Genomic DNA, 72,089 nt, shown 5'->3' with positions numbered 1-72,089 from the left:
TTACAACGAACACACTGCTGAAGTTTCATCAAGATCAGTTAATGTATGCAGAAGTTATAACACACTTCCTGTTTCCATTATTCGCCATAAATTCGTTTCCTCGCCACGGCCAAACCGTTCGAGATATCAAAAATCCGTTCGCAATTTAGCATCCTCAATGTCTTGACTTCATGCTGACCGAGTTTGGAGGCGAATGGATGAATTTCCTAGAAGGAGTACATCAAAATCCACAGCATGCGTTTCCAAACAACCCATAATAGCCGACTTCCTGTTGGGCTGGCGTAAAAAGTAAAAGTACGAAAGTTGTTCCGCCCGATGAGATCTATATGTGTACTGAGTTTCATATTATTACATGCAAGCGTGTCTGATTCATGGACCAAGTTTTCGGACTTCGTTCAAGGGGGCGCTGTTGAGCCCCCCTGCCACGCCCGGGTACCAGCTTCAGCCCGGCCCTGATGGCCGCGGGTTCTGACCCGTGTGCAAAGTTTCAAGAGTTTTCGAGCATGTAAAGGGCCCCAAAAGTGCCCGAAAGGTTGACAAAAAAATAATAATAATAAATAATCCTACCGAAAACAATAGGGCCTTCGCCCTTTCAGGGCTTGGGCCCTAATAATCCTAACGAAAACAATAGGGCCTTCGCCCTTTCAGGGCTTGGGCCCTAAAAAGAAAAAGAAAAATAATCCTACCGGAAACAATAGGGCCTTCGCCCTTTCAGGGCTTGGGCCCTAATAATAATAATAATAAATATAGCTGCGAGCAGCGATTACGGGCCCAAGCCGGTGGCACCGCAACCCCGATGCCTTTAGTTACCTAAAGGCACCGGGGTGGCGGTGCCGCCGGCTTGGGCCCTCCATCGCTGCTCGCAGCTATATTTATATATATATATATATATATATATATATATATATATATATATATATATACAGTATATATATAACAAAAGATATATACATTATATATATATCAGACAAGTAATATTCTCTGTCTTGTCACTTCACAAAAAAATGGTACAAATTGTACTACTGACTATTTAAACAAAGCAGTGTAATTTTGATAAGTTAGGTTGACTATTTTATAATTATATTTTATTAGGGCTATAATGAACAGGCTGCGATGTCAAGATTGCAATGCTGGTGTGTGTGTGTGTGTGTGTGTGTGTCGTGGGCGTGATTGAACAGTGGAGACATAAAAATATACTTTATGGTGCTAACTTTAAAATTGAAATAAAATGCTCACGGCTGCACGGGAATTCATTCCTACTTCCATAGGAATTCATTGAAAAAGCTCGCTCTGCTCCCAACCATAATCAATGTCAGTGCGGACGAACATATTTTACTTTCGTTTTTAAGTTAGCGATTCAAAAGCCCCCAGCAGTGTCACACGTCGATTAACCGGTGGGAAATTTTTTATCACAGTCACATCCCTAATATATTTATATATAAATACAATAGGCCTACCTGAAAGAGAATTTTACTTGCCCGACCAGAGTATATCCTGATTAGAACGTCAATAACAAAAAAATAACTTGGGAATCACTAAAACGAGAGATTATTCTAATTTCATTGCATTCATTTTAAGTTGCAATCAGCAGTTAATAATAAATGTATTACTGATCAATGGTAACAAGGTTGCACTGCTGAGGCTCATGCAGCTTCTCCAGGAGAATTGTAAACAAATGAGCGCAGCACACAAAAAAGCAACCCAGTTAACAACATACTGACTATAAAAATTACAAATATGGAGTTTTTATATATTTTATAACATATGATAGAGTTAAGCAACCTCACTTGACGAGTAGGCAACTATTTCCTGAATACAATCACGATTGAAACTGTGACATTGATTTCATACAACAGGTTAATAAACAGTTACAATTAAGTCACTTACACTTTAGATGCAATATTGACTGTTTTTGTTCTGTTTCAGCAGCAAAAATAGTTAAAGATCACAGCAGAACCATCGCGCATCTCACAGCAACTTGTTTTCTCATTACTGAATGATTCAGCATTTTGAACGAATCGGTTGACTCAAAGATTCAATGACCAATCCATAAACATCTGTCTCAATCATGAATGACTCAGTCATTCGAACGAATCGTTTGAACGAATTAATTAATGACTCGCTCATTAAGACGATCGCCTGGCGACACCTAATGGCGGTTTAGTGTTATGTTTAAAAGTATCATTCTTTCCAACGTGTGTGCACCATTATCAATGTCTGTGCGGACGTCTTTACTTTCACTTTTATATTAGCGATTTAAAAGCACCCGCTCGTGTCACACATCGATTAACCAATGGGAAAATATCCTCACAGTCATATACCTAATAAATTTATATTTAAATACAATAGGCCTACCTAGTAAAACGTTTTATATACTATTTTGATATCCTTTTGGACACAAGAGGGCAGTATAGCCCTATGTTTGCTTTTTTTGTTGAACCAAATAGCACTAAATAGCCTGTTCATAACTTTTTCATACTTCTTGAATTGCAAAAACAGAATAAAATGGGTTTGGTTCTAATATTTGTATAATTTTATATAAAAATAAATGGTGCATAATTACATTTTTAGAAGTTATGAGATGTTTCCTGCTTCCTTTTTGACATTAATTTAATCCCTCGCCATAGCAAAACCGTTTGAGATATTCAATATCCGTTCACAATTTAGCATCTTTAATGTATTTTCATCATGTTGAAAAAGTTTGGTAGGAATAAAATAAATATTTTAAGAGGAGTGGCTAAAAATTCAGAGGCTGATTTTGCAAAAAAATCCACATTCAGACCAAAATATCTGACTTCCTCATGGCCGGAGCTAATGAATGTAAATTAGAAAGTTGTCCGGCTTGATGAGAACAATATACAAACTTTTTTTTTTTTTTACTGTAGTTAAAACTAACCCCCCCACTTTTGTCAAAAGCATGTTGAAAGTGACACACTTCCTGCTGCCAGTTGGTGGCGCTATAACTTTGACTCACAATAGTTACATCCATCTGATCGGCCTCTTACCACGAACACACTGGTGAAGTTTCATCAAGATCAGTTAATGTATGCAGAAGTTATACCACTTCGTGTTTCTCTTTTCTCGCCATAAATTCGTTTCCTCGCCACGGCCAAACCGTTCGAGATATCAAAAATCCGTCCGCAATTTAGCATCCTCAATGTCTTGACTTCATGCACACCGAGTTTGGTGGGGATTGGATGAATTCTCTAGGAGGAGTACTTCGCATTCCACAGCGAGCGTTTTCCAAACAACCCATAATAGCCGACTTCCTGTTGGGCTGGCGTAAAACTTGACCTGGGGAAAGTTGTTCGGCACGATGAGATCTATATGTGTACCGAGTTTCATATTAATTCATGCAAGCGTGTTTGATATATGGACCAAGTTTTAGAACCCTGTTCAAGGGGGCGCTGTTGAGCCCCCCAGCCACGCCCGGGTACCAGCTTCTGCCCGTCCCTGATGGCAGGGGGTTCTGACTTGTGTGCAAAGTTTCAAGAGTTTTTGAGCACGTTAAGGACCCCAAAAGCCCCTGAAACCTTGATTAACAATATAAAAGCAATAGTCAAATCCCCCCTCCCCTCACACACACAGAGACACAGAGAGAGGGAGAGAAAATTCTTTAGAAAATCCACATTCAAACCAAAATATCTCTCTTCCTGTTGGTCGGAGATAGTTAATGTCAATTAGAAAGTTGTCCGTCTTGATGAGAACAATACACATACCAAGTTTTGTTGCTGTTGATAAAACTAACCCCCCCACTTATGACTAAAGGTGGCGCTACTGAGCCCCTCACCACGCCCGTTTCTGAAACTTTGCACATGTCTACGGGCTAATAAATGTGATGTGTCTGTCGAGTTTCATCCAATTTCAAGTATGTTAAGAGTCTCAAAAGCATCAAAAAAGAATATTAAAGTTTGATGCGTTGCCACGGCAACAGTATCTAAGATATCTATAATCCTTTCACAGGTCTACATCTGCCGTGTGTTTACATTATACACATAAAGTTTGAAGCAAATCGGGTAAAAATAAGAGGGTGATTTCAAAGCATTTTGAAAGTGACACACTTCCTGCTGCCAGTTGGTGGCGCTATAATTTTGACTCACAATAGTCACATCCATGTGATCGGCCTTTTACCACGAACACACTGCTGAAGTTTCATCAAGATCAGTTAATGTATGCAGGAGTTATAACACACTTCCTGTTTTCATTATTCGCCATAAATTCGTTTCCTCGCCACGGCCAAACCGTTCGAGATATCAAAAATCCGTCCGCAATTTAGCATCCTCAATGTCTTGACTTCATGCTGACCGAGTTTGCAGGCGATTGGATCAATTCCCTAGGAGGAGTACATTAAATTCCACAGCATGCGTTTCCAAACAACCCATAATAGCCGACTTCCTGTTGGGCTGGCGTAAAACTTAGAGCACGAAAGTTGTTCGGCCCGATGAGATCTATATGTGTTCTGAGTTTCATATTATTACATGCAAGTGTGTTTGATTTATGGACAAGTGTTCGGATCCCGTTCCAGGGGGCGCTGTCGAGCCCCCCTGCCACGCCCGGGTACCAGCTTCAGCCCGGCCCTGATGGCCGCGGGTTCTGACCCGTGTGCAAAGTTTCAAGAGTTTTCGAGCATGTTAAGGGCCCCAAAAGTGCCCGGAACCTTGACAAAATAATAATAATAATAATAATAATAATAATAATAATAATAATCCTACCGAAAACAATAGGGCCTTCGCCCTTTCAGGGCTTGGGCCCTAATAAACAGAGCAATTCCAAGAGGGTCCTCACACCATCGGTGCTCGGGCCCTAATAATAAACGGAGCAAAAACAATAGGGTCCTCTCACCATCGGTGCTCGGGCCCTAATAAACAGAGCAATTCCAAGAGGGTCCTCACACCATCGGTGCTCGGGCCCTAATAAATAATCCTACCGAAAACAATAGGGCCTTCGCCCTTTCAGGGCTTGGGCCCTAATAATCCTACCGGAAACAATAGGGCCTTCGCCCTTTCAGGGCTTGGGCCCTAATAAAAATAATCCTAACGAAAACAATAGGGCCTTCACCCTTTCAGGGCTTGGGCCCTAATAACCTATAGCAGCCTATAAATCTTTCAAACAGATCACTTCAGTAACAACTACTAGAAAAAATAATAATGTTGATTGTCATATGTTACTTCAAATGTTTCCATTCGTTACGATGATATAATATGAAAAATTCAAATGCACAGCGCGCTCCAAAATAGGTTACATTCAAACGCAGAGCGCGCTCCAAAATATGATACATTCAATTGCAGATTGCGCTCCAAAATAAGTTACGTTCAAACCCAGAGCGCGCTCCAAAATATGAAACATTCAAATGCTGAGCACGCTCCAAAATCCAAGATAAGATACATTCAAACGCTGAATGTATCATATTTTGGAGCGCGCTCTGCGTTTGAATGTTTCATATTTTGGAGCACGCTCCAAAATATGTTGCATTCAATTGCAGATTGCGCTCCAAAATAAGTTACTTTCAAACCCAGAGCGCGCTCCAAAATATGAAACATTCAAATGCTGAGCACGCTCCAAAATCCAAAATAAGATACATTCAAACGCTGAGCCAAAATATGATACATTCAAACGCTGAGCCAAAATATGATACATTCAAACGCTGAGCGCGCTCCAAAATATGAAACATTCAAACGCAGAGCGCGCTCCAAAATATGATACATTCAAACGCACAGCGCGCTCCAAAATATGAAACATTATGGTTACTATATTATACATATCTACGTTTGAGCAGATATCCACAAACAGTAAACACGGCTCTAAATATTATAATATTCACCATATATCTAGCAACAGTTCAACTGCAATGTGAAGTTTATGCAACAATAATATTCAACTAATATAATTAAGAATTTATTACCTTACATCTTTCTTGTCTTCAAATCGCATTCTTCTTCTTCTGAGGTAAATCCAGTGTAAGCTCACGGTGTGTCAAACTCGACGAAAAGCAGAGACTTGTGAAGTTTTTTGGTGCTTTGTTTTTGAGGTAACGAGCGCGTTCGCGTTCCATGTGGAGATTTGCATGTGAATCTCTTTTGCGCGCGTGGGCGTGGTCGAATTAAAAATAATGAGCAAGCGTTTGAGAAGCTGGACATCTTGTTGGTTTTATACAAATTACTTAAACAGAGAATATTTGTTTTCAGTTTGAATCCGATGATTTAAAAGTACACACTTAAATGTTTATAAAGATATATGGCTCATAAATGTGTGACAAGTATTCGCTGAGTTTTGTTTCAGTTTATAGACGTGCTCAAGAAAAAAAAGTTAACCGCGACGGAGAGGCAGAAAGCACACCCTGTTTATTTTCTTTATTTTACAAAAGCACAATGTTTTGATTTGATTGTAAGTGGACACATATATAAAAGTAGACATCTCACAGATTCCTTTTTCATATTTCTTTTTTTTTTGTATAACCATAAATGACTGAGTAATTTAAGTTTATTGTGCTACAATGTGAAGAAAATCCAGCAAAACGCGCCCGCGCGTTTGCCGACCTCAGAGGGTTAATCGAGTAACTCGATTAATCGTTTCAGCCATAATTCCTTTTATCTCTAATGAAAATAATGTCAAAGTCAGTTAGAATAATCAAATGTAACAATTTATTGTCAGGTAAATGTATCATGCCAATTTCGTAATCAATTCAAAGATAATCGATACAAAACATCAAATGCTCTGGAATAAAGAGAAGAGATGCAAACCCAACATTAAGATACATGATGCTATGAGTTCACTCTTAGCATCATGGGTCAACTTGAGTTACAAAAAGGCCCAGAGCCCTTTGCTGCATTCCATTATATAGACAGAACCTCTTTCACATGGAAACATGTGTCAACAATGGAAATTTGCATTCAGAGGTTACACCTTTTGGGCGTATGAGACCATTTGCCAGGAGACCACCTTCCTTTGTGTGTCAGCTATCTCTAAACTCCTAAAAACCTTATTACTTTTTGTTTTACCTATTTGGAAATGAGACCTTTGTACCAGTCGCACTGATACATTTCAAATGATACCAAACATTTATAAAACAGGATGATATTTGTTAACATTTAAACCATGTATTTTCTTGGGTGAATTCAGGTGATCTGAGTATGAGAGAGAGAGGGGGTGAGGGATGAGGGAATGAAATGTAGATTAGGATGACTCGGAGGTGAGACTTTTGTCTCAAATGGTGAGTTCAAATGGTAATTTCCAGCAAGATCCTGTCTTCTCAGGGTCTGGTCGCTCCTTAACCAGACTGTCCGGCATTTTCTAATTTCTCAAGTCTTACACTCCGGAGCGACTTATAGTCCGGAAAATACGGTAACTCCGATTGTATTCGTCTGAAAGAAGAATGTCATATACACAGAGGATGACTTGAGGGTGTGAAAATCATGGGCTAATTTTATTATTGCTTTATTTATTTAGAAACAGAAGTATTTAAAAATGAGTTGTTTTTTTGTTTTTTACAGCAAAGCATAACGCTCCCAAGATGCTGTAACGGAGCTGCCAACATTGTAAACTCCTAACGCGTGCATGAAATATTCAAAGCACCGCAATTTCTACATCCGTTTGCAGTATAACTAAATTGTATTTATAAAATCATTTTAATTACATTGGTAATAATGTTTGTGATTTTTGATTAGGCCTATTTAAATTAATATTCAGAAACAGGTGCAGTTACTTAAACCATTTTTTTCTGATTAACTTTTAGACTGCAGACCAAAATAAAATAGGCCTACTTGATAATATTATTTTTAAAATGGGAGATATCTCTGCTATTCCAAATTAATAAGGTACAGTTTAATTGTTTTTATCTGCAGAACAAAGAAATCCAGAAAAAATAGGCTATACTTTTTCTTTTTACAAAAGTAGAGATAAATGATGTTTGACAGGGAACGCATCTCAAAGTCGGATACACAGACACATGTTGCCATTAGAGTAGGGATGGGACGGTATGAAAATTTCATATCACGATAATAGTGACCAAAATTATTGTGATTATCAATATAATCACGGTTTTGTTAAAACGAGATGAAAATGTTCAAAAATAACGATGCTCACACTGAAAACATTTCAACAAGTTTTATATTTGAAAATCAACAAAACATGCAGCTCTATGCACTTTTTTAAGCAAGATTCTATTCTGTGGCATTTCCTTCCTTATAATGACGGTCGTCAATAGCAACGCACTATAACGGCGCACATCCATGTGTGACAACGGACGCGCTCTCTCGTTTCATTAAATACAACTTGCCGTCTTGCGTCTCCGTTTTTGATTGTATTGAAAATGAAATAAGAGTTGATTTATTATTTACAGAGTTTGATAATATTGTTGTGATCATCTTGTCTGGACTATTGTTTTGTACGCTGTAATTTATGTAAAGTTTATGTAATTATAAACGGGTAAGATTTAAAACATTAATCTCAATTTTAAAAAAAATCGTTGTAATAAGTGTACAATGAATATCACAATGAATGTTCGAATGTTCGTTCGTCTTTGGCTCAAAGCCACTTGCTGCAAACCTTTCTTCGCGGAAGCTTCACGTTTATTTCAAGTGAGTAAGATAAAATATTTTAACTCAAAACAACATTTTGTGCCCAATTACTTCCCAGACGTAGTTTTGTTATTGAGGTCAAAGTTAACTTGCCTTGCATTCGCTATACAACATTGGGTGATGGTCACACAAGACTCGGCAGATCTGAAGTGTTTCTATTGCAGCGACTTTTTTGTGCATGTTCTGCTGACAGGGTGACCATCCTTGATTAAGTTTCCCTCAGGACTTTTGTAAAAGCTAAAATATGACCACACCTCAGATTTGGTCCTCTTAAAAGGCTGCAAAATATCCCGAGCACGGTCACTACCTTCCTTCCGCCATTCCTTCTCGAATAAAAAAAAAAACATTGCGCGATGCGCCTGCGTCAGAGCTGTTGCTGGCTGGACAGGATTTACAGTGAGTTATTAAAATCGCGATAATCAAACACGGTTTTAATGATAATTAAATTTTAAACGATAATACTAACCGTCGGTACATTTTATCGTGGTTTATAGTGAAACTGGTTATCGTCCCATCCCTATGTTAGTGTAGTCAGCACCAAACAATAGGCAAATAAAATTAGCCTAGGCCTTAAAATTACAAAAGTTCAGTGAGTGATTTTCTTTTTCTTTTGTTCTTTGTTCAACATTAATGGTGGCAGCAAGTATAGGCTGTCAATGCACGGATTCAATAGGCTTACTGTTTTTCTTTTTCAACCGTTTAAGACAAAACCGGCTGTATACGGGGATATTTTGACACAATTTTGCATGTATTTGTCCGTGCACCATATAAGAGGCGTCTTGCGCTTAAGGAATGCTATCAAGAAGAATCGATTTTCTATTTCTAACCCTACTAACTACTAGACTATAGAAAATATTTCATTCATGCTATTGCATGTGAATAAAATACAATGTGTATGGTAACTATGGGGCTATGTAAAATATATTTGTCATTTTTTCCCAATATTGACGATTATTGTCTGGAAACTGACTGTTACAGTATAATCAACATTACGATACTTGCGAGACATCGTCGATATATATGATTATACGCTTGGTCATACTTTAAGATGGGATTTGTTGGCGAAATTAAAGTGACGAGGACATCAATGAATATTCTGGTGTTTCAATTTATTTTGTAGAATTGTTTAAAGTTATCTGGATAACCGCCAGGTAGGGATGTCACGGTAGGGGTGGGCGATATGACCTAAAATTAATATCACGGTATTTTTCATCTTTTGAACGGTGACGGTATAATATCACGGTATAACTTTTTTTTTTCACCAATAAAGAAATTTTCATTGATTTACTCCTTGATATTTATTCCTTTATAAGCAGTTATATATTACTGTATTCTAAATATAATTAGCCTATGTTTTATCCACAACTTTAAATGCTTTAATTTAGGCTATTTTGTAACAGCGCCACAGTTTAGCGCACCACGTAGAACACTCGGGAACCGCACCTGTGGCTGGCTGCACTGCTGCTTCGTGCTCAGTAAGGAATATAGGTAGTAATCTCTATGTGTCTGTCTGTCCGTTTGCATTTTGATTATTTCGAGAACCGTTCATCCAATCGACTTCACAAGGGAGTGCAGTGTCGCATTTGGTGCAATATAGACAGACACGCGAGACGCGACACGTTCAGAATTAATAGTAAACTACAGAACAGCGCGAGCGGGAAGCGGCGCACCTCACGCGAGCAGGGCGGCTATATTCTCCGAGAACGGACACTGCACTAGTGATATAAAACGCACACAGTCTGTTAATTAAGCAATACTTTTAAGGTAGTCTAATATTTTTCTGACTAACAAATTACTGACACAGTAAAGGGTAGATTTAAATAAAGAAAAACGAAATTTAAATAAAGAAAAACGAAATTTAAATAAAGAAAAAAACGAAATTTAAATACAGAAAAAATTAAATTTAAATAAAGAAAAACGAAATTTAAATAAAGAAAAACGAAATTTAAATAGGCCTAAAGAAAAACTAAATTTAAATAAAGAAAAAACGAAATTTAAATAAAGAAAAACGAAATTTAAATAAAGAAAAAAACGAAATTTAAATACAGAAAAAATGAAATTTAAATAAAGAAAAACGGAATTTAAATAAAGAAAAACGAAATTTAAATAAAGAAAAAACAAAATTTAAATAAAGAAAAACGAAATTTAAATAAAGAAAAAACGAAATTAAGTTTGCCTAAATTAAAAACGAGATTAATTTAGATTGATAATAACGGGTAAAAAGTCTAATACATTTTGTTTATTCTATTTTCCACAATGTCAAAGCAACAGCAGCAATACAAGCTCAGGCATGCACTTCGGTTCATACAAACTCCGCTGTTCTGCGCTCTAGCCAGAGAACACTCTTGTTGCAGGAACACTCAGGCGTCGGTTCTATTTCTAGCATGCACGCGTTTTCCGCGTGGCTCGAGCCGCGCCTGAGACGCGCGTCTCACGCAGGCAGTGTGCAAACTCCAACCTTTTAACATGGGAGCCGAAATAAAAACAGACACCCAACGCAGCTGAGACTCTCACGCCAGCAGCCAGTGTGTCGCCGGCCTTATTCAAGCGCGAATGAGAACCGTTTCGCGGGGGATCCCAGGTGTCAATAAAACAAAAACAAAAACGTTTTTTTCGTTGTTGTTTTATAAATGCTCTGACAATTGTTTAATAAATGTTCAATCAAAATGCAAAACATCGCGTCTTTTTTTTATTTTTATTTTTTATTTTTATTTTTTTTAGTCGACTAATCGTTGTGCAGGACAGGACTTTGGTCGACTAAGCATTTCTTTGGTTGACTACAGCCCTAATGTAAATGCAGCCGTTCAAGGAACATAATTGATTTATTACGGTATTGACGGTATTAGAAAATCCATGTCGTGGCGCAATGTCACACCGGTGATGACTATGACACCGGTGTACCGCCCACCCCTATGTCACGGTGAGGATATTTTTACACTAGTAAAAATAAACCGGTATTACTGATAACACATATGTGTATAGGGAGCAGTGGTACTGACCGCACATTTTACTAGATAAGATATTTGTCAATGGCTGCATTTACACTTGGTCGCAATTAACATGCAACCTGTATCTGGATGTTGTCCACATTCACATTGAAAAGACAAGTGACTTCTGATCGGGATGTTATCCGATCAGCGTGTCCAGGTTCGGAGGTAGTCGAGGACGAATTGGATCTCAGTGTAACGTAAACGCAATCTAGCCATCGTGTCTGCATTCACAGGTGGACGTCACACAAAACCCCACCCACTGTCAGTATTCCCCTTCCTCTCTCCGGAACTGAGAGCTGTGTGGTTTTGCGATACAGTCGAGTGTGAAGTACATCGCAAATATACTGAAATGTTTGCCTTCGCACCCGAAAGTTGCAGAACCGTTCATTTTCTGTAAAGAACGCACATTTTTCCCACCACAGCTGGCAACGTTCTCGGACCCATACGTTTCTCTGTACCATTACCGTTTCCTTAGCCTGACTTCGTCATACTCGTATTCTAGGCAGAATGTGAGTCTGATACTGCTCCATAGGGCCTTGATTATGAGGCGTGTCTTAACCGAACCAGGAAAAAAAAAAAAACTCTGACAACTTAGTTGTCAACAGAGCTCAACTGCACGCATGCTGGAAGAAGTAGTAAAGTAATGAGTGTAAACGATCTTTGCCGTTGTTGTAAAAAGAATTTAAGAACTTACAAGCACGAATAGCATTTTCGAGAGAAATACAAAAGGTGTATGTATATACGAACAAGTTCTCCGCTTAGGATTAGATCTCGACAATAAAGCAAATTGTCCAAAGTAACCACAGTGATTTCCACCTGCTGTGATGTCATGTGCATACTAGTATTGTCAAAAATATAGATGTTTTTGATATGTATCAATACTGAAATATCTGAAACGGTTCCAATACTGCTTTTCTTAACCCTCTGGAGTCTGGGGTGTTTTTGGGGTCCTTGAGATGTTCTGACATGCCCTGACATTTGTGCTTTTTTCAGTTGCTTATAAACATATCAATGGCAAAAAAAATTACACTCTATTTAGCACAAACAGGACTACCATAATATGTGAGCCACATGTATGTACATGTTTTCATTTTTGAGAGAATAATGTTTATGCATGGTTATTGAAAAAACTAAAAATGAAAGTTTCTGAAATAAGGCCACAAAACACATACTAAATATGTGTCAATAAGACTTTTGACTAATGGATGTCCTCGCCTAGAGTTTTTTCTTCAAAATGATGTGAAAATCATCCAGCCTAATCATTCACATAAAACGATACATTGATTTAAGTTTTGCGAAACACTTTTAGTTTGGAAAGCCAATATGCGGATGGGGCGTAAACGATCATGCATATTCAGTAGTTCACACCTGATTAGACAATGCCCCTGCATACTTAATGAGCCATTCATTCAGGTGTGTCACCTATAGCTAACTTAAATATACAAGCTTCATAAAAATGATCATTCTAGAAGAAAATTTCAGATGGCATTTAGAGGCTTTTGCATCTGAACTCTTCATATATATATATATATATATATATACACACACACACACATATATATATATATATATATATATATACACTACCAAATTGGTTCACAGTTGGAGGCAGCGCAATTTTTTTTTTTTTTCACAAATTGTGCTTGCAAATTGTATAATATCCAAGGTAAACATGTCTAGTAATTGTGCAGTTAATTCTCATACTGTATTTTCAGTTTTGGAATATTTATCCTCTCCCCAAATTTGTCACTAATAAAACACAATACAAATTATTTAAAGAAAAAAATTATATTTACTTGTTTACATCTACCTTATAAATATATATTTTTTATTAAAAAGGTTACAATTACAACAATTCAAGTGTAATCTTTCTTTTTAAAAACTAAAGTATACAAAACGTATTATTTGATGACTTTATTTTTGATAATTTTTGATATTTTTCCTCATCTCAGTATAGCAATAGAGTTTGCTAAAAGCTGTTCATTCAATACAGCAGTATTTGAAAATCGATAATATTTTGTAAAATTACATTTATATTTGCATTTATGTCAAAACCTAGACACTTTATTTCAACATATTTCAGTAGATTTTACTCATCTCAGTATAGCAATACAGTTTGCTAAAACATCATCATTCATTCACACACGCGATTTAAATTTAAACTCTTTTTGTGAGCTGTGGTAAACAGCGCGCATCTCTGCCGTTCATTCATTCATAAACCCGATTCACGTGAGAAGGAAAAAAACTTACTACACCATTACTCAGCTCGCTCCTCGATATACCCGCACTTCTGAGGGACATTTTCCATTATTATTATTCCTCACAGCGCTGTGAGACGGTGTAAACAAGTAGGCTACAATGATCTGATTCAACTTGTTTTCTCGAGCTGATATGAGGGCGTTCACAGTTTGCATGGATTGCCTCAGCCATTTGCGTTTGAATAGCGCGCGCTCTCCGAGGGCGGAGTCACATTACAAGTAATTAGATGAGATGAGAACGACTGACATCTCGCTCTTTTCTTACAGATTACATGAACTGAGAATATTTGTTTTTTATATAAATTACTTCATTTACAAGAAGAGAATTCAAGCTTCATGCCTGTGTGTCTGTATGCCTGTTTGACTGAGTATTCGCTGAGTTACAGTTCATTTTCGGACGCGTTTCAGAATGGACTACACGGACAGAGAGAAGGCAGAACTCGCTTCGTGTTTATTTTTCTTTATTTGGCAAAAAGCACAACACTTTGTTTTTATTGTGAGTATACACAAAAATAATACACATTTAACAGAATCGATTGATGTATGAAACTCCTATGGAAAATCAAAGTCAACAGAGTATTTATGAGTTTCTTTTACACTGATAAAAAAAAAGCGTGCTGGTATCGCCGGCGATACCGTCGACCTCAGGGGGTTAAATACAAGAGACCAGTTGCACATTCTCACGCTCTCTTCTGTCCGACGGCGAATTGTCACATACCTGCCTCCTGTCACTCACTTGTCTCATTTGCTCCAGTTGAATAGTGCTTGTATTGCGCACAATTTTACTCATTCCCGCAGGTTTCGTGCTAACACCAAATGCGCGTGGACCACTGTTCTATATAAGGTTCCATAATCTCATAAAGCTGCCTCAAACAGATTGTGAGTACCAAATTGACTTCTTTTTCGTGGCTTATTGTGCTTAAATGGTCAAATATATATAAAAAAAAATTCTAAATGCCTGTCTTGACAAGTATTCCGGTAAATGCAGTCAGTTTTAGAAAGTAAATAGTAAAGAGAAAACGCACGTTGTGTATTAATATATTGGATCCGTGCATAATCTCTTAAAGTGACAACAGCCTAATAAACCTGCTGCTGCCTGTCACGTTAATCAAAGAAGACCAATATGTATCAATATATATACTTGAAGAAACCGAAGTATCTAAACCAATATATAGTTGAGGAAACCAATATATACAAACTACGGGTGTCGCAATACACCGGTGTTGACGATAATCGTGATATTCAAAGCATGAAATATCGACATCGTGTTAATGTAGAGTGTGACAATATACCGGTATTGGCGATAACCACAATGTTTAAAATGAATAGGACTCTTATGATAACATGACACGTAAATACTCCAGTGCCAGTACCTGGTTGACCTCTCAGGTGGCTGTATTGCACTTGCGGACACCTATCAAATAAGAAGACGACGCAGCGCTCGCCCGCGCAGCTAGAGTGAAACACTCTGTCCACACCTGAAAAAAGTAAGCTCGCCAGTATGGAGTTCTTCGGCTTCAAAGAAAACAGCAACTTAAAGGGGGTCGCACACCGGACGAGAAGCGCAGCACCACGTCTTTAAAATTCAAACACATTATTCTCTGAGTGTACACACAATGACGGTGCCATTCGGCGTCTGTCCGCGGCGCCCAGCAACGGCTCAGGACCTTGTTCAAAATCCTGCTGCGACACAGAGCGCCATTTACATAGTTTTACATTATATTTGTCTCAAATCATCGTAAATGACTTCACCCTGTGCTGCAATATACATTTAATTTTACATTCATTTACAGAAATCAGCTGCTCGAATGAAAATTGCTGATGTTATCGGATTTTCAGGTGATATTCTCAATTCATTCAGTTAACGGATTCTCTGAGGTAAAGTGTTCAGATCACAGACTCAGTAACTATTGTATTTAATTGTACAGTATAATCATAACATAGTACAGACATTAACTTAATTTCATAATGTCCTTAAACATAAGAATATTGCTGGCTATAAACTGAGAAAGTGCGCGTCCGGTGTGCGATACCTCGAGTTGTCCTACACGCGACGCAACGCTGTAGAATATGTAGCCATCAACCTTTTTACCCATCTCCGTGTCCATCACCATGCGGATTACGCCATTTTACAGAGAGTAAATTGCTATTATTTTTCTAGTCCTGGAATGAGAAACGTGACATTAACTTGTTAACAGGGGGTTTCTGTGTTCATATATTTAATAAAGGGTGATTATTAAGAACCCCGTTTTATTTACTCATCTTATTTTTGTATTTGCACTTGATTTTTTTTATTCAAATCTGCTATCTGCATGACTTTTCAGTTCTTCAGGAAACCTTCAGACAGTGTTTCGCTTCAGTTTGAAACCAGATAAACTTCACATGCTTGTCTTCCTTCACAAATTTGCCATAGATTATGCAAGAAGTAAAAATGCATGTGCCTTGCGTTTATCAGTATCCTAATTTTTGTTGAGTAAAAAAGAAAAACTATATAGACAAAGTAAAAATGAATTTGACTGATAACTACCCCCCCCCCCCCCATAGATTCTATAGATATTGCGATATATCGATATTGTGAATTCTTTTGGCCACAATAACCGTGGTGTGAAAAATCTAACATCGTGACAGCCCTAATACAAACCAATGTATAACTGTAGAAACCAATATATACTTGAGCCAACCAGTGTATCTAAACCAATATAAAGTTGAACAAGCCAAGGTATACCTGAGCCAACCAATGTATCTAACCAAAATATACTTGAAGAACACAATATATATAAAAAACAATGTATAACTGAAGAAACCAATATATACTTGAGGAAACCGGTGTATCTAAACCAATATATAGATTGTATAGTCTATTGTGTCATAGACTACAGGGTAGGGTGGCCCTTAAGTGTATGATTTGTTTTTTCTTTTTTTTTTCTTTTTTCTGCAGCCTGCCCCGCCAGAGTTGTTCCATTTATGCTAAAAACACCCCAGAAAAAAAATGGGGCAAAATATTAATATTTAGGGGTAGCTCAAGCACATCAAAGTTTTCTGTTTTTGTAGGCAATTCTACAAGTCAGCAAAATTCTTCATTCTAAAACGTTTAGCATTGAGCATTGTATTCAATACTATACACAGTTTGCAGAATGCATCAAATCACGTAGCCTATTACTTGATCACAGTTCAGTGTGAGTACAATATTAATTATTTAACTAAATATATCTTACACAACATACATTTGACTATTGTAAGATAACTGATGATACGCATCTTTTCACAGTTTGCACAGTTCAAAGTCAGTAGTTCAGAGTTTCTTAACACCAAGCATTTCTGTGAAAGTGTTCCGTTGAGTCTTTGTTTGGCGATTCTTGTTCTTTTTCAACCCCTTCCAGTCACAAAATAATTGCTAGAGTTTTTTAATGGAGTCCTGTCGATGCTTGACCGGAATTCTTGCCCGGAACCAAAATTCTTCCACTCTCTGTATGGTATTGTTTGCTGCTGCTCGAATATTCTCTTTCAGAACATTGTGACGATGTAAAAAATGGCTGAGAACGATGGTTCCTGTGGGTAGCTTAGTCCCTTCAATTCCTTCCACATGGCTAATAAGATAATCTTGCGAGCGCGTAGCAACTGTCCCTCCCGTCGCCATTGGGCTCTGCTGCTTGCGAAGTGCTGAAGTGCAGACGACCGCAAATCACAGCCAGTAATGACAAATACTTGAAATAAGTCACAAAAGTGGCAAAATAACACAATTTATGCTTCTGCAAGAAATGCATAAAATATCTTTTGTGCAAAATGGGTGTAAATTCAGAATTGCCATTAAATAAGCAAGTATGTAATTTAAATAGTTGAGATAAAATTAGGCAAGTGGTAATTATCACAAATTGAGCATAACTGATTATACAAAGCTTCAACGTCATCGAGCCACCTCTAAATATTGTTCAAATGAGCTCATATTTTGCCTGAATTATTTTTTCATGTATTGGAACAACTTGAGGGGGTCAGACAATTATAAATCAAAACTTGAAAAATAAGGGCCACCTTACTACAGGGTCTGTAGTAAATTTAACAATTATTTATTAAACACTAAATATTCAATTTAAATAACAATTTATAATTTATAAATAACCAGCCTTTCAAAATAAGTTGCAATGTGCAATTTTAACAAACTATTTAAAAATATTTGTGCTAAAAAGTGCAAAACAACATCATAACTGAAACAACAACAACTGAATTTTAACCCAAATGCCAGATGAACGTTTTTTTTCTTTTTCCCCGGATAAATAATGTTGTAGAATGATGACATTCAACCACCAGATGCCGCTGTTCGGACGCATCACACGATTCGGAGGCTTATCACATATTTAAAGATTGAAAGTAGAGCTTAGATCGGGCCCAAAAAATCAAGCCCTACCCTACCTGAGCCCGTGCACGTTGTGTCCGAGCCCGGCCTGGCCCGACACATTAACTAATTATGAGCCTGAGCCAGATTTAAACTCAACCATTTTTTAATACGTGGGCCGTTATAACCAGGGGCGGCACCATATAATTTTTTTAACGCAGGTGCTGAGGGGGTGCTAGATATATTATATATAAATACTGTTAATAAATGAGCAAACATAGGCCACTTAATATTTTATATTCAATTATTTAATATAATATTATAATCACAATTAAAGTATTAATTTTATTAAATTGAACAAGCACAACATTCAGCATTCAATCAAATATTCTTAAAGATTTATTAGGCTACTAATAATAATGTTATTTCAACATAATATCTCGTTATTTCGTAATATGTACATATGTGTGCGTGCAACAAGCAAGATGTGCATTTGTAAATCAGGTGACAGGCGTGCATTGATTTTTATTAATAAACAGTGTCGGCTGCAACTGCAAAGATGAAGTTGACAATCGCCATCTCCGTAGTGAATGCGCAGAGAGACATGCACATCATGGATTACATAATCAGAGAGTTGTCTATTTCTTTTCGTTTTGAATTGTTTAGTTTAACCCCCTGAGGTCGGCTATCGCGCCGGCGCGATAGGCTCGTTTTTTTTCCTTATCAGTGCAAAAAAAAAAAAAAATTGTTTTTTTATCTTATATGCTTGTGTTATACATCAATCGATCCTGTTAAGTGTGTATTATTTTTGTGTATACTCACAATAAAAACAAAGTGTTGTGCTTTTCGCCAAATAAATAAAAATAAACATGATGCGAGTTCTGCCTCCTCTCTGTCAGTGAAGTCCATTCTGAAACGCGTCCGAAAATGAACCATAACTCAGCGAATACTCAGTCAAACAGGCATACAGACACACAGGCATGAAGCTTGAATTCTCTTCTTTTAAATGAAGTATTTTTTATAAAAAACAAATATTCTCTGTTTATGTAATCTTTATGAAAAGAGCGAGATGTCAGTCGTTCTCATCTCAGCTAATTATTTTTAATGTGACCCCGCCCACGGAGAGCGCGCGCTATTCAAACGCAAATGACTGATGCGATTCGTGCAAACTGTGAAACCCCATATCAGCTCGAGAAAACACATCAAGTTTATTCAGATCATTGTACTTGTTTACACCGTCTCGCAGCGCTGTGAGGAATAATAATAATAATGGAAAATGTACCTCAGAAGTGCTGGTATTTCGAGGAGCAACGGATGGAATACTGTAGTAAGTTTTTTTCATTCTCAAGTGAATCGCGTTTCTGTGTGTGAATGAATGAACGGCAGAGATGCGCTGTTTACCACAGCTCGCAAAAAGACAGTTTAAATTTGAATCGCGTTTCTGTGTGTGAATGAATGAACGGCAGAGATGCGCGCTGTTTACCACAGCTCGCAAAAAGACTGTTTAAATTTGAATCGCGTTTCTGTGTGTGAATGAATGATCTGCTTTTAGCAAACTGTATTGCTATACTGAGATGAGTAAAAATCGACTGAAATATGTTGACGTATTAAACTGCAAATTAACATTTATATTCCTTATAATAAAAACGAAAGACAACATTTTGTTGACTAGTTTTGGATAGATTACACATTTTTACTGTAAAATATCTGCCACCTCAAATAAGCTTTTGTTTGCCAATTTTTGCTAATATGTTAAATATAGTATGTTTTGTCAATGTAGGCTATGTTCAAAGTAATGAATCCTTAACTTTGAAATATGTATGATAAAATGTATACTTTAGTTTTTACAAAGAAAGATTACACTTGAATTGTTGTTGTAATTGTAACCTTTTTAATAAAAATATATATATTTACAAGGTAGATGTAAACAATTTTTAAAAGGTAAATATAAGCCTTTTCTTTAAATAATTTTTATTGTGTTTTATTATTGACAAATTTGGGGAGAGGATACATATTCCAAAACTGAAAATACAGTATGAGAATTAACTGCACAATTACTAGACATGTTTTCCTTGGATATTATACAATTTGCAAGCACAATTTGTGAAAAAAATTTAAAAATAATTGAGATGCTTCCAACTGTGAACGCATTCTTGCATTCTTTCTTGTGGCTATAGGTGACACACCTGAATGAATGGCTCATTAAGTATGTGGGCCCCATTGTCTCCTGAGGTGTGAACCACTAAATATGCATGATGGTGTTCGATCGTTGACGCCCTTTGCGCATATTGCTTTTCCAAACAAAAAGTGTTTTACAAGATTTAAATCAATGTATTGTTTTATGTGAATGATTAGGCAGGATGATTTTCACATCATTTTGAAGAAAAAACTCTAGGCAACCACATCCATTAGTCAAAAGTCTCATTGACACATATTTAGTATGTGTTTTGTGGCCTTATTTCAGAAACTTTAGTTTTTAGTTTTTTCAATAACCATGCATAACCATTATTCTCTCAAAAATACAAACATGTACATGCACGTTGCTCACATATTATGGTAGCCTTGTTTGTGTTAAATAGAGTGTAATTACACCTTTGCCATTAATATGTTTATAAGCAACTGAAAAAAGCACAAATGTCAGGGCATGTCAGAACATCTCAAGGACCCCAAAAATCCCTTAGACCCCAGAGGGTTAAGGCGAGACACGACAGGCAAAAACATTGTTCTTTTTTTACTGGTCAATTTTGAGATTTTTGGATATTTATCTTCAATAACATGTCTTCTTTCAGACTGTGGTGAAAAAAAGTCCGAAATACACATTTAGGTCTTTATTTTACAACACTTTGTCTGTTTGCGTGTGTAGATTTTGCGTAAATTCAACAAAAGTTGTCGTTGTAAATCATCCCGCCGATCCCGATCTCTGTCTTCTTCCTGTCATCACAGGCACCGCTGGAAAGCTCTCTCTTCACTGTACAATCCAAATATGGTAATTTCCATTTTATCAGCAACCAATCGCGAAAGTAAAAGGGCTGAATGCACAATCTCATTGGCTGATGATAAATCTTTAAAGCCCGTTTTCTCAAAATGACCTTTCTCTCATACTCCAAGTCCGAAATCTCCACTTCAGTAGCACCTATATACACCAAACTTTCCAGTCTTGTACCTAGTTATATTATGAAGACATTTACAGAGGGATTTGTAAATATATTATTCCTAGCCTGATTTATATAACATTTTATTCCAAAAAACATGGCGAAAATAATTTTTTTAAGGCTATTGACAGTATATTCTGATTTACAGGATAACAAAAGTAGATATCCATAAATCCCTCTGTAATTTTTTCCCCATCTAATATGTGAACACAATGAAAAAATAATTTTTAATCTGGCTTTATCCAATACTCAGACTTTCAAATTAGTGCATATTTAATTAGATATTGCCTAATTTGCATATTTAAACATAAAATTACAGAAAACTTGTAATACATTTTTTTCTCATCTTAATGTAGGTAATCAACTGGGAAAGTTTCATGGTGATATCTGCTAGTTACAAATTTTACCCTATTCACCTGTAGTGTCTCGCCTTAAAGACATTTCAAGCTTTCTTTAGATATATTTCTTATGTCTGAGGCATACACTGAGTTTCGGTTAATTTATGATGAGTTGCGCTCTAGTGCACGTGCAATGCAAGTGACCGCGGCGCGCCGGCGCCTCCATGATTATATTGTCTGCTATATTTGCAATTATACAGGCAATTCGTTGATGAAAAATTGATTAAAATTAAGATACAATTTATACAAAACGAAATTCACTTTAAAGAAAGGCTTTCTACAAAACAAAACTTAATGAAGTGGTCAAAATCATGTCTGACAGTGGCCATGTCTCTCGATATATTGCGCATCCTATCTTACTCATGCTGTTCACTTTTCATATTCAACTAGGGATGCACCGATCCGATACTCAGTATCGGTATTGGCTCCGATACTGCCATTTTTGGCGGATCGGGTATCGGTCAGACAAGGCCGATCCAAATCTGATATTGTGCGTAGGCTATATACTATTCAGTGTTATTGTTAAGCCCCACAAAAGACACACAAACATTATAAAGCACCATAAGTTTTCGTGCACAATATTATAAGTGTTCTGAAGCCATTATATAGTATAATGTGAGATATAAATTAATATTTAAGTCGTTAAATTCAAGATCACGTAAACGTTTCCCTCAGCTGCGGCTGTCAATCATTCTCCATTCAGCACTCAAACAGCGCGTCGCGTTCGGTTACGACAGTTAACACGATGAAACTCTCTCCAAGATGATTCAATGTTAGCCTACTATTATAATACTTGATCTGTAGATAAATCTATGGTTTCGCATAAAACAACTTTATCTTGCTGGACTTTATTGCTGTACCTTAATCATGTTACTTTCTAAGGGTGTCTGTTAGATCACAACACTGGAGTAAAGTCAGGTACTATTTGTTCTTCATGCGCACAGTAACTGAAATTTAAAACTGTTAAAAGAAAATGCTGAATAGACTATTGCATAGATAGATACTGTATAATACACTACGCATCAATATGTATTTTCTTTGTGCTTTAAACTTTTCAATGCGGACTCGACGCGCTGCGCGCTGTGACTCGTGTTGCTTCAAGCGCATCATTCTGCGCTCGGGATGCGCATAAGCGCTGTGTGCCGCACTGTATTGGAGCCTTTCATATCATAATACAGTGACGCAATGAAACATTATCAATAGCCGTTCTTGTTCTGTCCTATCTATTATGTTGCTACCTCATTAAATAGCTGTGCTATACATTTAAAAAATGTCTCAATTTTATTGTAGGCTATAAAATAATTTATATTTTTGATTTTTGTTGTTGTTTTTCATGAATGTATGTTATAACAATACAAAGAGCAATGTTTAAAGTTTTACCAGATTTAGTGTTACACTTATTGTCTCTAATTTGTTCCCCACTAAACATTTTTTTTCACAAAATGTTCAAATTTTATACAATTATTGTGCACTCGTGATTTTTCTAGACTAAATTTTACTGCTGAATTATCCACTAATCTAGTTTATAATAGCATTTATGTCAGATTATGATCATATATTTTTTGTTGTTGTTTTTCTTTTTTTCAGTTCTTATTATCAGTTCAACACAGAGTTATAGAAATTCTACTTGATTAAAAAAAAACTGCGCTGGTATCGGTACGGATCGGTATCGGCCGATACTCAGAATTTTTGGTATCGGATCGGTTCTGAAAAAATGGTATCGTTGCATCCCTATATTCAACATAGATGGAAAAAAAATAACATTATAATATTTTAACAAATATGAAACTAAATGAGCTTATTTAATGGCTACAACACATATAGTAGGCCTACAGACTCTCTATTTGTACAAATTGCTGCACCTTTATTTACTTCTGAATTTTGCACACATAAGTTGAAAGGCATTTGTTTGTGCATAGTAAAACATAGTAAAACATATCTGCAACATTTATCAAGTTCACGGATAATTGTGCGTGCATTTATTAATTATTATCTTAATGAATAATGCAACAAGGACGAAGCATGTAAACTGCGTTGTTTGTTTATTCAGAATGGAATGGATCGCAAATGGATCCGAATGAAGAAACGTAAAAAAAAAAAACGTGAACAATGATGAACACAGAAAATGAACAAGAATGACCTTTGGATGGCCTAGGAGGAGTAGGCCTAGGCTACTACTCTAATGTAATTCAACAAGGTTTTAGAATGTATAACATTTTTTAAACAAAATAAATATTTTTAAAGCCTACTATCCCGGGCCCGGTGTGATGGGTGCGAGCGGAGGAGACGCTGCGCATGACACGTGACGTGTTGAATTTTGTAACACAAGTGCTTGATCAAGGGCCCGGCCCCGGGCTCGGGCTCAGGCAGAGAATCTAAGCTCTAATTGAAAGGGAGAAAACAGGACAGAGTAACACGGCGGATATCACTCGTATACATTTTTTTGATGATGTAGTTAAGGCGGCAGGCGTGTGTTGCTTAGGCGGCCGCCTTAGTTCCAAAGTGCTGCGGGAAACCTAGTGAAGCACCATATACAGGCATTTCCCTAAACCGCCACTGCTAATTATTATTTTATTTCAGTTAGTTTTTCAGCAACTGTTGTTAGTTTCGTTTTGTTTAGTTTTAGTTTTTCATTTATTATAAATTTATAATTTTATTTCAGTTTACGAAAATGTTTTTTGACCAGTAGTTTTAGTCTTAGTTTCAGTTTTCGTTTATGAAAATAACCTTGCTGCTAACTGGTTAACTCACATTATTACTGTCTTACTAAAATTCTTCTGCTAATCAGTTTGTGGGCCACTATTACCTTAAACTGTGTCTATTAATGCAGATTGTCTGTTGTTCTCACTACTTTGAGGAAAGATTACGTATGGAGCAAGATCTGTTTTACCAACATTTGTTACATCAGTCATTCTAGAGCTAGAGCTCGGCTAATGTTGCATACATGCACTGTTATTGATACAGTTTCCACGTGTTCACCGCAATATATTAGAAAAATACTCTGTAAATAAATTTATAAGTAAAATAATCGGTGTGTTGATGGACATGCACTTGTTAATGCTGATGGTGAGGAATTACAGTTGCAACATCTCATAATGTACCTCAAACCGAGTAGTGTATCACGAAGAAACGTCCTGCTAGAGTCGTCCTTGCGATGGAGGTTCGGGTTCAATAACTAGTTCTTCCAATGTTTCATCATTGGACTTGCGCTCGGATTGATATGGTAAAATCAATGTTATTGTTCATTACTGTGTTTAGTTTACGGTGTAGGAAGCCTCAGGACCTGACATTGATATGGCAATGGGCATTTTTGTTTTCGACGCGCGCGCTGTACACGTTAAACCAATCACAACAGACTGAGCTGTCTGGCCAACCAGAGAAGAGTAGCTTGCGGAAAGGAGGATTTAGAGAGTTTGAGAATTATTTAAAATGTGGTGATGTGCAAATGTATATTATGAGGAAATTAAACAGTTTTTTGACCTTTGATGCATGTAAACCTGTTGTAGGAGACTCCAAAACAACATTAGGAAACTTTAAAATAGCATAATAGGGGCACTTTAAACCCACCTGAAAAACTTAAATCTGTTTATTTCATTGGTCTCTTTATTCTATTTTATTTATTTGTGCTGTCATTTGCAATTTTATTATTTGTTCTTATTTTATTACTGACTGTTTACTTGTCTTTTTTTTGTAAATGTACTTCAAATAAAGCCTTCCTGGGCCGTGTAAAAGCTACAACAAAATTAGCCAAATTATCAAAAAAAATGAGATAACAAATTATCTGCATGGCTTTATATATGGCAGTTTTCCCTGTGGTATCAAAAATCTATATTTTTCAAGGTATTGTATCGAAGTTGGAGATTCCAGTATTGTGACAACACTAGTGCATGCCCTCTGTACTTCTCCTCTTTTTTTTGGGTGAATTATACTGTCAAACAGATAAATAATCCTTGGTTGACTAAATGGCTTTTCTGTCTGTCTTTTCTATGTGAAGTGGAAGTGTTTATGGGATATTACAATAAATGCTCTCCCAGCGGGAGTTTCAACCAGGAGACAGTCAATTCTCTGCTCTCGTCTCTCCTCAATAAGTGTTTGCTCAGAGAATTTGAGGCAGTCATTAACTTGCTTCTCGCACACAAGAGGCTGGTGAGTTAGGTTCCTTGTGGTCTTGTGTTCTTTTGTGGAATAAGATTTTATGTGTGTACAGATGGTACTCAACCAGAATATGTTTTTTGCCACTGTGGGTACACTGAAGAATGGATTCAAACAGAACAGTATATGTCAAAATTGTTCGATTTGTGGTTTTTCATGGGCTGTGTTTTAAAATACAGCAGGCTACTAAAAACCAAATTTCTTTAAAAAAAAATTATGAATATGTTAGTCTGTTCTCCTTGCAGTAAAAAAAAAAAAAAAAAAAAAAACTACGCAACTCATCAACTACAGAAAATGTGAATTATAGGCTAGGCTTTGTCAATGTTGTGACCACATTATTATTTAATATTTGTCACAAATAAAAAATAAATGCCGAATGTACATTTTGTTAATTAGAAACACTTTCCTGTGTTTTATTCATTATGTCATTTTAATGTGTTTATTTTTCATTCTTTAATTATTAAATATTCCTTAATTATTTTATTCTTGAAATTAAATAAAATAATTGAAATTTCAAAATTAGGGCTGGGTATTGTTTACAGGATACCTAGTTTAATGTGAGTTAATTCCATTTTTCCCATTTAAATTTTTCTGGATTCTGTTTTTTTTTCTTCTTTTTTTCTGGATGGTTAAATTACATTTCATTATTCAAAAACGATGTATAATTAATTAAAATCATGAAATGTGTTCAATTTTACAGCAATTTATTAACAGTTTAAAAAAAATTAGATTCATAATGTGTTTTTTTTTCTTCTTCAAATTCCATTTTATTTTTACCCAGTTCTGTGCTTTTGTTTTATTTGGTCTATATTCCAGTTTAATGGTTTAATCAAAAACCTATCTAATTTATTGAATTAATAAAAAACAACTTCATTTTAAATAAAAATTAATTTGTATACAAGAATGTTTATTTTATTTTTTTAAAGCTATGGCTTTGAAAGCGTGCAGTGATGCCTGAATTAGAGGTCGACCGATTCATCGGTTTTGCCGATATAGCTGTACCGATAGTTGATTGGTGGAAATATCGGTTATCAACAAAAAATCCATACCGATAGTTTTTCCGGGTTGCGTCCTTGCATAGTCATTACATAGTACGAGAGCGCAGAGAAGTAGAGGTGTAAAGTTCAGGATCAGAAAGTAAAAGTCCTCCTCAGTATTTTGTTCCAATCACCTGGATTTGCTAATTAGCACTGTTTTTCAGCCAGGAGGTAGAACTAATTAGTGAAATCAGCTAGCTGAGTTTATGGGTGGCAGGATATGGCAGGACTTTTACTTTCTGACCCCTGGACTTTACACCTCTGCTGAGAAGGGACTGCTGTCATTATACAGAGCAAGAGCGGCCTCTAGAGGCGAATTAAAAACTTGGGATGCGCCGATTGGATACTTAGTATCGGTATTGGCTCCGATACTGCCATTCTTTACCGGATTGGGTATCGGTCAGACGAGGCCGTTCAAAATCCGATATCGTGCGTATACTATTCTGTGTTATTATTAAGCCCCACAAATAGGCACAAACACATTATAAAGCACCATAAAGTTTTTGTGCACTATATTATAAGTGTTCTAAAGCCATTCTATAGTATAATATGAGATAGAAATTAATATTTAAGTCATTAAATTCAAGATCACGTAAACTCTTCCCTCAGCTCAACTGCGGCTGTCAGTCATTCTCCATTCAGCATTCAAACAGTGCGTCATCTCTCCAAGATGATTCAATGTTACTATTATTATACTTGATCTGTAGATAAAGGTCTATGGTTTCGCATAAAATGACTTTATCTTGCTGGACTTTATTGCTGTACCTTAATCACTTTCTACCGGGTGTCACAGCACAGGAGTAGAGAGCAATATAATTGTTCTTCATGTGCACAGTAACTGAAATTTAAAACTGATAAAAGAAAAGACTCCATAAATTATTGCATAGATAGATACTGTATAATACACTACGCATCAATATGTCTTTCCTTTGTGCTTTGATCTTTTCAATGCGGACTCGAAGAGCTGCGCGCTGTGACTTGTTTCAAGCGCATCATTCTGCGCACGGGATGTGCATAAGCGCTGTGTGCCGCACTGTATTGGAGTCTTTCATATCATAATACTTTTGCGCAATGAAAGATTATTAATAGCCTTTATTGTTTTGTCCTATATCTATCATATGTTGCTGCCTCATTAAACAGCTCTGCTATACATTTAAAAATGTCTATTTATCAAATAATTGATCTTTTTGACTTTTTTTATCTTGTTTTTTATGAATGTATTTTACAACAATACAAAGAGCAATGTGTAACGTTTTAACAGATTTAGTGCTACACTTATTGTCACTTATTTGGTCCCCACTAAATGTTTTTTTCACTAAATGTTCAGATTTTATACAACTATTATGCACTCGTGATTTTTCTAGACTAAATTTTACTGCTGAATTATCCACTAATTTAGCTTATAATAGCATTTTTGTCATAGATTATGATCATATATTTTTTTGATTTGTTGTTTTTCTTTATAATGAAGTTGTCTGTATTAAGTAGATTGTGTTTAACACACAAAAGAGTGATTATCAGTTCAACACACAGAGTTATAGAAATTCTACTTGATTAAAAAAAAAAACTGCGCTGGCATCGGATCGGTCAATACTCAGAATTTTTAGTATCGGATTGGTTCTGAAAAAAGAGAAGAAAGTTGGTAAATGTCAGTTCAATTTTAAGTTCATTCTTTATGTGCGTAGGGGTGTGCGATTATGTATTGTACTGTATTGATGATATTGTAACCGTTGTTTTAACTATGTACGAGGCACTGCGAGCTGACATCACGTCACTCTTGCTTTCACTGTTTGATGTGTGCAGTTATAGAGCTGGTAAGTCCCGCCCCTTCCGCTAACCCCACTGGACCTCTAGGTTGAAAAATCGTCAATGCAAGTGAATGTGAGAAAATAATTATTTTCTGGTCCCGTTTGAATTTTGCCATGAATGTGAGCATATGTTGTCTGTGAATTTTTAATATAATTTTTCGTGTGAAGAATGCTACAATTTAGCGGGTAGAAGTTTGATACGGTTAGACTTTGTGTGAGAGCACTTTGTGGACTACAACTCTTTGCTGCTTTCGACGTGTTTCAGACGGGAATCTGAAGAAAGAACAGCCCATTTGGTTTGAATGGTGACATTTGGGTACAAAACACACAGGCATCTCGATCTGTCTCCATAGATTATCGCAGCATTAGCACCGTGATTTGACAAGTGGAGGGAAAATGTGTTATGGGGTGACGTCACATAGGCGACATGTAGTCTAGGGCTGTCACTTTACGTTCGAAAATCGATTGCACAGTCGATCGGACCAACCAACGCAAGTTTCGAAAATGAAAATAGGGAATCGATTTTAACGGTCTTTTCTCGGAGCGCGTCCAGCTCGTCACGATACGCCCGCAGCGAACGTCACGATACGCCCGCAGCTCTGACAAACACGCATAACAGCAAATTATACTTCTGCATAATGTGTCTCTTTTTACAACAAAACTGTGAATTCTGCCGGTATGCAGACAGTCTCATGCATTCAGATACAGATTCGGGCTACAGTCTACAATCGCCTATGTAGGCGAAATTTGTTTGACATTTCTAATCGTAAACACAGCTATGTTGAAGCCTGCAGTAATGTTTTTCATTGATGTTATGGCAGTCAACTCTGCTTATTGTTTTTCGAGAATGTTGCACTCCTGTTTGTCATTGTGCATGAAACTTCACGCCAATAAATCATCAGGAATATTGCTGACTTGTGCGCGTCTCAAGCGCCCTCTTAACGTTCGTCCTAATGCCTGTTAGTTGTCCGTGGATTTGCCCATATTTGGCGTTTAAAATGGAAACGTCTTTAGACATGGAAAATCGATTTTACAATCGATTCAATGAACACTTGTGTCTCAAAAATCGAACAGGATTTTTTCACAAAAGTGACAGCCCTAATGTAGTCTTTCTCGTTATGTCTTTTCCACAACTGCTAGCCAAAGAATCATACAATATACTGTCAAACTCGTAACATCAAAAATTATATAAAAAATTCACAGACAACATATGTTCACATTCATGGCAAAATTCAAACGGGACCAGAAAATAATCATTTTCTCACATTCACTTGCATTGACGATTTTTCAACCTAGAGGTCCACTTGGGGTTTTACGGATGGGCGGGACTTACCAGCTCTATAGGTTAAATTAACAATAAGTTAACATTGTGGGCCCTATTTTAACGATCTGAAACGCAAGTATCAAGCGCAAAACGCAAGTAACTTTGTGGGCGGGTCTTGGGCGCTGTTGCTATTATACCGGCGGGATAAATTACTCTTGCGCCCGACGCAAATCTAAAATGGGTTGGTCTGAAGTAGCTTCATTATTCATAGGTGTGGTTTGGGCGTAACGTGAAATAAACCAATCAGAGCGTCATCTCACATTCCCTTTAAGAGCAGGCGTGCTTGTTCTATAGCAGATTCCTATTATAACGGCGGATTTGCCAGGCGCGCACCGGCAGCAGTTCACAGCCGTTGAGAACGACGTTCTCGTCAGGGACGTTGGGGATGGAGAAACACAACCAAATTAACTTCGGTTAAACAGGCGTATGATAATTTGGGTAAATGTGTAAGCTAGATGTATGCTTTTATAATCTATCTATCTATCTATCTATCTATCTATCTATCTATCATAATAATGTATGATTTGCAAAAATGATAACTGCTGCGTCTGTGTGTAGATGAGCACACGCTACATTGATTATGGCCCTTAAAATAGCATATGAATAACATGCGCAACGCGCCACTGACTTTAAACTGTTTTTTTTTCGGCCAGTGGCGGAATTGTTTTCTAAACCTGCAAAATAGCATGAGGGAACGTTTGCGCCGGAACACGCCTCCTCTTTGCGCTGAACCGCCCCGGGGAGCGCAAGTGTATTTCTTAGTTAACCAACGTGCGTCTGTGGAGGGAAAAGTCCGCTTTGCGCGGGTGCAAAATAGGAATGATACATGCGTCGGTGTACAAAGTCAATTGCGCTGGGTGCAAGATAGGGCCCTGTCAGTTACTTTTTAGACTCAATATTGTCAGGGTCCCCGCGGATCCTTAAAAATTCTTAAAAGGTCTTAAATTAGATTTTTTTAATTTAAGGCCATAAAATGTCTTATTTTTACTTATGAAAGGTCTTAAATTTTAGATGACACTTTGACTTAGACTTATCTAAATGCTTTCGAAATTAAAACTATCTAATTAGCGTAGGCCTACGTATAATTTTTTTAATTCTATCTTGGTGGATTTGCTTGTTCACATGACAATTCGCGTCACTTACGGCAGTATATTAGCCTACGTCTGTCTCCTGCACGCGAGAGGAGAGAAGAAAACGAGTAAATGTCAGATCAGTTGTAAGTTCATTCTTTATGTGCTTAGGAGTGTGCGATATTGTCTATGAACTATGATGATATTGTAATCATTGTTTTAACTATGTACAAGGCACTGCGAGTGCGAGCTGACATCGCGTTTCTCTCATGCTTGCTTTCACTGCGTGATGTGTCAGTGCAGTTATAGATGTCCCCAAATGAGTTTTTGTCTTATATTTATATCATATTATGTTGTTATATTAGAATATCACATGAGCAAGAGTGCCGTTTTCCTTTGCACAATTGCAAATGTGCTATTTATTTTATACAACAGTTAAATTAACAATAAAGTTAACATTGTGAGTTACTTTTTGGACACAATATTGTCAATTTTCACTTTATATCGCAGACGAGAATTTCATAATGAAGCCGTGGTCCAACAGACAGCGATGATTTGATTTTTTTTTTTTTTACTGAAATCCGCGTTTTGAAAGAATCATTTTAACGATTCAATCAACAATCACTTGTTTTTCTGAATGAATCAGCCGTTTGAACAAATCGGATGAATAAATGACTCCAACAACTCGCTTATTCTTGCCGCCACCTACTGGTGGTTTTAGTTTCATATTTAAAGTATCCTTTAATTAAAACGTTAAAATTTATAAATCATTTCATATTTAAATATTGAATAGCTTTATTTATGCAATTGTAAATGAAGTGTAAATATAGTAGGCGAATGCCAGTTTTGATGCTGCTTCTGTGTCACCTCTGCACTGCAAGGATGGATTTTAATTTAAAGGGATAGTTCACTTTGAAATAAAATTTTGGTATGTTTTAGCTTACCTCAAGGGCATCCAAGATGTAGGTGTCTTTTTTTCCGCAGTAGTTTCAATTTTGATATTTTTAGGTCAAACCGTTCTTGTCTGTCAGTCATTGAATGCAGGTCTGTGGTCACCACCTCAAAGAGCAAGCACAGAGTCCAAATTAAAACAATTCCCCATCGTCCAAATTAAACAATTCCCCATCGTAAGTACACATTGATGGCCTAAGACACGAAACGAGCGGTTTGTGTGAGAAAACGAACAGTATTTATATCGTTGTTACCTCTTGAACACAGCCGCGTCCAAATGATCTGAGGGCGTGGGCGGGTATAGATATATACACTAGATGTCGCCTTGGCTACTGCAGTTCATTGGAACGAAACCGTAGTCTACAATTCTCAGTCTTGACTGTCTCAGTTGGACTCGGTCTTGACTTGGACTCGAACCTCTTTGGACTTGACTTGGACTCGACTTGGACTCAAACCTCAAACCTCATGTAAACAGGAGTGAAGAGCTTTGCTCGTGCTATGTAAACTCTTACTGCAATTAAGTCCTTACTCTGATTATTGGAAATAATTGCATCTTGGGTGCACTTCCTTCGTTAATAATTTGTTACACAGAACTTTATTATTTTAAATATTAATCAAAAATGATTCACACCTTCACAAAATCCAAACATTTCAGTGTAAAAGTAAAAAAATGACATAACATTATTTATAGTAAGTTTATTTGATTCACAGCTTATTTAGAGTTTTGACCTCGACAACCCAACTGCATTTACCGCAAACAGTCTAAACTAAAATATTGTTTTGGTAATTGTTCTACACATTGTCATATAGATAACCTAAAAATACAGTAGTATATTAAGGTTATTAAGGTTTATCTTGCTAACCACTCTTACTAAAAAAATGGGGTAAGCACACTTACATTCTCATTTTAAGTGTTAAATGTGGTTTGATTTGTTTACATTAGTTAATGTATTAGGCTAACTAACATGAACCACGAGCAATACATTTGTTACTGTATTTATTAATCTTTGTTAATCTTAGTTGAACAGCTGTATTTTTATTATGTTACGTCACACAATGCATTAGGCTAACTAATGTTAATAAATACAACTTTTGATTTAAATAATGTAGGCTACTAGTAAATGGTGAAATTAACATTAATAAAGATTATGCTGTAGAAGTGCAGTTTATTAATAGTTAATGTTAACTGATCTGGTTAACTAGAGTTTAATAAATGGAACCTTATTGTAAAGTGTTACCGATTTGTTATACACCGATTCAGTGTTGGACAGATCAGTTGTTTTAACCATTCATTAAATGGAATCGGTTCAAAGGAGTCATTAGTTCGCAAATCGGACGTGTCATTAGCGGACTTGTACGCGTTGTGTGATTATCCCGGCAGTTAGGACATCGCACAAGATTAGTCAACACAGAAAACATTTCATCATTGGATAGGTTTTGTTTTGTTTATTGAAAGTGTTTTTTATGTCAGCTGAATGGGCGGAACGCTTTTCAGAGAAGATAAGGCAACGTAAAAAAGGTTGTTTTTTTTGTTTTGTTTTTTTTTAAGCATAATTCACACCCAGCGGTAATTCAGGAAAAAAATATCCAAATGTTCCACGTGAAACTTCGGTCTTCCGATCTTTTACCATCGTGTCAATTCTCAATTGATTTTGATTAATATGCGCGAGAGAGCAAGACAGTTTGAAGATGCGCGCGCGACCGGGCCTCTCTGTTTGCTCGTTCTTTCAGTAATATGCGCCCTATCGCAATCGCAGCAGTCATCTACATCACTCACCTATCAAATAAGCTAAAAAAATAGCTTATGAGAGAGACGCGTGAGTGACAGAGACGGAGGGAGAGCAGGGAAAGGAAATGCAGCTGAATGAATACACTGCGTATTTTAAATAGCGTAAAAGCGTAAAAAAAGCGTTTTTTTTTTACAACGAAACGCAATATCTGACGGCCGGTGGTGATTCTGTGGCGCACCGCCACGAATTAGTCTATGTGTGGGAAACACTGTGGTGGCAACCCTATTCTATTCATATTTATTTTCATATTTAGATTTTTATTTGTCAACAATAATTTTCACAAGTGTTTAAAGTACAATATTTTCATTATCGCCATGATTGACATGCCCTGCCCCCGTACAAGCCCCGCCCTGAGTACTCGAGTACTTGTTCTTTGAGATCTATCAGTACTCGAAATAAAATATTTACAAAAATGCCCCACCCTAGATAGCACAGAGCGGATCATCGAGTCGGAGCAGACCACAAAACATATCGGATCCATTTGAATTCCACACAGAATGTTGTACTTTAAAGCAATATGGAGTAGGAATGTGCCAGACTAGTTGACTAAACGGTACATCTGCTACATTTGGACGTTTAAGTTGCGTTTGTCTATATATGGGCAGCAGTTGGTTATGAACCACCTGCTGTTTACTTTTGTTTTATTTTAAAACTTTCGTTTACCATTCATCGGTTCCCCCTTCTTCCCTGCGCCTTGAACTTTGATACATTTATATTTAAAAGCATTTTAAGTAGCACATTAAAATAAAACGCTTGGAAAAATAATACCTGTAGAGGTAGGGCCTAATCTTTTCATTTTACCTCAAGATGTGTTTTCTTCTTGTCAGTCACAGAGTGCACAGAAATGACTGCTCAAAAGACAAACAAGGTGCAGGAATATTTTGAAATAAAATGGAAACGTTTTTTTCCACTAGAGCCATGTATAACCATATTCAGGACATGCACGTAGGTGTGATAGTCAAAGCAAGCAAACGCCCATCGCATATTCACTTCAACTTCAGAATTGGAATCAGAATGATTTTTTCGGCAAGTGTGCGGCGTTTATCGGAATTTATTATGGGATTTGACTGTTTGATTAATAGATTAAGTGCTCAAATGGATCATATATATACACAAGTCTTTAGAGGGTTTCTTACTTTTAGACTAGTCGGTTACAAAACTTCTGCTTAAATGACTGTCAAATTAGTCCATGCCCACATCCCTAATATGGAGGGGATTAGGAGGAGAAACGGTTAGACAGACTCGGCAATAGAAACTTATGGAAGAGATGACACCGACGGTGCCATGCATCAACATAAATTAGACATTTTTCAAACTTGCACATCCTCAGCAGTAGGGCTGGGACAATACATTGATGCATCACGATTCTCCAATGATTCATGGATTGATTCTTAGATTTTCTGTATGCATCGTGATTCTCTCTCCAATCGATTCAGAGCTTAATTGTTACCTGCAGATGGTGCTCTAGGCTAGTTTTTAACTGCACACTTAAATGCTCACGTGCGCTTTGTGAAAAGCGCTTGATCATTTGGTTGAGTGCGAGTCCACGTAAGTGGTTAAATGTACTTGGACCTCAGAATGCTTTTATGATGCGAAATTTATGTAAACACAGCCCACTGTGAACGCCCTTGTAATTCGCTTCAACCTTTTCGAATTTTATGAATGATTATTTCATAGAAGGTTCAAATGTTGTGTGTAAGGAAATGGAAGCAAGCAGATTACGGTTGTTTCTAAAGCACGCAGAGCCATCTGCTGTTAAAAACTAAGCTCAAAATCGATTGAAGAGAAAATCTTGATGCATACTGAAAATTGATCTAGAATCATTGGAGAATCGCAATGCATCGATTTATTGTACCAGCCCTACTCAGCATGATTATTCACTGGTTTGCTTAAGTAACAGTTTCTTATTTAATTCAGAAGGGAAATCTATCTGTCAAATGTGGCTTTGCCGAGCTTGTACGGATCTGGCTGTGCTGCGATATAAATTAAACACTATTTGCTAATTGATGTAAAATGAGGGATACTGAATCTTATTCTTGCGATAGTTTTACATTTGTATTGCCTAAGAAATTGCTGTGTTGTACTGTAAAAAGTAAGCACACTTCATGCACTGCCGTCACTGTAATATTTCACTGTAAAAGTAGTCATACAGCTGGAACATTAAGCATATATATAAATTATTAGTCGAGATTAAATATTATGTCATATTATTATTATTATTATTATTATTATTATTATTATTGTTGTTGTTATTGCCAGTAATTTATTTGATTACTTTATCTTAATTTACAAGTAAAATGTCACAATTCCAGCCTTACTGAGCAATGTTGCAAACAGTCCTTTTGCGGCACTGGGTTGTATTTAACGCTGTGGCCTTGTTGCGGTGTTAATAGGCATTCTGGTTGACTACTTACTGTCTATATAATGCATAAATATATACTTTGTTTTTCTTATGTCTTATATATTTTCTTGTGTCAGCCTCCTCCTGAGATTATGTTGGCTGTTTTTAAACTTGTGAGGGAAAGAGGTCTGATCAACACTGTCCCTGAGCTCATTCTCCTCACCTCAAAGGTAATGCTCACTTTTTAAGCATTAGATCAGGGGTGCCCAATCCTGTTCCTGGAGATCTACCTACCCGCAGAGTTCAGATCCAAACCTGAACTGTCTGTAATTATCAAGTGCTCCTGATGATCTGCAGCAAGGTAGATCTGCAAGAACAGGTTTGGGCATCCTTGCATTAGATCATTATATAATATAATGGAGATAAGTGATAGTGTGTGTGCGCTCTGCAATTACAATTTCAGATTAGCCATAATGCCACATTTAATATGTGTTTATGTATTTAGATTGTTGAGGCAGGTTGTGTATTCAGTGTGGATCAGTGTGAGGTCATGCAGAGTCATCTCCAAATGATGCTGGTTCCTAGACAGCAGATGGACATTTTCCTTGCTGTTAAATGCAGGTATGCTCCCTCCCACAGCAGAACAGTTAATAGTTTTATCATGTTACATTACCGAAAAACCATCACATGATGTCACACACACACTGTTTTTGTTTGTAGAGCTCTGGCGACTAACCCTCACACATCTGAGCTGTCGGATCTGGCCCAGGCTGTTGTTAGAGTTGAAGTAAGATCATTACCTCATTTCCATAGTACTTATTTACACTTTTATATTTGCTCTCTCTTGTTTGTTTCTCTTTGGTTTTTTCCCCATTCTTATTTATTTATGATGCCATGTCTTTTACATTATCACTTATTTGTGGAGAGGTTTTACGTGTGTGTGTGTGTGTGTGTGTGTGTGTGTGTGTGTGTGTGTGTGTGCGTGTGTGTGTGTGCGTGTCTCTTCAGATGCTGAAGCATCAGGATGACTGGGCTGGATTGGCACTAGTATTCTGTGGTGTTTGTGTGGGTTCACACAGTCCCCCAGAACTTCTCAGGTTCTGCTGCTGCGTTACCATGGCGCTGCTGAAAGAGCCCAAAGACAAACTCGCCCTACCATATGAGCTGTTTGCTGAATCAGGTACACACTTACTTGATGTCATTGATTTAAAAAATTCAGTTTTGTTAAGTAATTCATACGTACATTACCATTTAAAAGTAAGGGTTTGGTAAGATTGTTTAAATCTTTATGAAAGAAGTCTTATATGCTCATTAAGGCTTTATTTAATTGGTCAACAGTAAAACCAGTAATATTATTACATTTTAAAATAACTTTTTTTATGTATATATATATATTTAAAATGTAATTTATTCCTGTGATGGCAAAGCTGAACTTTCAGCAGTCTTTACTCCAATATTCATTGATCCTCACATGATCCTTTAGAAATCATTTTAATATACTGATTTGCTCATTATCTTAATCTTATATCTATTTCTTATTATTAATGTTGAAAATAGTTTCGCTGCTTAATACTTTTGTGGAAACCGTGATCCACTTTGTTTCTAAATAAATAAAAAAAATGAAGTACAGCAATTATTTAAAAGTCAACGGGCACCATTTATGACCTTTTGCAGGTTCATAACTGTGTTAATTAGGTCTGCTAGAATATGTTTACATCATTTAATATATATATATATATATATATATATATATATATATATATATATATATATATATATATATATATATATACATACATACATACATACATACATACATACACACACACACACACACACACACACACACACACACACACACACACACACACACACACATATATATACATATATATACATATATATATAAAATAATCATTTTCATATATTGTTCATTGTTGCAGCACCTGCTTTCATCCTCTGTCTGAACTAGGGCTGTCGCTAACGATTATTTTAGTAATCGGTCGATTATGTTGATGATAAATCGAGTAATTGGATAATTTTTTTAAAACAGACCTAAGTGAACAATAGCCTTTGACTTAAAATGCATATATTATAACACTGAGTCAATAATAATTGGTTCAAATAAAATATCAAAAGCAAGTAATCATATGATTGTATTGAACAACACTGTTAAAATACATGTAATATACATAATGGACATGATCAACTTGTACATTATTATGTATTAAACAAATGCCTGCAGAGGGCACCAAAAAAAGAAAAACAAAAATTTAAGATTAAGTGAACATTTTAATTAAATGTTGTTTGGCCAATATTAACCCTCTGGGGTCTGAGGTGTTTTCTGGGCCCTGGAGGTGTTCTGACATGCGCTGACATTTGTTCTTATTTCTGTTATTTGTGACATTTTCATGGCTAAAATCTGATTACATTGTATTTAGCACAAACTCTGCTACAATAAAATATCAGCAGCATGTATGTAAAAGTTTGTAGTTTTGAGATAATGACATTTATGCGTGGTTTGTGAAAAAAACAAAAACAATTGTCACTGAAATAAGGCCATGAAACCCATACTGATTATTTCTTCACACTACTTTTGCAAATTGTATCACATAGCCTAGAATATTTGCTTCAAAACTATGTGAAAATCATCCTGACAACTCATTCAGATAAAACAATGTATCGATTTTAAATTTGTAAGACATGTTTTGTGTAAGAAAGCTTTATGTGAGGAGGGGTGAACACATCATTAATATTGATGGCTTTAACACCTGAGAAAGACAAAGACCCTCCCATAATGGCCTTATTAGGTGCTATCAGGCCCTATCATTCTGAGCAACCTTGCACAAAGAATGAGGAGATTTAAAAAAGAGTGGCTTTTTGATTGTTTGGATTTATTTACAACACAACATAATCCAAAGAGAGACAACAAATGACAAAAAAGCACATTATTTAACAAACTGATCTAAAGACAGAGACTTTAATAGTCACACACCTTTGTGCCATTTCTGAAACGTACATACCTCATTTCCAAGGTGTTTGATTTTTCACTTTACCATGTTCATGTACAGAGACTCATGTGAATGTTGAAGTCAGCAGGACTCATCAGTGGCATCTGTATGATAATATTCAGCATATATCTAGCAACAGTTCAACTGCAATGTGAAGTTTATGCAACAATAACATTTCTTACTTACATCTTTCTTGTCTTCAAATCGCATTCTTCTTCTGAGGTAAATCCAATGTAAGCTGACTAAGCTCACAGCGTGTCTTCCAAACTCGATGAAAAGCAGAGACTGATGAAGTTTGGTGCTTTGTTTTTGAGGTAATGAGCGCGTTCGCGTTCCTTAACCCTCTGGGGTCTGAGCTGTTTTCTGAGCCCTGGAGGTGTTCTGACATGCTCTGACATTTGTGCTTATTTCTGTTACTTGTGACATTTTCATGGCTAAAGTCTGATTACACTGTATTCAGCACAAACTCTGCTACAATATGTCAGCATCATATATGTAAAAGTTTGTAGTTTTGAAATGATGACATTTATGCGTGGTTTGTGAAAACACAAAAAAATTCTCACTGAAATAAGGTCATAAAACCCATATTGATTATTTCTTCACAAGACTTTTGAAAATTGTATGACGTAGCCTAGAATATTTGCTCCAAAACTATGTGAAAATCATCCTGACTGCTCAATCAGATAAGACAATATATTGATTTAAAATTTGCAAGACATGTTTTGTGTGAGAAAGCTTTATGCGAAGAGGCGTGAACATCATGAATATTTAATTTCTTTCACACCTGAGAAAGACAAAGACCCTCCCTAATGGCCCTATCATGAGCTATCAGGCCCTATCATTCTGAGCAACCTTGCACAAAGAATGAGGAGATTTAAAAAATAATGGCTTTTTGATTGTTTGGATTTATTTACAACACAACATAATCCAAATATACACAACAAATGACAAAAAAGCACATTATTTAACACACTGAACTAAAGACAGAGACTTAACCAGTCATACACCTTTGTGCCATTCCTGAAACATAGTACATACCTTTCATTTCCAAGGTGTTTGATTTTTCACTTTACCATGTTCATGTACAGAGACTCATGTGAATGTTGAAGTCAGCAGGACTCCTCAGTGGAGCATCTGATCCCTGAAAAAAAAACAAAAAAACCGCTGTGAACATACTGATATCAAGAGAAACTAGGGCTGCACGATTTGGGGAATACATTTTAGATTTTTCAGGTTAAAATTGCTTTTTAAAATGTACAGAACACACACACACACACACACACACACACACACACATATATATATATATATTAAAAAAATGAACACCAGGTTTGTTGTGCCTTGTAGGCATAAGCTATATACTGTGCTGCATAAAATAATAATAACAATAGCCTATAAATCGTTAAAAAGGAACACTTCAACACTTCACTGCACTAGAGAAACATATATTGATAATCATATGTTTCTTCAATTTCATTTCATAATGTCATAACGAAAATAAACATTTGGAGTAAAAAAAAATGATGCCGATTGTTTGGCGCATTTTGCTTTCCAAACGCGTGCAGATAACATTTACTGACGCGATCAAGCCGCTCAAAACTATTAAACTAATTATTGTTATACATCTGTGTTTCAGCAGATATCCATAAACACAGTATTTAACAGTAAACGCGGTTCTAAACATTATAATATTCACCATAGTATACACTCATACTAGCCTACTTTTATCATGCTGTGTTTTATTATAGAATATAAAAACAACTCGATGAAAAGCAGAGGAGTAAGTTACCGAAGTCTCTAATGCTTTGTTTTGAGGTGACGAGGGCATTTACAGGTCTGCATTTCTCCGCGTGGATCATTTGCATGTCAATCGCTCGTGCGTGCGTGGGTGTGGTCACATTAGAGTTAATGAGGAAGCGTTTGAGAAACTGTACATGCCGCTGCTTTCATACAGATTACTTAAACAGAGAATGTTTGTTTTTTATATAATTTACATACTTTAAAAATAGAGACTCCAAGCGTTGTATAGACATGCGTTTCAAGTCTGTGTGACAAACATTCGCTGAGTTACAGGTCATTTTCTGTCGCGTTTCAGAATGAGTTTCACATTGAGAGAGACGGCAGAACGCGCATCATGTTTATTTTCTTTATTTTACGAAAAACACAACATTTTGTTTTTATTATGAGTGTACACAAATAAAAGAAGACATTTAAGCGTTTTGATTGATGTATAAAACTTACATGTAAAATCAAAATCAACAGACTATTTAGAGTCTTTTTTGTACTGATAAGAAAAAAAGTGAGCTGGTATCGCCAGCGATACCGCCGACACCAGGGGGTTAACGTGGAGATTTGCATGTCAATCTCTTTTGCGAGCGTGGGTGTGGTCACATTAAAACTAATGAGCAAGGGTTTGAGAAACTGGACATCTTGTTGGTTTTATACAAATTACTTAAACAGAGAATATTTGTTTTCATTTTGAATCCGATCATTTAAAAGTACACACTTAATTGTTTATAAAGATATATGGCTCATAAATGTGTGACAAGTATTCGCTGAGTTTTGTTTCAGTTTATAGACGTGCTCAAGAAAAAAAAAGTTCACCAAGAGGTAGAAAGCACACCGTTTATTATGACCGTAGCTAGCGAAAGCGGTCATATAGGGATTGTCAATTTTTTTTTTTTTTTTTTTTTGTCATCTACTGAATTTTTCGTCAACGATACCAGGGACACCGAAACACCGGGGAACATGAAATTTGGTGGGCATGTAGCCCCACTAGACTTTTACGGAAAAATTTCGTTTGGTCCCCAGGGGCCACTCCCCCCCCCCCCGCGCTGGGCCCCCCCAAACCCAAAAAATGCAGTTTTTCCTAAATAACTACCTGAACCGTGGCACCGAGGATGAAGACATTTTTATGGTATGTTGGTCTTAAGGGCCCACATCAACCTAGCCCATAATCGATTGTCAAAGTTTTTTTTTTTTTTTTTTTTTGGAATTTTTTCGTCAACGATACCAGGGACACCGAAACACCGGGGAACATGAAATTTGGTGGGCATGTAGCCCCACTAGACTTTTACGGAAAAATTTCGTTTGGTCCCCGGGTGCCACTCCCCCCCCGCGCTGGGCCCCCCCAAACCCAAAAAATGCATTTTTTCCTAAATAACTACCTGAACCGTGGCACCGAGGATGAAGACATTTTTATGGTATGTTGCTCTAAAGGGCCCACATCAACCTAGCCCATAATCACTCATTTGTGATTTGCGCCCCTCCCATAAAAAATGAAAATGCAATATTATTCTGCTTTAATCGCCCCTATCTTCAGTTGAGATGTTCAGAACTGCACCATATTTCATGTGTATGATTAACTTGACATCCTCTGGGGGTATGCTAAGTTTCGTAGAATTTCATCCATGGGGGGGTATAAAATAAATTCATTTATGTGCACATTTAGTGACTGTACACTCATCGGCCTGTAGATGGTGGTGTTGAGCGAAGGGTTGCTGGTTTAGGATGATACTGTCACTAAGGTTGCCAACTGTCCCGAATTAGGCGGGACGTCCCGCATTTTGGGCCTAATTTATTTGTCCCTTGCGTGACCTCCCGTGTCCCGTTTTTTGACAAGCTGATAAACCACTGACTGATACAACAGCAACAGCAGCAGTGCTGACCACGACACTTGAGAATGATCACCGACACCTGTCATCATCCAATCACAGCTTTTTTTAATCACTGTTTTGAGACAAATCATTGTTTGATTTGCGAACATCCTCTGCCGTCTGGTCGCTTCCGCTTCAAGCCGGACTCGTCTCGCGCTAACGGTAATTTTCTTTCACTGTCCACGTTTTGATTTCGGCTAATCAATTTTGGCGAATGCAAACAACGTGATTATTGTTCATGAGTCTAACATCCAGCCACGCAAGAAAACATGTAATCTACCTGAGGGAATAATATGCTCAAAAAACATTTCTGATTATTATTAATGTTTTAAAGCTTTTAGAAAGTACATAGAAAGCTTTTGTAACATTATCTTAACTGTCACTTTTGATTAATGTAATGCATCCTTGCTGAATAAAAGTAGGCAATTACTTTCTTTATTTTTTTTCCCCAAAAAATAATCTTACTAACCCCAAACTTTTGAACTCTAAGCCTAGTGTATAATGTTAAAAAAGCTTTCTATTTTAGATAAATGCTGTTATTTTGAACTATGGTTTGTTTGTAATGTGACTTTTTTCATGTATGACATTAAAATTATTTTCAGAATTAAATACATAAATAGGTTAAGCAATACAAATGTGTTTATGTCTGATAACCTTTTAAACACAAACTTAACTGCAGACACTGAAATGACGTACACTGTGTGAATACAGTACAAATATTTTGAGTGTCCCTCATTTTCCTATAAATAACCACGATTGTCCCGCATTTTCCTTTTCTGAAGTTGGCAACCCTAACTGTCACACACACACATGCAGGAATACAAACAAACGCAAGCATGCACACACACTGACATCCACACGCACAGACACACACGACACACCCATACACACACACATACAAATCCACATGCACAGACACACACACAAACACACACGCGCACACACATGTACGCACGCATACATACACGCACAGACACACACATACACAAACACACACACATACACACACACACACAGACAGACATGCACATACTACTACTTTTTTTAGGTATATACATAAACACGCAATACAGCCAAATTGCTCCACGTCATTTCTTTTTGTGGAAAGCCAGTGCAGGCCTGAGCGGCGGTCATATTTTGTACCGCCATGCGGTACATCTAGTTTTCTTTATTTTACAAAAGCACAATGTTTTGTTTTGAAGTGGACACATACAAAAGTAGACATCTCACAGATTCTTTTTTCATATTTCTTTTTTCTGTATGACCATAAATGACGGAGTAATTTAAGTTTATTGTGCTACTATGTGAAGAAAATCCAGCAAAACGCGCCAACGCGTTTGCCGACCCCAGAGGGTTAAAGAAGGATTTGATCATACTGTAAAGTGTAACAACAATCACCATGCCAGAAATTTTTGTCAACTAGATAAAAATTCTACAGCCACTGTGATTTCTTGAACAAGAGCATGTGGACATTAGGCTTGCTGCAGTAGTCGGTGTTACCGATGTTACACGATGTTAGGCCGTACACGATTACATGACTTGACCAACACGGCAAGGCCCCCAGAGTCATTTGCTTTTTTCTAGAAATAAAAACTATTCAGTTCAGTTGGACATCGAACGCTACAATTATAAATTTAAAGGGTCTTCTCTGCTCCATATACAGCATGAGTCAGATTTCACTTATCACATGACGAAAGTAAGGAGAGATGAGATGACTGACAGGACGATGACGGAGGATTTGGTGCGCAATAGGTCCTGGGCGTCATTGTCAAATATATTTTCTAGTAAAATGTGCAGTCAGTACCACCACTCCCTTTAGAGTGGTGCTGGTATGATGTCAATTTCGAGTTCACATTTTAGCATTTTCTGTTTCATCGTCCCAAAGTCAATGGGTTTTTGGTTAAATGGCTGAAATAAGGTCTGTGGTAAACATAAGCTCAAGATTAGTGGTCGACCTATATTCTTTTTTGATGGCCGATGCTGAATCTTAGAGAACAGGGTGGCCGATATTTATATATATATATATATATATATATATATATATATATATATATATATATATATACTTTATATTTATTTTAATCAATATTTAATATCTTTAAAATAAACATGCTTATACTTTAGATGCCAATTTCTTGAATCTGCAATCCTTTTACAGTTTTTTTTTTTTTTTTTTTTTACAAATAAAGTAATTGTTTAAAAATATATGAATATGTGAATAAAAAGGATGTAAACACTGTAACAGGGCACTCAGTTTCGTGCGCAATGGTAATCATATTTTTTTTAAATAAAGACAAGGTAACCTTAATTTTAAATACAGCACACAGTGAAAATGATATGAATATGACACAGTAGGCAACTGGTTACACTGGAAAAAAGGCCACTCCAAAAATAAGCAAAAAAAAATTTATACAAGATATTTTTGCTTGTAATAAGCAAAAAAAAATCTGCCAATGAAACAAGTGAAAATTCTCTTGGTAAGATTTCTTGAAATAAGACATTATATTTAAGCCTTACAAGATATGAGTGATCTTGAAATTAGCTGGGAAAACTAATTTTTAGCTATATTTTACTAGTATTGTGATGTTTTGTGTCTCATAATAAGCTTGTCATGCTCAAAAATAGTATTTTCCCCTCAAAAGTAGGATTTTTTCTTATAGTCATCCTGTTTGTTTCAAGTGTATTTAACTAATTTTTAGTTCTATAATTGTTACACTGTTCTAGATTTAAGTCACCACCAACTTGAAATAAGATTGGAAACTGGCATTTTGAGACAAAATGTCTTGAAGTTAGCATTCCTGACTCGTATTAGGCAGTGCTCTTTTGCCATAATAAGCCGTAATTTACCATCCTGTCATCATCTCAAGTGTATTTACCTTATTGTAAGCTCAAGAAAAGTAATACTGTTCTAGATTCAAGACATTTGACCTTCTAGAGTCAAGACAGAAAAAGTGAAAAATAGACTTGCATTTAACCTTTTTTTTTTTTTATTTAAACAGCAAAAAGTCCCAGAGTACTGCATAAAAGGGAAACAGCTTCATTTTTCTCAACATTTTGGCTCACAGTATTTATGGAACTGCAATATGAAAACACAGTAGAACATTTTATAGATTATAAATGTAAGATCCCTTAACCCTACTCCCACACCTAAACATACCCATTTTATAGACAATATTAAAAGGATAAAAAGTAATGAACGTGTGTAGGGAAATGGCAGTTTTATTAACAATATAACGTAAGCATTAAAAGATAGTTTGAGCCACTAATCCTACCCCTAAACCTAACCATTTCTTAAAACTACGCAAGTTAACTACAATTCTAAAGAAAAAAAACAGACATACACGTTTAATCACAATAATTTATTTAGTGAGAACATGTCAAAACCGGTACCAGAAGTCGTTCACATGACGATGTGTCGCAGTCCTCTCTGGCAGTATATAATAGTTGTGTATGTGGTAACGTTACAGAGCAGAATTTAAGTTATTAATCCATGAAAATGTTAATCCGGTTTCGGTTCGCTGTTCGCTCTGTGAAGGCGCGCGCACTTCTCCATTTCAAATGTAGTACACCAACTTAAACACGGCATGTCGCAATCTGTGACGAAGCATGCAAGAGCCAATGAGCGTTTGATATCACTGCCGTAAAACATGTTGTAACGCTTCGGGCGCAATTTTTTAATTTGAATTCACCACGAGCGCGGAATGCCGGGATTTAACATTAACGTTCTCTGCTGAGAAATGATGAAGATCACTGGATAAGGGCTGAATTTGGATCTGTTTCTTGCAAACAACGCATGGATTCTAAAGATTTTGATTACACCAATCTAATAAAATTGATGTCTTTTGTGAATTTATGTTGTGTTTTAGTGTATTATGGGTCTATAGGAGAAAACGCTTTTTGTGTCTCACGGTAAATAAACCAAATATTACAAAATGGTTAAACGATTAAAGAAGGTATTTTTAAGGTTTTAACCCTCTGGGGTCTAAGGTGTTTTTGGGGTCCTTGAGATGTTCTGACATGCCCTGACATTTGTGCTTTTTTCAGTTGCTTATAAACATATTAATGGCAAAGGTGTAATTATGCTCTATTTAGCACAAACAGGGCTACCATAATATGTGAGCAACATGAATGTACATGTTTGCATTTTTGAGAGAATAATGTTTATGCATGGTTATTGAAAAAACTAAAAACTAAAGTTTCTGAAATAAGGCCACAAAACGCATACTAAATATGTGTCAATAAGACTTTTGACTAATGGATGTTGTCGCCTTTTTTCTTCAAAATGATGTGAAAATCATCCTCCCTAATCATTCACATAACACAATACATTGATTTAAATTTTGCAAAACACTTTCTGTTTGGAAAGGCAATATGCGAAAACACCATCATGCATATTTAGTGGTTCGCAGGAGACAATGGGGCCCGCATACTTAATGAGCCACTCATTCAGGTGTTTGACTGAGCCACAAGAAAGAATGCAAGAGCAACAGTTGGAAGCATCTCAATTTTTTTTATTTTTCCACAAATTGTGCTTGCAAAATTGGCCTATAATATCCAAGGAAAACATGTCTAGTAATTGTGCAGTTAATTCTCATACTGTATTTTCAGTTTTGGAATATTTATCCTCTCCCCAAATTTGTCACTAATAAAACACAATAAAAATTATTTAAAGAAAAGGCTTATATTTACCTTTTAATAGTTTGTTTACATCTACCTTGTAAATATATATTTTTTTATTAAAAAGGTTACAATTACAACAACAATTCAAGTGTAATCTTTCTTTGTAAAAACTAATGTATACATTTTATCATACATATTTCAAAGTTAAGGATTCATTACTTGAATATAGCCTAGGCTACATTGGAATAAACACTATAACATATTATTTGATTACTTTATTTTTGACAAAACATACTATATTTAACATATGAGCAAAAATTGGCAAACAAAAGCTTATTTGATGTGGCAGATATTTTACAGTAAAAATGTATAATGTATCCAAAACTAATCAACGAAATGTTGTCTTTCATATGTCTGTAACATAGGTCTTTCGTTTTTATTATAAGAAATATAAATGTTAATTTGCAGTTTAATATTGCCTTATACAAATACATTTTATTTCAACATATTTCAGTCGATTTTTACTCAGTATTGCAATACAGTTTGCTAAAAGCGAAACATTCATTCACACACAGAAACGCGATTCAAATTTAAACCGTCTTTTTGCCAGTTGTGGTAAACAGTAGAGGTGGGCGGATCGATCCTAAAATATCGATACTTCGATACTGACGTGGTATCGAAAAGGATCGATCCTCACATAAAAATATCGATCCAAATGTGTGTTTTTTTTACCAGTATTTTTTATTAATTTAGCACGCAATTCAGTGCGTAAAATAAGCTTCTAAGTGGAAAAATAAGCGAATGTTAGCGGATAATTGTGTAGGATAGAACTTTTTCTCCTAGTCATCTGGATACAAGACGAAACCAATCAATCACAGAGAGCGTTCGTTGCTGGTGCTTCACTGAGCTCACAGGCACGTTTGAGAAACGAAGCCTTGCTTAGATGACAGAGAAACAATCGGGAGTTATTTTGCAATAAACAAAGCAAAAGTGTATATAACGGTTCAAAATGTTGAGGACAGTAAGATTTTTTTTTTATGAAATTAATATTTTTCATATAATATCAAAAGTGACAGTCAAGGGTTTTTCACTGTTAAAAAAAATCTACTTCATATAAATGCTGTTCTTTCAACTTGGTTCATTAAATAATTCTGCATCATGGTTTCCACAAAAAAATATGAAACTGTTTTCAACATTGATAATAAGAAATGTTTTCTGAGCTGTAAATCAGCATATTAAAATGAATTATCATCATAACTGGAGTAATGATGCTGAAAATTACGCTTTGATCAATTGAATAAATTACAGTTTAGTATGACATAGAAAACAGATAGCCTATGTTAAATTGTAATATTACAGTTTTTACTGTATTTTTGATCAAATAAATGCAGAAGAGAATTAAAAATCTTACAGACCCCAAACTTTTGAACAGTAGGCTAGTGTACAATAGTACTTTTACTATAATTAGGGTAGTTTTGTAAAAGTCACTGACTAATAATTACAGGCGAGTTGAGAGCACAAATCACAAAATATTTAGTAGTCATGAAAACGTTTTCAGATTTAGCATATTAATGATGCATTCACCTCATAAATCATGACACACTGCTCTAGCACAGGAAAGTGCATACAAGTTAAAGTGCATGCTTTTAAAATGAAAAAGTATTGGTATCGGTATCGATATCGATATCGGCGATACTGGCCCTGTATTTACTTGGTATCGGATCGATACCAAAATTTGGAGTATCGCCCACCTCTAGTAAACAGCGCGCATCTCTGCCATTCATTCATTCACACACAGAAACGCGATTCCCTTGAGAATGAAAAAAAAACTTACTACAGTATTCCATAGCTCAGGATCCGTTGTCCTCGAAATACCAGCACTTCTGAGGTACATTTTCCATTATTATTATTTCGATAGTATTATTCCTCACAGCGCCGCGAGACAGTGTAAACAAGTACAATGATCTGAATAAGCTTGATGTGTTTTCTCGAGCTGATGTGGGGGCGTTCACAGGTTTGCGTGGATTGTCTCAGTCATTTGCGTTTGAATAGCGTGCACTCTCCGTGGGCGGGGTCACATTAAAAATAATTAGCTGAGATGAGAACGACTGACATCTCTCTCTTTTCATACAGATTGCATAAACTGAGAATATTTGTTTTTTATAAAAATTACTTCATTTAAAAGAAGAGAATTCAAGCTTCATGCCTGTGTGTCTGTATGCCTGTTTGACTGAGTATTCGCTGAGTTATGGTTCATTTTCGGACGCATTTCAGAATGGACTTAACTGACAGAGAGAAGGCAGAACTTGCTTCGTGTTTATTTTTCTTTATTTGGCAAAAAGCACAACACTTTGTTTTTATTGTGAGTATACACACAAAAAAATACACACTTAACAGGATCGATTGATGTATGAAACTCCTATGGAAAATCAAAGTCAACAGAGTATTTATGAGTCTCTTTTACACTGATAAAAAAAAAGCGAGCAGATCACGCCGGCGTGATTGCCGACCTCAGGGGGTTAAAGTGTATTCTTGTTTAACACCATGTAGGCTAATCCTCCAAAACGAGTTTGCAGCAGAAGGCACGAACAGAGCGAAATGTTATTATTTATGAGTAACATTAAACTATTAATAAATGTGACTGAAAATTTAATTGATAAGACAATTGAATGCAATAGTCAAAACATTAATGCCACAATATTAATATGCATAAGTTAAATAGGAATACGTACAAATGTGTACGTCTGTAAAGTTGTTTATACGTAAATAAATAACGTTTTTTTTGCTGTCAATACGTAAATATTATACGTACTCACTGTACTCTGCATTGTGAGTTGTTGTGAGTTGGGCATGTTGACCTGCAGTTTTCAATAAAGCAGATTTGTTGTCTCAATTCAAGTAAAGTCTGTTTCTTGAAACAAGACGATTCGTCTTTTACAAATAACACAGCAGCTTAAAAACCTTATGACATGTCAAAAAAGCTTGTTTCATCTGAGATATGCCTCAAAACAAGATATTTTCAAGACAGTTTCACTTAACAAGATATTCAAGATGCACTGTCTAAAAACAAGCTCCTTTATCTCACTTAAATCTTGGTCTTTAGGTGATTTTGTCTTATATTAAGTGTGATGAGATATTTTGACTAGAAATTAGAAAAATATACTTGGCAAGATTTTGAGTTTTTGCAGTGTATAGCACAGCATATTTTAAAATTAAGGATTTAAAGTTTTTTCGATCGCGTCTCCTGTGAAGCTGATCTTCTGTTCGCATTCACTCATTTCAGGACCGACCGTCACTCGCAGTAACACGTTTATGCAGGCTACAAATATACACTTCACAAGATATCACAGCTGGATTTGATTAAATCTGCAAGGTTTGTGAAATTAAATGTTTATTAGATATTCAGATTTGTTTAAATGATGTAGATGCGCATTTGCTGAATGTTGACAGTAAATGAGAGTATTTTAGCCTGATTGTTTGCCTTTTCTGTTACAAATAATATAAAGGCAAACGCTGTACTTTTTTGCATACCAGTTACTTTTTGTTTACCAGTTCTGTCTAACAAAGTATTAGATATGACTGACAGAGATCGTAAACTAATGAAGATGGAGAATGTGAGTGAGCGCTGTGTGATCAGCCGCTGCCGTTCCCTTCTCAGGCGCCACCCATCAAAATAACAGTCCGGAGCGCCGTCAAAATAAAAGTTCCGCTTACAACACATCGGCTAATCAGAAAAACTTATCGGCCGATGCTTGAGGCATGTTGGAACAATGGCCTGTTCTAGGGAGGTGTTAAACAGGTCCGTGAATACTGCTGTCAGCTCACATGCATGTTGTTTCAGGACCCGTCCTGGCATGCCGTCTGGCCCAGTAGCCTTGCTAAGGTTGATGTGGTTCAGAGCCCGTCTCACCTCGTGGGGGCTGAGCTCCAACACACTTGATGGGGGTTCCTGCTGTGTCTGTGTAATGTTATTTGAGGTGTCTACACAGTCAAACCTGGAAAAGAAGCGATTCAGCTCCTCATGTAGGGATGAACTCAATGTTTGTGTTGAGCTGGTGTGATTGCCTGCATAATCTGTGATGGCCTTGATGCCCTGCCACATGCGTCGGGAGTCAGTGTTGTTAAAGTGCTCCTCAAACGCTTCTTGTAGCAGTGCTTTGCTTCCTTGATGCCTCTTCTCAGTTTAGCCCTAGCTGTTTGCAGGCTTGTGCAAAATTCAGAATTTCAGAATTGGCCTCCATTCAATTCATGAATTGGAATTTGAATTGAATTTACTCCGCCCCACAGGATGTTGAATTGAATTTGAATTGGAATGACAGGAAGTGGAATGAAATTCATGGCAATTTAAGGAAATTCCACACAGTCACACAACAGAAAGAATGTGTTGAGTCTCGCATGCATTCAGTGTTAGGAAGGTTACTTTGGAAATGTTATTGCTTACTGTTATTAGTTACCCATTATAAATGTGGTTTGGATTACTTTATTTGGATAACTTTATCAATGCAAAGCAATTTCGTTTTAAGTTGATTAGTAACTAATTGAATTAAACATTTTACCTCAGTAATACAACTAAATACAATTACATTAATTTTGTAATTTAATAACAGAAATTTCATTTCACGTAACTATTTACTCCTCAACCCTGCATACATTTTGTTCTAAAATAGATATTGATCAAATTCTTGAAATAAATTACCCCCTCAATGTTGTTTAATTAGTTTTGTTCCAATGTAATTTTCATTTCAAAGTAATCACACAAACACAAAGTTGTTGTAAATGCAGTTATCATTTATTCCAATGCAAAAAATTACTGAGCAACACTGTTGCATCTAATTCTCAATAGCTCCTCAAATGTTTTTTCATTGAGTCAGCACCGTTCTGGTCTGAATATCTTTCCTGCAACACTAAAGATTCTCTCAACAGGTGCAGAGTGAAGTTGTAAGGGACTTCTGAAACTTAAAGTCCAGTGTTGCCCATTAAATTGTGCTTTCAAACAAATGTCCATTTTGTCCACCTCAAATTGTTTAGCAACCATTTTAAATACTTGGTTAAAGTAAAGCATTCTGGGAAATGGAGTCATGTTCCATCATGTTCCACAAAATTACAATTACAAATATAGCTGCGAGCAGCGATTACGGGCCCAAGCCGGTGGCACCGCAACCCCGGTGCCTTTAGTTACCTAAAGGCACCGGGGATGGCGGTGCCGCCGGCTTTGGCCCTCCATCGCTGCTCGCAGCTATATTTTATATATATATATATATATATATATATATATATATATATATATATATATATATATATATATATATATATATATATATATATATATATACACACACACACACACACAGACACATATATATATATTAGGGCTGACTTCTAATAGTCGAGGATTCGACGATTCGATTCGGAGAGGTCTGATTCATAGGAGGTCTGATTCGATTCGGAGAGGGCTGATGAGGTTCATAGTCGAATACATGGGCGTCAGTTTGGTTTGAAATGTGCTGGGGACAGAGACGCATTCGCATTTTCAGAAGGGCTGGGTACAAAAAAATATTTTCCGCTTTCGCGCAGGTCATGTTTTGAAAGACGATGTCCTGTAGCTTACTAATGTAAATAAATAAAAATGTATTCAAAAATCTGCTTCACATTTTCAGCAGGGCTGCGGAGCGCTGTGGGTTGACTCCACACGGTTCTCATGGGCTTTATATATAGGCTAAGTCCTAACGTGAAAAAAGCTTTACGTGGTTTAATGTACCTAAACAACGATCACCAAATTTCCCTCTCATATTGCTCCTCATAACCACTGAAAATGGTCAAAAAATCGAACCCAGAGTCCAATTATTATGGACGTTATCTGATATTAAGCGTTTCTGCTTCACATTTTCAGCAGGGCAGCGGAGCGGCTGTGAGTTGACTCCACACGGTTCTCATGGGCGTGAAAAAGCTTTACGTGGTTTAATGTACCTAAACAACGATCACCAAATTTCTCTCTCATATTGCTCCTCATGTTTATGAAATGTTATGATATATGTGTGATATGTTTTGTTCATCTGGCTTTAAATGAATAAAAGGTATTTGTTACACACCATGTTTTTCTTTTAGTTTTTTTTTTAGCTCTTTTGTTTGAAATGGAAAAAATCTAGCTGCTATCTAAAAAAAAAGAAAAAGAAAAAAAAAAGGTTTGACTATCAGTCGACTACGGCAAAATCTAACGAATCAGATTCGACTATGAAAATCCTTAGTCGAAAACAGCCCTAATATATATATATATATATATATATATATATATATATATATATATATATATATATATATATATATATATATATACAGAAAGTATATAAGACAGAAATTATTACTTGTCTTACCTTATTCTGATTTTATGATACACTCAAAATATTCCACAACAAATCCTTTAAATTTAATGTAAAAATAAAAACGAAAGTAAGCTGTGTTGGTCTCACGTAACCCTCTCATTAGAATCAAAATGTTTCAATATTTGCGATGTATTTGGATGCTAAACTATTAACCCCCTCACTTTTGTCAAAAGCATTTTGAAAGTGACACACTTCCTGCTACCAGTTGGTGGCGCTATAACTTTGACTCACAATAGTTACATCCATCTGATCGGCCTCTTACCACGAACACACTGCTGAAGTTTAATCAAGATCAGTTAATGTGTGCAGAAGTTATACCACTTCGTGTTTCTCTTTTCTCGCCATAAATTCGTTTCCTCGCCACGACCAAACCATTCGAGATATCAAAAATCAGTCCGCAATTTAGCATCCTCAATGTCTTGACTTCATACGGACCAAGTTTGGAGGCGATTGGATGAATTCTCTAGGAAGAGGACATCAAATTCCACAGCATGCGTTTCTCAAACAACCCATAATAGCCGACTTCCTGTTGGGCGGAGCTAATAACTTAGAGTGCGGAAGTTGTTCGGCCCGATGAGATCTATATGTGTACCGAGTTTCATATTAATTCATGCAAGCTTGTTTGATATATGGACCAAGTTTTTAGACCGTGTCCAAGGGGGCGCTGTTGAGCCCCCCTGCCACGCCCGGGTACCAGCTTCAGCCCGGCCCTGATGACCGTGGGTTCTGACCTGTGTGGAAAGTTTCAAGAGTTTTTGAGCACGTTAAGGGCCCCAAAAGCCCCTGAAACCTTGAAGAACAAAGATTAAATGGAATAGACAAATTCCCCACACCCCACACACACACACAGAGACACAGGTACAGAGAGAGAGAGAGAAAATTCTCCAGAAAATCCACATTCAAACCAAAATATCTGACTTCCTGTGGGTCTGAGGTAATGACTGTAAATTAGAAAGGTGTCCTGCTTGATGAGAACAATACACCTACCAAGTTTTGTGATTCTAGGAAAAACTAAGCCCCCATTTTTGACTAAAGGTGGCGCTACTGAGCCATTCCACCACGCCCATTTCTGAAACTTTGCACATGTCTACTGTATAATAAATGTGATGTGTCTGTCGAGTTTCATGCATTTTCAAGCATGTGAAGAGTCTCAAAAGCATCCGAAAAGAATATTAAAGTTTGATGCGTTGCCACGGCAACAGTATCTAAGATATCAATAATCCTTTCACAGGTCTACATCTGCCGTGTGTCTACATTATACACATAAAGTTTTAAGCAAATCGGGTAAAAATAAGAAAGTGATTTCAAAGCATTTTGAAAGTGACACACTTCCTGTTGCCAGTTGGTGGCGCTATAACTTTGACTCACAAAGGTCACATCCATGTGATCGGCCTCTTACAACGAACACACTGCTGAAGTTTCAGCAAGATCAGATAATGTATGCAGAAGTTATAACACACTTCCTGTGTCCCATTATTCGCCATAAATTCGTTTCCTCGCCACGGCCAAACCGTTCGAGATATCAAAAATCTGTTCGCAAGAATTCATCCTCAATGTCTTGACTTCATTCACACCGAGTTTGGCGGCGATCGGATGAATTCCCTAGGAGGAGTATTTCACATTCCATTGTATGCGTTTTCCAAACAACGTATAATAACCGACTTCCTGTTGGGCTTTTGTAAAACTTAGAGCACGAAAGTTGTGCGGCCCGATGAGATCTATATGTGTACTGAGTTTCATATTATTACATGCAAGCGTGTTTGATATATGGACCAAGATTTCGGACCCCATTCCAGGGGGCGCTGTCGAGCCCCCCTGCCACGCCCGGGTACCAGCTTCAGTCCGGCCCTGATGGCCGCGGGTTCTGACCTGTGTGCAAAGTTTCAAGAGTTTTTGAGCATGTTAAGGGCCCCAAAAGTGGCAAAAAGGCAAAAAAAAAAAAAATGAATAAAAAAAATAAAAAATAAAATATAGCTGCGAGCAGCGATTACGGGCCCAAGCCGGTGGCACCGCAACCCCGGTGCCTTTAAAGGCACCGGGTTGGTGGTACCGCCGGCTTCGGCCCTCCATCGCTGCTCGCAGCTATATTTATATATATATATATATATATATATATACATACATACACACACATACATACATATATATATATATATATATATATATATATATATATATATATATTATCGTTCAAAAGTTTGGGGTCAGTAAGATTTTTAATGTTTTTAGGAGAAGTCTCTTCTGCTCACCAAGGCTGCATTTATTTGATTAAAAATACAAACAAAAACTGTAATATTGTGAAATATTATTCCAATTTAAAACAGCTGTTTTCAATTTAATTTCTGTGATCAAAGTTGAGTTTTCAGCATCATTACTCCAGTCTTCAGTGTCACATGATCCTTCAGAAATCATTCTAATATGATGATTGATGCTCCGTCAATATTTCAATATTACTCCGTTGCGTTCCGTCAATATTACGTTATTAGAAAAATATTTTTTTAGAGAATCGATTTTTTGACATTTGTGAATTGATTCAGAATCGTCCACGTCCGCATCGCGATGCATCTAAGAATCAATTTTTTCTCCCACCCCTAGATTTCATACAACAGGTTAATAAACAGTTACAATTAAGTCACTTACATTTTAGATGCAGTATTGATTGTTTTTGTTCTGTTTCAGCAGCGAAAATAGTTAAAGATCACAGCAGAACCATCACGCATCACGTGTTTTCTCATAACTGAACGATTCAGCATTTTTAAGGAATCGGTTGACTCAAAGTTTGAATGATCAATCCATAAACATCTGTCTTAATCATGATCGACTCATTCGAACGAATCGTTTGAACGAATGAATCAATGACTCGCTTATTAAGATGGATGCCTGGCGACACCTAATGGCGGTTTAGTGTTGTTTAAAAGCATCATTCTTTCCAACTTGTGTGATTTGTGTGTGCAACATTATCAATGTCAGTGTGGAAGTCTGTATTTTTCTTTTACTTTTATATTAGCAATTTAAAAGCACCCGCTTGTGTCACACGTCGAATAACCGGTGGGAAAATATCCTCAGACACATACCTAATAAATGTATCTTTAAATAGAATATTGGCCTACCTGGTAAAAAGTTTTATATACTATTTTGATGTGCTTTTGGACACAAGAGGGCAGTATAGCCCTATGTATGACTTGTTTTTTTTTTTACTTTACTGTTTTTAATTTTAGAATAAAATTAGAATAAAATTCTTTTTAAAAACAGGATAAAATGGGTTTAGTTGTGATATTTGTATACTTTTATATAGAAATAAATGGTATATAATTACATTTTTAGAAGATTTTAGGCTTTTAGTGTTTCCTTTTTGGACATTATTTTAATCCCTTGCCATAGCAAAACCGTTTGAGATATTTATTATTCTTTCACAATTTAGCATATTTAATGTATTTTCATCACGTTGAAAAAGTCTGGTGGGAATAAAATAAATAGTGTAAGAGGAGTGGCTAAAAATTCAGAGGCTGATTTTGCAAAAAAAATCCACATTCAGACCAAAATATCTGACTTCCTGATGGCCAGAGCTAATGAATGTAAATTAGAAAGTTGTCCGGCTTGATGAGAACAATATAAAAACTATTTTTTTTTTTACTGTACTTAAAACTAACCCCCCCACTTTTGTCAAAAGCATGTTGAAAGTGACATACTTCCTGCTGCCAGTTGGTGGCGCTATAACTTTGACTCACAATAGTTACATCCATCTGATCGGCCTCTTACCACGAACACACTGCTGAAGTTTCATCAAGATCAGTTAATGTATGCAGAAGTTATTCCACTTCGTGTTTCTCTTTACTCGCCATAAATTCGATTCCTCGCCACGGCCAAACCATTCGAGATATCAAAAATCCGTCCACAATTTAGCATCCTCAAAGTCTTGACTACATGCACACCGAGTTTGGAGGGGACACGGTGAATTTTCTAGGAGGAGTATTTCACATTCCACAGCAAGCGTTTTCCAAACAACCCATAATAGCCGACTTCCTGTTGGGCTGGTGTAAAACTTGACCAGGGGAAAGTTGTTCGGCACGATGAGATCTATATGTGTACCGATTTTCATATTAATTCATGCAAGCGTGTTTGATATATGGACCAAGTTTTAGAACCCCGTTCAAGGGGGCGCTGTTGAGCCCCCCAGCCATGCCCGGGTACCAGCTTCTGCCCGTCCCTGATGGCAGGGGGTTCTGACTTGTGTGCAAAGTTTGAAGAGTTTTTGAGCACGTTAAGGACCCCAAAAGCCCCTGAAACCTTGATTAACAATATAAAAGCAATAGTCAAATCCCCCCCTCCCCTCACACACACAGAGACACAGAGAGAGGGAGAGAAAATTCTTCAGAAAATCCACATTCAAACCAAAATATCTCTCTTCCTGTTGGTCGGACATAGTTAATGTCAATTAGAAAGTTGTCCGTCTTGATGAGAACAATACACATACCAAGTTTTGTTGCTGTTGATAAAACTAACCCCCCCACTTATGACTAAAGGTGGCGCTACTGAGCCCCTCACCACGCCCGTTTCTGAAACTTTGCACATGTCTACGGGCTAATAAATGTGATGTGTCTGTCGAGTTTCATCCAATTTCAAGTATGTTAAGAGTCTCAAAAGCATCAAAAAAGAATATTAAAGTTTGAAGCGTTGCCATGACAACAGTATTAAAGATATCAAAAATCCTTTCACAGGTCTACATCTGCCGTGTGTTTACATTATACACATAAAGTTTGAAGCAAATCGGGTAAAAATAAGAGGGTGATTTCAAAGAATTTTTAAAGTAACACACTTCCTGCTGCCAGTTGGTGGCGCTATAACTTTGACTCACAATAGTCACATCAATGTGATCGGCCTCTGACAACGAACACACTGCTGAAGTTTCATCAAGATCAGTCAATTTATGCAGAAGTTATAACACATTTCCTGTTTCCATTATTCGCCATAAATTCGTTTCCTCGCCACGGCCAAACCGTTCGAGATATCAAAAATCCGTCCGCAATTTAGCATCCTCAATGTCTTGACTTCATGCTGACCGAGTTTGGAGGCGATTGGATGAATTCCCTAGGAGGAGTACATTAAATTCCACAGCATGCGTTTCCAAACAACCTATAATAGCCGACTTCCTGTTGGGCTGGCGTAAAACTTAGAGCACGAAAGTTGTTCGGCCCGATGAGATCTATATGTGTTCCGAGTTTCATATTATTACATGCAAGTGTGTTTGATTTATGGACAAGTGTTCGGATTCCGTTCCAGGGGGCGCTGTTGAGTCCCCCTGCCATGCCCGGGTACCATCTTCAGCCCGGCCCTAATGGCCGCGGGTTCTGACCTGCGTGCAAAGTTTCATGAGTTTTTGAGCACGTTAAAGGCCCCAAAAGCCCCCGAACCCTTGAAGAACAATAATAATAATAATAATAAATATAGCTGCGAGCAGCGATTACGGGCCCAAGCCGGTGGCACCGCAGCCCCGGTGCCTTTAGTTACCTAAAGGCACCGGGGTGGCGGTACCGCCGGCTTGGGCCCTCCATCGCTGCTCGCAGCTATATTTATATATATATATATATATATATATATATATATATATATATATATATATATATATATATATACATACATACATACATACATACACACACATACATATATATGTATATATATATATATATATATATATATATATATATATATATATATATATATATATATATATATATTATTGTTCAAAAGTTTGGGGTCAGTAAGATTTTTAATGTTTTTAGGAGAAGTCTCTTCTGCTCACCAAGGCTGCATTTATTGATTAAAAATACAAACAAAAACAGTAATATTGTGAAATATTATTCCAATTTAAAACAGCTGTTTTCAATTTTTAAATATTTTACATAGTAATTAATTTCTGTGATCAAAGTTGAGTTTTCAGCATCATTACTCCAGTCTTCAGTGTCACATGATCCTTCAGAAATCATACTAATATGATGATTGATGCTCAATAAATATTCATTATTATTTTCAATGTTGAAAACAGTTGTGTACAGATTTTTTTTTTCAAAATGCTTTGATGAATGTTAAGTTCAAAAGAACAGCATATATTTCAAATATATATATTTTTAACATTATAAATGTCTTTACTGTAACTGTTGATCAGTTTAACTCATCCTTCATAAATAAAAGTACTGATTTATTTTATTTATTTCCCCCAAAAATAAAATTGTAATTATTACTAACCCAAAACTTTTGAGCGGTAGTGTTTAACGTTACAAAAGCTTTAGATTTCAGATAAATGCTGTTCTTTTGAACTTTCTATTCATCAAAGACTGTACACAACTGTTTTCGACATTTCAAATAATAATGAATGTTTCTTGAGTATCAATCATCATATTAGAATAATTTCTGAAGGATCATGTGACAGTGACGACTGGAGTAATGATGCTGAAAACTCAGCTTTGATCACAGGAATAAATAACAGTTTAAAATATATTAAAATAGAAAGCAGCCGTTTTAAATTGGAATAATATTTTACAATATTACTGTTTTTGTTTGTATTTTTAATCAAATAAATGCAGCCTTGGTGAGCAGAAGAAACTTCTCTGTTATGTGCGCGCCACAGACTGCACGCACGTCCGCTTAGAGTTCCGCCTTTTGCCTTCCGTCAATATTACGTTATTAGAAAAATATTTTTTTAGAGAATCGATTTTTTGACATTTGTGAATCGATTCAGAATCGTCCACGTCCGCATCGCGATGCATCTAAGAATAAATTTTTTCTCCCACCCCTAGATTTCATACAACAGGTTAATAAACAGTTACAATTAAGTCACTTACATTTTAGATTCAATGTTGACTGTTTTTGTTCTGTTTCAGCAGCGAAAATAGTTAAACAAAGATCACGGCAGAACCATCACGTGTTTTCTCATAACTGAACGATTCAGCATTTTTAACGAATCGGTTGACTCAAAGATTGAATGATCAATCCATAAACATCTGTCTTAATCATGATCGACTCATTCGAACGAATCGTTTGAACGAATGAATCAATGACTCGCTTATTAAGATGGATGCCTGGCGACACCTAATGGCGGTTTAGTGTTGTTTAAAAGTGTTGAACCAAATAGCACTAAATAGCCTGTTTTAACTTTTTCATTCTTCTTGAATTGCAAAAACAGAATAAAATGGGTTTAGTTGTGATATTTGTATTCTTTTATATAGAAATAAATGGTATATAATTACATTTTTAGAAGATTTTTAGTGTTTCCTTTTTGGACATTACTTTAATCCCTCGCCATAGCAAAACCATTTGAGATATTTATTATCCATTCACAATTTAGCATATTTAATGTAGTTTCATCATGTTGAAAAAGTTTGGTACGAATAAAATAAATAGTTTACGAGGAGTGGCTAAAAATTCAGAGGCTGATTTTGCAAAAAAATTCACATTCAGACCAAAATATCTGACTTCCTGATGGCCAGAGCTATTGAATGTAAATTAGAAAGTTGTCCGGCTTGATGAGAACAATATACAAACTGTTTTTTCTTTACTGTAGTTAAAACTAACCCCCCCACTTTTGTCAAAAGCTTGTTGAAAGTGACACACTTCCTGCTGCCAGTTGGTGGCGCTATAACTTTGACTCACAATAGCTACATCCATCTGATCGGCCTCTTACCACGAACACACTGCTGAAGTTTCATCAAGATCAGTTAATGTATGCAGAAGTTATTCAACTTCCGTGTTTCTCTTTTCTCGCCATAAATTCGATTCCTCGCCACAGCCAAACCGTTCGAGATATCAAAAATCCGTCCGCAATTTAGCATCCTCAAAGTCTTGACTACATGCACACCGAGTTTGAAGGGGACACGGTGAATTTTCTAGGAGGAGTATTTCACATTCCACAGCAAGCGTTTTCCAAACAACCCATAATAGCCGACTTCCTGTTGGGCTGGCGTAAAACTTGACCGGGGTAAAGTTGTTCGGCCCGATGAGATCTATATGTGTACCGAGTTTCATATTAATTCATGCAAGCGTGTTTGATATATGGATCAAGTTTTAGAACCCCGTTCAAGGGGGCGCTGTTGAGCCCCCCAGCCACGCCCGGGTACCAGCTTCAGCCCGGCCCTGATGGCCATGGGTTCTGACCTGTGTGCAAAGTTTCAAGAGTTTTTGAGCACGTTAAGGACCCCAAAAGCCCCTGAAACCTTGAAAAACAAAGATTAAATGGAATAGACAAATCCCCCCCACCCTCTCCACACACACACACACAGAGAGAGAGAGAGAGAGAAAATTCTCCAGAAAATCCACATTCAAACCAAAATATCTGACTTCCTGTTGGTCTGAGCTAATGACAATAAATTAGAAAGTTGTCCGGCCTGATGAGAACAATATACGTACCAAGTTTTGCGATTCTAGGAAAAACTAAGCCCCCATTTTTGGCTAAAGGTGGCGCTACTGAGCCATTCCACCACGCCCATTTCTGAAACTTTGCACATGTCTACTGGATAATAAATGTGATGTGTCTGTCGAGTTTCATGCAATTTCAAGTATGTTAAGAGTCTCAAAAGCTTAAAAAAAGAATATTAAAGTTTGAAGCATTGCCACGGCAACAGTATCTAAGATATCAATAATCCTTTCACAGGTCTACATCTGCCGTGTGTCTACATTATACACATAAAGTTTGAAGCAAATCGGGTAAAAATAAGAGAGTGATTTCAAAGCATTTTGAAAGTGACAAACTTCCTGCTGCCAGTTGGTGGCGCTATAACTTTGACTCACAATAGTCACATCCATGTGATCGGCCTCTTACAACGAACACACTGCTGAAGTTTCATCAAGATCAGTTAATGTATGCAGAAGTTATAACACACTTCCTGTTTCCATTATTCGCCATAAATTCGTTTCCTCGCCACGGCCAAACCGTTCGAGATATCAAAAATCCGTTCGCAATTTAGCATCCTCAATGTCTTGACTTCATGCTGACCGAGTTTGGAGGCGAATGGATGAATTTCCTAGAAGGAGTACATCAAAATCCACAGCATGCGTTTCCAAACAACCCATAATAGCCGACTTCCTGTTGGGCTGGCGTAAAAAGTAAAAGTACGAAAGTTGTTCCGCCCGATGAGATCTATATGTGTACTGAGTTTCATATTATTACATGCAAGCGTGTCTGATTCATGGACCAAGTTTTCGGACTTCGTTCAAGGGGGCGCTGTTGAGCCCCCCTGCCACGCCCGGGTACCAGCTTCAGCCCGGCCCTGATGGCCGCGGGTTCTGACCCGTGTGCAAAGTTTCAAGAGTTTTCGAGCATGTAAAGGGCCCCAAAAGTGCCCGAAAGGTTGACAAAAAAATAATAATAAATATAGCTGCGAGCAGCGATTACGGGCCCAAGCCGGTGGCACCGCAACCCGGTGCCTTTAGTTACCTAAAGGCACCGGGGTGGCGGTGCCCCCGGCTTTGGCCCTTCATCGCTGCTCGCAGCTATATTTATATATATATATATATATATATATATATATATATATATATATATATATATATATATATATATATATATATATATCTTTAATGTATTTTCATCATGTTGAAAAAGTTTGGTGTGAATAAAATAAACCACTTAGGAAGAATAGCTAAAAACGAAAAAGTCTGAAATATCCCAAAAATCCACATTCAAACCAAAATATCTGACACCCTGTTGGTCATAGCTAATAACTGTAAATTAGAAAGTTGTCCGGCTCGATGAGACTAATATATGTCCTGATTTTTGTAACTGTTGGTAAAACTAACCCCCCCACTTTTGTCAAAAGCATGTTGAAAGTGACACACTTCCTGCTGCCAGTTGGTGGCGCTATAACTTTGACTCACAATAGTTACATCCATCTGATCGGCCTCTTACCACGAACACACTGTTGAAGTTTCATCAAGATCAGTTAATGTATGCAGAAGTTATAACACTTCGTGTTTCTCTTTTCTCGCCATAAATTCGTTTCCTCGCCACGGCCAAACCGTTCGAGATATCAAAAATCCGTCCACAATTTAGCATCCTCAATGTCTTGACTTCATGCTGACCGAGTTTGGAGGTGAATGGATGAATTTCCTAGGAGGAGTACATCAAATTCCACAGCATGCGTTTCCAAACAACCCATAATAGCTGACTTCCTGTAGGGCTGGCGTAAAACTTAGAGCACGAAAGTTGTTCGGCCCGATGAGATCCATATGTGTACCGAGTTTCATATTATTACATGCAAGCGTGTCTGATTTATGGACAAGTGTTCGGATCCCGTTCCAGGGGGCGCTGTCGAGCCCCCCTGCCACGCCCGGGTACCAGCTTCAGCCCAGTCCTGATGGCCGAAGGTTCTGACCTGTGTGCAAAGTTTCAAGAGTTTTCGAGCACGTTAAGAGCCCCAAAAGCCCCTGAAACCTTGAAAAACAATTATAAAAGCAGATTTCTCCTAACAGACAAATTCCCCACACCCCACACACACACACAGAGACACAGGTACAGAGAGAGAGAGAGAGAATTCTCCAAAAAATCACATTCAAACCAAAATATCTGACTTCCTGTTGGTCAGAGCTTATAACTGTAAATTAGAAAGTTGTCCGGCTCGATGAGAACAATATACATACCGATTTTTGTAATTCTAGGAAAAACTAAGCCCCCATTTTTGACTAAAGGTGGCGCTACTGAGCCCCTCACCACGCCCATTTCTGAAACTTTGCACATGTCTACTGGATAATAAATGTGATGTGTCTGTCGAGTTTCATGCATTTTCAAGCATGTGAAGAGTCTCAAAAGCATCCGAAAAGAATATTGAAGTTTGATGCGTTGCCACGGCAACAGTATCTAAGATATCAATAATCCTTTCACAGGTCTACATCTGCCGTGTGTCTACATTATACACATAAAGTTTGAAGCAAATCGGGTAAAAATAAGAGAGTGATTTCAAAGCATTTTGAAAGTGACACACTTCCTGCTGCCAGTTGGTGGCACTATAACTTTGACTCACAATAGCTACATCCATCTGATCGGCCTCTTACCACGAACACACTGCTGAAGTTTCATCAAGATCAGTTAATGTATGCAGAAGTTATTCCACTTCCGTGTTTCTCTTTTCTCGCCATAAATTCGATTCCTCGCCACAGCCAAACCGTTCGAGATATCAAAAATCCGTCCGCAATTTAGCATCCTCAAAGTCTTGACTACATGCACACCGAGTTTGAAGGGGACACGGTGAATTTTCTAGGAGGAGTATTTCACATTCCACAGCAAGCGTTTTCCAAACAACCCATAATAGCCGACTTCCTGTTGGGCTGGCGTAAAACTTGACCGGGGTAAAGTTGTTCGGCCCGATGAGATCTATATGTGTACCGAGTTTCATATTAATTCATGCGAGCGTGTTTGATATATGGATCAAGTTTTAGAACCCCGTTCAAGGGGGCGCTGTTGAGCCCCCCAGCCACGCCCGGGTACCAGCTTCAGCCCGGCCCTGATGGCCGTGGGTTCTGACCTGTGTGCAAAGTTTCAAGAGTTTTTGAGCACGTTAAGGACCCCAAAAGCCCCTGAAACCTTGATTAACAATATAAAAGCAATAGTCAAATCCCCCCCTCCCCTCACACACACACAGACACAGAGAGAGGGAGAGAAAATTCTTCAGAAAATCCACATTCAAACCAAAATATCTCTCTTCCTGTTGGTCGGAGATGGTTCATGTAAATTAGAAAGTTGTCCGTCTTGATGAGAACAATACACATACCAAGTTTTGTGATTCTAGGAAAAACTAAGCCCCCATTTTTGACTAAAGGTGGCGCTACTGAGCCATTCCACCACGCCCGTTTCTGAAACTTTGCACATGTCTACGGGCTAATAAATGTGATGTGTCTGTTGAGTTTCATGCAATTTCAAGTATGTTAAGAGTCTCAAAAGCATCAAAAAATAATATTAAAGTTTGATGCGTTGCCACGGCAACAGTATCTAAGATATCAATAATCCTTTCACAGGTTTACATCTGCCGTGTGTCTACATTGTACGCATAAAGTTTGAAGCAAATCGGGTAAAAATAAGACACTGATTTCAAAGCATTTTGAAAGTGATGTACTTCCTGCTGCCTGTTGGTGGCGCTATAACTTTGACTCACAATAGTCACATCCATGTGATCGGCCTCTTACAACGAACACACTGCTGAAGTTTCATCAAGATCAGTTAATGTATGCAGAAGTTATAACACACTTCCTGTTTCATTTTTTCGCCATAAATTTGTTTCCTCGCCACGGCCAAACCGTTCGAGATATCAAAAATCCGTCCGCAATTTAGCATCCTCAATGTCTTGACTTCATGCACACCGAGTTTGGAGGCGAATCGATGAATTCCCTAGGAGGAGTACATTAAATTCCACAGCATGCGTTTCCAAACAACGCTAAATAGCCAACTTCCTGTTTGGCTGGCGTAAAACTTAGAGCACGAATGTTGTTCGGCCCAATGAGATCTATATGTGTACCGAGTTTCATATTATTACATGCAAGCGTGTTTGATTTATGGACACGTGTTTGGATCCCGTTCCAGGGGGCGCTGTCGAGCCCCCCTGCCACGCCCGGGTACCAGCTTCAGTCCGGCCCTGATGGCCGCGGGTTCTGACGTGTGTGCAAAATTTCAAGAGTTTTCGAGCATGTTAAGGGCCCCAAAAGTGCCCGAAAGGTTGACAAAATAATAATAATAATAATAATAATAATAATAATAATAATAAATATAGCTGCGAGCAGCGATTACGGGCCCAAGCCGGTGGCACCGCAACCCTGGTGCCTTTAGTTACCTAAAGGCACCGGGGTGGCGGTACCGCCGGCTTTGGCCCTTCATCGCTGCTCGCAGCTATATTTATATATATATATATATGTATATAAAAGACCAAAAATATTACTTGACTTACCTTATTCTGATTTTATGATACACTCAAAATATTCCACAACAAATCCTTTAAATTTAATGTAAAAATAAAAATGAAAGAAAGCAGTGTTGGGCTCACGTAACCCTCTCATTAGAATCAAAATGTTTCAACATTTGCGATGTATTTGGATGCTAAACTATTCTTTATTATAGGCTTTGTTCTTCACTCGTGTTCCAATATCGATGGAAAAAATCATCATCTTCACAAGCGCAAAAATGTGCTTGGAAACATCACAGTGGAGCCATCGCATGTATGAATGTATGAATTGTACTACTGACTATTTAGAGCAGTGTAATTTTTATATGTTAGGTTGACTATTTTATTATTATATTTTATGAAGGCTATAATGAACAGGCTGCGATGTCAAGATTACAATGCTGGAATGTGTGTGTGTGTGTGTGTGTGTGTGTGTGTGTGTTCATGTTTTTCTATCCCGGTGGGGACTTCAACCTGAATGCACACAGACTCATGGGGACTCGTGTCACAGTGGGGACCTAAATAGAGGTCCCCATGGGTAAACAAGCTTATAAATCATACAGAATGAGTTTTTTTGGAAATGTAAAAATGCAGAAAGTTTTCTGTGATAGGTAGGTTTAGGGCTAGGGTTAGTGTGAGGAGATAGAATATACAGTTTGTACAGTATAAAACCATTAATTCTATGGAGAGTCCCAACAAAGATAGTAAACCGTGTGTGTGTGTGTGTGTGTGTGTGTGTGGCGTGGGTGCGATTGAACAGTGGACACATAAAAACATACTCCGTCATTATACAGGACGACATTCAAACTGCAAAGTGTTAACTTATATTTGTGTACAGTCGCAATAAAACACAATATTGTGCTTTTGTAAAATAATTTCAAGCAATCCTCCGCCCAAAAGGTGCTAATTTTAAAATTAAACTAAAATGCTCATATTAGCGATTTAAAACGGTGCGCATCCACGGTGAGGAACGAGCAGAACAGAGTGAACGTTTTTCAGTTAATTCCTACTTCCATACGAATTCATTTGAAACGCTCGCTCAACCACTATCAATGTCAGTGCGGACGAACATATTTTACTTTCGTTTTTAAGATGGCAATTCAAAAGCCCCCAGCGGTGTTACACGTCGATTAACCGGTGGGAAAATATCCTCAGACACATACCTAATAAATGTATATTTAAATACAATATTGGCCTACCTGGTAAAAAGTTTTATATACTATTTTGATGTCCTTTTGGACACAAGAGGGCAGTATAGCCCTATGTTTGCTTTTTTGTTTAACCAAATAGCACTAAATAGCCTGTTTTTAACTTTTTCATTCTTCTTGAATTGCAAAAACAGAATAAAATGGGTTTAGTTGTGATATTTGTATACTTTTATATAGAAATAAATGGTAGATAATTACATTTTTTAGAAGATTTTTAGTGTTTCCTTTTTGGACATTACTTTAATCCCTCGCCATAGCAAAACCGTTTGAGATATTTATTATCCATTCACAATTTAGCATATTTGATGTATTTTCATCATGTTGAAAAAGTTTGGTGGGAATAAAAGAAATAGTTTAAGAGGAGTGGCTAAAAACTCAGAGTCTGAAATATCCAAAAAATCCACATTCAGACCAAAATATCTGACTTCCAGATGGCCAGAACTAATGAATGTGAATTAGAAAGTTGTCCGGCTTGATGAGAACAATATACAAACAATTTTTTTTTTACTGTAGTTAAAACTAACCCCCCCACTTTTGTCAAAAGCATGTTGAAAGTGACACACTTCCTGCTGCCAGTTGGTGACGCTATAACTTTGACTCACAAAAGTCACATCCATGTGATCGGCCTCTTACAACGAACACACTGCTGAAGTTTCATCAAGATCAGTCAATGTATGCAGAAGTTATACCACTTCGTGTTTCTCTTTTCTCGCCATAATTTCGTTTCCTCGCCACGGCCAAACCGTTTGAGATATCAAAAATCCGTCCGCAATTTAGAATCCTCAATGTCTTGACTTCATGCAAACCGAGTTTGGTGGGGATTGGATGAATTCTCTAGGTGGAGTACTTTGCATTCCACAGCAAGCGTTTTCCAAACAACCCATAATAGCCGACTTCCTGTTGGGCTGGCGTAAAACTTGACCGGGGGAAAGTTGTTCGGCCCGATGAGATCTATATGTGTACCGAGTTTCATATTAATTCATGCAAGCGTGTTTGATCTATGGACCAAGTTTTGGGACCCCTTTCAAGGGGGCGCTGTTGAGCCCCCCTGCCACGCCCGGGTACCAGCTTCAGCCCGTCCCTGATGGCAGGGGGTTCTGACTTGTGTGCAAAGTTTCAAGAGTTTTTGAGCATGTTAAGGACCCCAAAAGCCCCTGAAACCTTGATTAACAATATAAAAGCAATAGTCAAATCCCCCCTCCCCTCACACACACAGAGACACAGAGAGAGGGAGAGAAAATTCTTCAGAAAATCCACATTCAAACCAAAATATCTCTCTTCCTGTTGGTCGGAAATAGATCATGTAAATTAGAAAGTTGTCTGTCTTGATGAGAACAATACACATACCAAGTTTTGTTGCTGTTGATAAAACTAACCCCCCCACTTATGACTAAAGGTGGCGCTACTGAGCCCCTCACCACGCCCGTTTCTGAAACTTTGCACATGTCTACGGGCTAATAAATGTGATGTGTCTGTCGAGTTTCATGCAATTTCAAGTATGTTAAGAGTCTCAAAAGCATAAAAAAAGAATATTAAAGTTTGATGCGTTGCCACGGCAACAGTATCTAAGATATCAATAATCCTTTCACAGGTTTACATCTGCCGTGTGTCTACATTGTACACATAAAGTTTGAAGCAAATCTGGTAAAAATAAGACAGTGATTTCAAAGCATTTTAATAGTGATGTACTTCCTGCTGCCTGTTGGTGGCGCTATAACTTTGACTCACAATAGTCACATCTGTGCGATCGGCCTCTTACAACGAACACACTGCTGAAGTTTCATCAAGATCAGTTAATGTATGCAGAAGTTATAACACACTTCCTGTTTCATTTTTTCGCCATAAATTCGTTTCCTCGCCACGGCCAAACCGTTCGAGATATCAAAAATCCGTCCGCAATTTAGCATCCTCAATGTCTTGACTTCATGCACACCGAGTTTGGAGGCGAATCGATGAATTCCCTAGGAGGAGTACATTAAATTCCACAGCATGCGTTTCCAAACAACCCTAAATAGCCGACTTCCTGTTGGGCTGGCGTAAAACTTAGAGCACGAAAGTTGTTCGGCCCGATGAGATCTATATGTGTACCGAGTTTCATATTATTACATGCAAGCGTGTTTGATTTATGGACACGTGTTCGGATCCCGTTCCAGGGGGCGCTGTTGAGCCCCCCTGCCACGCCCGGGTACCAGCCTCAGCCCGGCCCTGATGGCCGCGGGTTCTGACCTGTGTGCAAAGTTTCAAGAGTTTTCGAGCATGTTAAGGGCCCCAAAAGTGGCCGAAAGGTTGACAAAATAATAATAATAATAATAATAATAATAATAATCCTACCGAAAACAATAGGGCCTTCGCCCTTTCAGGGCTTGGGCCCTAATAATCCTACCGAAAACAATAGGGCCTTCGCCCTTTCAGGGCTTGGGCCCTAATAAATAATCCTACCGAAAACAATAGGGCCTTCGCCCTTTCAGGGCTTGGGCCCTAATAATAATAATAATAATAATAATAATAATAATAATAATCCTACCGAAAACAATAGGGCCTTCGCCCTTTCAGGGCTTGGGCCCTAATAATAATAATAATCCTAACGAAAACAATAGGGCCTTCGCCCCTTCAGGGCTTGGGCCCTAATAAATAATAATCCTTACGAAAACAATAGGGCCTTCGCCCTTTCAGGGCTTGGGCCCTAATAAATCAAACTTAATTATTTGTTCTGTGACTAGAGCTTTTAACATTCATTGCTGGGGGAAAACATATCCTTTTAATGTAATCTGTACAAGTAGTTCAAACTAATATAATTTATAATGCAATCATATCTGACATATACTGTAAAGCTTCATTGTTAAATACTTCACTTAAAATATGTTTATGAATTTCTTTGAATTTTTATTGAATTGCAATTCTGCTTCCTTTAATTCAAATTCGAATTGTAATTCTAGATCCTGTTTTTGACATCAATTCAAATTCAATTCAAATTCAAGAATTGAATTGGAATTAAGGAGTCATTCTCAATTCAATTCTGAATTGTGCACAAGCCTGGCTGTTTGATAGGCTCCATGATCTCTTGACCGGAATGCGGCATTACGGGCCTTCAGCAGCCTAAGCACAGCTGTATTCATCCATGGTTTATGGTTGGGGAGCGTGCATATTTTCCTCTCTGTGGTGACATTGTCCATACAAAGTAGCAGTGTTGTAGTCGAGACCAGCTCACTCGAGTCCGAGTCGAGATCGAGACCAGAGAGGGTCGAGTCCGAGTCGAGACCGAGACCAAAGAGAGTCGAGTCCGAGTCGAGACCGAGACCAGAGAGAGTCGAGTCCGAGTCGAGACCGAGACCAGAGAGAGTCGAGTCGAGACCGAGACCAGAGAGGTTGGATAACCTAAGGTTGGGTCTAAAAACCAGACCTAAAGATATCTTCAAGAATATGTAAAATATTTGGTGGTAACAATAAAATTGGCACCATACTCAAACAGTAAATCAAATATACCATGGAATCATGTACACTGTAATGGTAAAAAAACTCTTTTTAAGAGTCTTACTGCACACGAATTCTGTGTGGCTCTTATATGCAAACTGAATTATGGATGATAAGGCAGACATTTTCAAGACATAGTTGAGCTAGAGGCTCCACATCACATCTGACCAGTCTCCTGCTGCATTTGCGTGGCGCGAACGTTAGTCTCAAGTCATGCGCAGTTGCGCACAAGAAAGTCAGCAATCATTGGACGTTTCAATCAAACAACAATTTAAAGAAATATTAACATACAGTAACAATCATGAAATATTTTGAATGGGACTCGAGTGGACTCGGGAATAAGTCCGAGTCCTAATATGTTCGAGTACGAGTCAATTCCGAGTCAAAATGCACACGAGTCCATGACAAGACCGAGACCATTAAAATATGGTCTCGAGACCGAGTCCGAGTCTCGAGTACACAACACTGCAAAGTAGCACAGTAGTCATAGTCCAGCACAGATGAGGCATAGGTGTTTAGGTCTGTGTGGTTATTTTGTGTTGCAGTCAATTTAAATAAGTCCCAATCAGTCTTGTCGAAACTGACGAATATGACGACATATGATGAAGTCCTGCAGCCTGGCCATAGCTCCCTCAGGCCAGATCAG

Source organism: Abramis brama (genome assembly GCF_963993115.1).
Source record: "Abramis brama genome assembly, chromosome: 12".
NCBI classification, from domain to species: Eukaryota; Metazoa; Chordata; class Actinopteri; order Cypriniformes; family Leuciscidae; genus Abramis; species Abramis brama.
This window is presented reverse-complemented; position numbering follows the sequence as displayed.